The sequence below is a fragment of the Lolium rigidum genome, chromosome 6 (genome assembly GCF_022539505.1).
Source record: "Lolium rigidum isolate FL_2022 chromosome 6, APGP_CSIRO_Lrig_0.1, whole genome shotgun sequence".
NCBI classification, from domain to species: Eukaryota; Viridiplantae; Streptophyta; class Magnoliopsida; order Poales; family Poaceae; genus Lolium; species Lolium rigidum.
Genome location: NC_061513.1, coordinates 77,023,163 through 77,094,978, shown reverse-complemented (window position 1 = coordinate 77,094,978; position 71,816 = coordinate 77,023,163). Strand labels below are relative to the sequence as shown.

Here is a 71,816-nt window from a genome sequence, read left to right as displayed (position 1 = left end):
AGAAAGAAAATGTCGGTATGGGAAAAATATGATGGCATAAAGAGGCAAACAGAGGAAATATAGACAGTGATATGAAAATTAAGAACTTACATCATCCAAGAGAGGGTTAGAGGAGCTACTCAATTGAAGAGTAGGCTCCGGGATTGTTTCAACCCTTGCCCTTTTCGGTGAAGGGACAAGGGGGCTTGAAGGAGGAGTAGAAGCGCGACGTTTTGTTGAGGAGGCGAGGATTCCTCTCCTTCAACTGGCGTTTCCGAAACAACTAGAGTACGTGACGTGCTCGTTCGAGCAGCCACATCAACAGCTGGTACTTCTTCCTCATCATCACTGCGAATAAAGGTTGGTAGCATAAAAAGCAAGATAGGAAAAAATCTTCGAGTACAAAAATAAAAAAAATAAAGAGAGAAAAAGGTAACTTACGAACTGATGAGGGCCTCAAGGTATGGATCATAAGCTGCCTTCTGATGTGGAGGAACGGCTTCTTCGGCTTTGGAGGTGCGGAGTCTTCGACATCACTCCTTTTCCTTTTGTTCTTTGGAGAAACGACGGGAGGAGGAGATTGTGCTGATGCGGTGCCTTCAGAGGGAGCCTCCTTTTCAACAGATCCCGCAGATTTTCGAGAATCTGCGGGTTCATTCATAAAAGAGGGAGCATCTTGGTTGTCGTCGGTAACAATGGCCCTTTCCTCGACTTCTCCACCTTCAGGAAGGGGAGGAAGCGAGACAAGATTTGGATGGTTCTATATAAAAACAGGGGAAGATGTCAAAAAAAAAGGAGTTACAGAAAAATAGCAAGGCAATAACAAATCAACCGATAAAAATTACCTCGGGAAGCGCATTGGTGGCGCTGTACGGTTTTACACGACAGGAAGAAGGGACAGAATGCTCTCTGGAAGTATGCTGGCGACAAGGACGCAGATCGGCTGTCGGTGGATTTGGAGGTCAAGGATTTAGAAAAGCTTGTCCGAAAAATCTCTTCTCTCAGCAAAAAAGATCTCGTCCCTTCTTCTGTCGTGTAAAGCATACGGCGCCACCAATGCGCTTCCCGAGGTAATTTTTATCGGTTGATTTGTTATTGCCTTGCTATTTTACTGTAACTCCTTTTTTTGACATCTTCCCCTGTTTTATATAGAACCATCCAAATCTTGTCTCGCTTCCTCCCCTTCCGAAGGTGGAGAAGTCGAGGAAAGGCCGTTACGACGACAACCAAGATGCTCCCTCTTTTATGAATGAACCCGCGATTCTCGAAAATCTGCGGGATCTGTTGAAAGGAGGCTCCTCCGAAGGCACCGCATCGGCACAATCTCCTCCCCTGCTGTTTCTCCAAAGAACAAAAGGAAAAGGAGTGATGTCGAAGACTCCGGCACCTCCAAAGCCGAAGAAGCTGTTCCTCCACATCAGAAGGCAGCTTATGATCCATACCTTGAGGCCCTCATCAGTTCGTAAGTTACCTTTTTCTCTCTTTATTTTTTTATTTTTGTACTCGAAGATTTTTCTATCTTGCTTTTTATGCTACCAACCTTATTCGCGTGATGATGAGGAAGAAGTACCAGTGTTGATGTGGCTGCTCAAGCAGCACGTCACGTACTCTAGTTGTTTCGAACGCCAGTTGAAGGAGAGGAATCCTCGCCTCCTCAACAAAACATCGGCGCTTCTACTCCTCCTTCAAGCCCCTTGTCCCTTCACCGAAAAGGGCAAGGGTTGAAACAATCGAGCCTACTCTTCAATTGAGTAGCTCCTCTAACCCTCTCTTGGATGATGTAAGTTCTTAATTTTTGTATCACTATCTATATTTCCTCATTTTGCCTCTTTATGCCATCATATTTTTCCCATACCGACATTTTCTTTTCTTTGTCCTTCTTTGACGACCTATGATCAAAGAGCTTATTCATATTGGTGCCCAATTCATTGGGTATCGTGAGTATCGAGTAAGACTGAAGGTAATGCCTTTGCTTCTTTTTGCCTTGCTTGCTACTCCTTTGCTGTCGATGCTTTAACTATATTTAACTTTCTTAGCGAAAACGCTAGGCGATCAACGTGCCAATACACTTGCCGAAAATTAGAGCAAAGTGAAGAGGCTCGTAAGAAGGCCGAATCGAATGCTATCCAAGCTAGAGCGAGAGTTGACAAGGCCAAGACCGATCTCTGTGTCGAAGATCTTAGGAAGAGACTTCACGATGCTGAGACTTCACTGAGCGAGCATATAGCGCGCACAATCTGCTCGCGAGGAAGCGATCATTAAGCGCGTAAGGTCGCAAAACCGTCGCTTTGTCAGTAAGTATCTGAACCACTTCGCATCCTTTCGACTTTCTTTCTTTCACTCGTTTGTTGATCAATAAGTTTTTATCTTGACAGATAAAACATCTCAAGAATTTGAACTTGAAGATCCCGACAACGATCCTCTTCTTGACGCCATTTCGTTCCTTGAGTTTCATGGAACGAAGCACGCGAAGGCATTGATCAAGCTAAAGCGGGCTTTCGCGACTCTTCCCCTATTTCTTCCCGAAGAAAGAGGAACCGCAACTTTCCTTACTCTTGCCAAGTGCTTTAATCCTCTGAAGATCTTGGGCTGAAGATGCGCCAGAAAATATGAAGATCGCTATTGAAAGCACTATTGCCTTGGTTGCGATAGCCAACAAACTATCGGCTAGGCGAAAGTAGCGACACGAACAGTAGAGCAGAAAATGGCGATCGTTGATCAAGGCGAAAGCCCAACACGAAGAAAATCTCGTCTATCTCGGGATCAAGCCATCTTCGACTCCTAGCTCATCAAAGCCGGAGGTCTAGTTGAATGCCCCTTCTTTATTTTTCTTGTTTCTTTAGCTATTGTCGCCATATTAGCTTTGGCGACAATTTCCTTAGTACTTTTGAAGAACTCCTTTTGTAATATCCATGTAAATTTTTTGAAGATCAATGGAATTCTGTCTTGTGCAATCCTTTGATATTGGAATTTTCTTTTCCAGTTGATATTTGATAACTACTCTGCCGATCCTTATTCTGCCGATACTTCTCCTGCTTCCTCCTTCTCGAAGAAAACACTAGTCAATGATGACTTTGTCGACGGTTCTTCCGGGCAACATCTGTCGCAAGATTTGCAAGAATTGCGCCAACAACTCCAATCCATGAAAAAACAAACTCTTGCGATGATGGAACAATCTCGACAAGCATCCGAGAGGGAAAAAATTGCTCTTCAACAGTCACAAGAAGCCATTGCTGCAAGAGATCTTGTTATTGCTTGAGACTACCAGCTTCCTCGAGAAAATTATATGCTTCATGATGACTGATGCCGACTTGGACATGGCGGTATGTTTCTTGTTCACAACCATGCTGGATGTTATTGTTGCTATTTTCCTTCCTTATCAATTTATTCGTTGTACCGAGCTCATTTTTGGATACTTAGCGCCGAAGATCAACGTGTTGAGCTTCGAGCCAATGCTTTGCTCAAATTGGCGGCACAACATGGTTCTATCTTTGGGTTACTCCGAGCGTACTCAAGTTGTCGATTCAAGATCGCGCGGGTCGAGTTCGTGATTTCCTGATTTCTCGAAGACCCTATTTTTAGTTTATGGAACCATGTTCCTCGCAACAAAATGCCGAGACTCTTCCTGCATTAATGGAAAAATTCGAGATGCTCTCGAATTCATGACTTTGTGCGGGCTCAACTCTCACTGGCGCGAGATTTGCTATGATGATGATAAAGATTTGCCATCCGAAATTGCCCATGGATCAAATTGTTCCTACGTGCTCTAGCTAAAATGTCGAAGAAAAGAGAAACATGAGCAAGATTGATGATGCAGTGACTCATGTACCGAAGATATGATGGATGAACTTCTTCGGATGGACGCTGAGTTCTTTGTGAAGGGTAGCTATGCCGAGCATAGTACCCGTCCTTCCAATGAACGAGTAACCATAGACCATGTGCTAGGTAGCCACTGAGAATTTTTCTTTTTTCTGTAGTTTCACCATTGATACGTCTTTGTACACATGATCTATATTGTAAAGCTGTCAACTCTGTAAGTATATATTGTTTCTATTTTTGATCGTCGAGCCCCCGAGCCTTTGGCTGGGGCTTATACTATTTTGTTATCCCGAAGATTTTTCTCTTATTGCGAGAAGGTACATATATTTCGCTATCAATGGGTACGAGCCCCCGAGTGTCTTGGTGGTGACGTTCTATCTTTTTGTTGCGAGGTTTTCAGACCAAAGTAATAACATTTTGACGAGTACACTATATTCATAGTTGTTGGCTTCCGATGTTCTATTTGGCGAGGTATTCTTGTACCAAGGCGAAATATTTCGGTAAGCCTAGTTATATCTATATTGTATATATTTTGTAACTTTGAAGGCATTGAGCCCCGGGCGTGTCGAAGGATAAGAAGTATATCTCCACTATCTTTATTATATTGCAGCACCGCGAGCCCGCCTCATTAAAAACCTTTCCGGCCCCACTCGGTGCCTCGAAAAGGAAAAGAGTGCGTACTGAAAACTCGCGGGCGTTTCGGTACATTGTATTTTTACGGGGGAGGACTATATTTCGACTCTAAGCGTAGAACCGCACTGAGTATGTGCCACGTTCCGGGGGTTTTCTCGGGAACCCTGTCTTCTTGTCTTTTATCCTGTATGCTCCTCCTTCGATTACTTCGTGATGACGTAAGGGCCAAGCCATGGCGACTCGAGTTTTTCGGTGCGCTCTTGATTGAGTCGCAAAACTAAGTCTCCGACTTGAAAAGATCTTGGTCGCAAACGTCGACTATGGTAATTTTCGAGTCCTGCTGATATTTAGTTACCCTTGACAATACTTCATCTCGAGCTTCGTCGAGTGCGTCGACGTCGTCTTCCAATGCTTTCCTGGAGACTTCTTCCTTATACTCTGTGACTCTGGGGGAGTCGTGCTCTATTTCTATCGGCGGTACTACCTCTGCTCCATGGACCAGAAAGAACGGGGTCTCCTGTGTTGATGTATTTGGTGTTGTTTGGATGCTCCATAACACACTTGGTAACTCTTCTGGCCAGGTATGTCGAGCTTTTTCCAGTGGCCCTAACAAGTGTTTCTTGATGCCATTGCAGATGATACCATTGGCTTTCTCGACTTGACCATTGGTTTGAGGATGTGCAAGCGGCGCGAGCGCAATTTGATGCCTACCTCGCACGGTACGCCTTGAACTCCTTTGACGTAAAATTGCTGCCATTGTACGTGACGATGCTTGTGAGGTACTCCAAATCGAAAAACGATGCCCTTCACGAACTTTATTGTTGATGCTTGCATCACGGAGAATTTATCGGCTTTGCTTCTATCCACTTGGTGAATTTGTCAACGGCAACCAACATGTACTCGTATCCTCTGGCGAAGCTTTGTGTAATTTTCCCACCATATCAAGACCCCATTGAGCGAAAGGCCAAGATAAGGGTATTGGCATTAATTCTGCTGCCGGAGAGTGAGGTTTTGCGGCAAATCTCTGACATGTGTCGCAAGTTCGTACTATCTCCTTTGCGTCCTTAATTGCTGTCAACCAGTAGAATCCTGCTCGAAAAACTTTGGCTGCAATAGCTCGACTGCTCGCGTGGTGGCCGCATACTCCTTCGTGTACGTCTTTCGGAATTATCCTTCCTTCTTCGGGTGTGACGCACCGTTGTAACACACCCGAGATACTGCGTTTGTACAACTCCCCTTTGACCACCGTGAAAGCTTTGGATCGCCTAATAACTCGCCTTGCTTCAACTGGATCGTCGGGTATTGTTTTTCTTAGGATGTATGATATGTACGCCTGCATCCACGGGATTTGCACCATCAATACTAGATCTTGTTCCTCTTCTTCTTCTTCCAATGCTTCTTTCGCAGCCCCCGAGGGTTTCTCGCTTTTCTCCTTCTTTGTTAATTTCTTCGGCTTCGTGGATCTTTCTGTTATCTCTTCCCAGAACACACCTGGGGGATTGCGAGACCATTGCGACCCGATGTTTGCGAGAACATCGGCTTCATCATTGCTCAACTCTGCGATATGGTTTACCTCGCATCCATCAAACAGTTTCTCCAGCTCATTGTACATCTCTTTGTACACCACCATGCTATCATTGACCGCATCGCATTGGTTCATGACTTGCTGAGCTACCAATTGTGAGTCGCCGAATATCTTTAGTCGAGTTGCGCCGCAGGCTTTCGCCATCTTCATCCCATGTATAAGGGCTTCATATTCTGCTTCATTATTAGATGCGTTTGGGAACGTCATCCGCAGGACGTATTTCAATTTGTCGCCTTCAGGTGATATGAGTATTACCCCTGCTCCAGCTCCTTCTAACCTTTTGGACCCGTCGAAGTTCATAGTCCAGGTTCTCGATAAATCCGGAGGTCCTGTGTTTTGCAACTCCATCCACTCTGCGATGAAGTCTGGTAGAATTTGTGACTTTATTGGGGAAAGTTCTATTCCCCAAAGGGAGACACGGCCTGTAGCTTCTGGATTATTGAGTATGTTGGATAAAGGCGCCTCATTCACCACTATTATCGGATGCGCCGAAAAATAGTGACGCAATTTTCTTGCGGTTGTGAATACTCCATATGCTAGCTTTTGGTACTGCGGGTACCTCTGTTTTGAAGGCAATAATACTTCGCTGATAAAATATACTGGCCTCTGCACTCCATGGAGTTTTCCTTCTTCTTCTCTTTCGACAACTAGTGCCGTCTTGACCACACGAGGTGTAGCCGCAATATATAACAGGAGCGGTTCTTTCTCTTTTGGCGCTACTAGAATTGGTGGTGTCGAAATTTTCCGCTTGAGGTCCTCGAAGGCCCTATCTGCATCTTCGTTCCATTGGAACTTCTCTCCTTGTTTGATTAAGGCGTAGAATGGTAGCGCCTTTTCTCCCGACTGGCGACGAATGCGCTTAAAGCTGCGACTCGCCCAGTTAGCTGCTGTATTTCCTTCAACTTTGTTGGCCTCCTCATTGTTACGATAGCTTGGATTTTTTCAGGATTTGCTTCAATCCCCCTCGCTGAAACTAGGAACCCGAGAAGTTCTCCTACAGGGACGCCGAAAGAACATTTCGTCGGGTTCAACTTGAGACAAAATTTGTCGAGGTTGTCGAAAGTTTCCTTCAAGTCCTCGATTAATGTTGCCCCCTTTTTTGATGTGATGACGACGTCGTCGATGTACACTTGTACATTTTTCCCAATGCGTGTTGCTAGGCACTTACGCATCATCCGTTGATATGTTGCTCCCACGTTTTTCAACCCGAAGGGCATTGTTTTGTAACAAAATACGCCGTACGGTGTGATGAACGCTGTTTTAGCTTCGTCGTCTTCTTTTAATCTGATCTGATTGTAACCAGAATATGCGTCCAAGAAGGAAAGACGTTCACATCCTGCCGTGGAGTCGATAATCGATCGATCCTTGGGAGGGGAAAGTGATCCTTTGGACAATGTTTATTGAGGCACGTAAAGTCGACACACATGCGAAGGACTTTCGTGTTTTTCTTCGGCACCATCAACTGGGTTAGCTACCCAAGTGGCCTCGATAGATATCTCTTTGATGAAACCAGCTTCTCTAAGTCGATCAATTTCGACGAGCATGGCTTTGCGGTTTGGTTCCGAAAAACGTCGCAAAGGTTGCTTGATTGGTCTCGCGATAGGATCCAAGTTTAGGTGGTGCTCGGCAAGTTCCACGGGTACTCCTGGCATGTCGGTTGGACACCATGCGAAGATTTTCCGAGTGCTCACGGAGGAACTCGACGAGCGCGCTTTCCTATGCGAGGTCCATGTTTGTTGCGATGGATGTTGTTTTCTGCGGATCTGTCGGGTGAATCTGCACTTCCTTAGAATCTTTTGCTGTATTGAAAGTTGATTCCTTGTTGGGCCTCCCTACGTACGGCAGCACATCATAATCGGTCATGAGCCTTGACGCTGCGTACTCGCACTGCATCCCGAAAGTTTACGCTAGTCGATGAAAATCTTTGTCGCATTTATCGGCTAGCGCGAAGCTTCCTTTGAGCTGTGATCGGTCCCTTGGGTCCGAGGTAACCTCCAAAGCAAGTACGTGTAATGTGGTACCGCCATAAACCTGGCATATGCTGGTCGCCCCAACGAAGCATGATCTTGCGACGGGAAATCCACAACTTCGAATTCCAGCCTCTCTATCCTGTAGTTTTCTCGGGTCCCAAAGCCGAACGTCGAGATTGATCTTCCCCGGTGGGTAACTTGGCTTCTCCGGTGTGATGCCGTGGAAACGTGTGTCGGTTGGTTTCAAATTTGCGAGGAAATATTCATCTTCCTTAGCGTATCAGCGTACATAAGGTTTAGAGCTGCTGCCGCCATCTATGAATACTCGAGATACATCGAATCCCGCAATTACTGCTCGGTAAGATCGGTCTTGACTGCCCTGGTCGAGGAACTTCTTGTGGATGATCAGCTATTGTGAAGCCAATATCTTGCCATGACCAGTTAAGGTACTCGATTGTTGGTGGTGGCATCTTTTCTGCCATAAACACCTGTCGCGAGATTACTTTCTGAGCTCTATTGGATGGCCTACCTTTCTGAATCATCGAGACCGCTCCGTTAGAGTTAGGATCGACGTAGGGCGGTGGAGCAGGTGCTGCCGCTATTCTGAGATGATGTCGATTTTCGTACGTAACCGCGGGAGGAGGTGGCAAGTGAATCTCACTCCTAGGTCCTTGAGGATTTACGCTGAGCTGCACGAGCATTTGCGTGTCCCGCCCACCTTAACATTGCCTGGAAATTTCGGCAGTCCTTTTGCAAGTGTCCGACTTGTCTTTTTCCATTGCTATCGAGAAAGAAATGCATACGACACGGCCCGTTCATCATCTCTTCGGGAGACACAAAAGGTCTGCGGAACCTTGACCCGCTATTTTGTACTGTTATCTCTATTGTCGCCTTCTTGTGCATTACTTCTCTGGTAGTCATCTCTCTTGTTTCCTCCATTGTTTCCCAGAAAGCCGGCCGATATTTGGCCGGGTGCATCGTAACTCGAAAATTGACGGGGGAATCGACGTCTATTTTGAAAATTTCGACTGCGATCTTCCTCCGGGGACCTATGTCGTTTGTTATGTACCGCATCTTCGCCATCTGCCCATCTGTTTGCTATCTCCATTAAAGCTGATACTATTCTTGGGTTTGTCCTCCCCAAGTCCTCCACAAAATCTCCTCGTCGAACTCCTGCAACAAATGCATCTATCGCTCTTTCGTCAGATATATTTTCTGCCGAGTTTTTGATGATGTTCCACCTTTGAATGTACTTCTCATTGATTCATCATGCTTTTGTCGACATGACCTCAACTCCTCTAGTGTCGCAGGTTTCTTGCGGAGTTGACCGGAAATTCTTAATAAACACGTCCTCGAAACTTTCCCAGTTGTCGATGGAACCTGGGGGAAGCTTTTTATCCATGACACAGCGGCTCCGCTCGGATGTATCCGGATGCTCGCATGGCTGTTGCTGCGGTCCCGCCTATCAATTTCTTGTCTCGAGGTAATCTACAAGCCAATCCTCGGGGTCTTGCAAGCCATCGAATTTCTTGAAACTATCGGGTAGCTTGAATCTGATGGAACTCGAGTTTTCGGACCCGTCGTGTGAAACATGGAAGTCCACACATGTCCTCTTCGGCAAGGTCCGGTGAATGCCGACGTTCCCTTCTTTCTTGTCGCGCTCTATCGACTACGGCTCGAGTTGCTGTATCCCTGGCTCCACTTGCTCTTGGTGGATCTTGCACTGCTACGGTAGGTCTCGGACTATTTTGCCTTGCAGTTCCTTCGGGAGGTGTGGCTGTGAACGCTGCTCCCATGGCTCCACATCCTGCCATGGCCATGTTGTACAACGCTTCTCTTGGATCTCCGGGAGGTGGTCTGGACGCTAAGATGAAAGCTTGTGTCGCCATATACCACACTTCCGGTGTTTTTGGGATAATATTCCCCCTCGTGTCGATTGACATAAAAGACATGTCGAGGTTTTGGATTAGAGTCTCTCTTTCGGCTTCCGGTATATTTTGCGGTCGAGATCTTGCTCTCCTCCAGAGCTTCTCTGTGACTATCTCCCGAAGTTTACGAGTGTCGACTTAATTCCGCTCGTCGCCTGCTTGATGCGGAAGGCTGCCTCCCTTCTTACGTTCAAAGCGGTATGCCTGTTTTTCCAACTCTCTTCCGGCTCGGGCAAGTCTATATTGATAAGCTTGCGGTTCTTCGATCGTAGCGAGTTGTCTCCATTGGTTCGGAGCCATCCAAAGCTTTCGCGGCTCTATCCCGAGCTGCTTGTGGAAGTTGAACTCTAGCACGCAGTGTGGGCCCGACATATTTAGTGCCCAAACCTCTCCTTAGATCCGAGGGATCGACATAGGGGTTTCCCAAATCGTCGAAAGCCTCTGATGTTTCCTCTTGATCGCGACTTGCTTCTCCAATGGCGTAGACTTGGTGATATTTTGGAGTTTTCACTTTGCTTGGTTTGGTGACACCATCATAGAGATTGGTGAAGACCTTCCCAATAGAGATGGATTTGTCGATGAAGTCGAAGCTATCGGTGTCGCTCGAATCATCGCTTATATAGGAGTCCGCCGATGACTCGAAGGACATGTCGCTGAAGATTTTGGCGAGTCTTTCACTTGCCCTGCTGCCGATGAAGCGTGGCGATGAAATCTCCTTGTCGCTTGACTCGACGGATGATACTGAGTTTGAGAAATCAAGACCATTCGCCGATAATCCCGACGAGATCGGAACTTCGAGACGATACGATCCTTCTTTCTCGACGTGGAAGTGGAATTTTCCAAACATCATCTTCATGGGCTCCTCCAGATACGCATATGCATCCAAACGGGAGGGCGGGTGAGGAATAAAATCAACGAGACCGGTTTCGATCTGTTTACCTCTGTCCATGATGTTGCTTGCTGCGATGAAGTCGACGGTCTTGAACGTGCCATCGAGATCAGCTCCTTGTCGCCTCTAGTTCCCACGAGACGGCGCCAATTGACAAGGTATTAACTTGTCAATGCCTACGGATTGTAGACTAGGGTTTAGTTGGATGTAGAGGGCAAGTAGATCTCGAAGGTTTCAGCCGAAAAGTACTCGACGAATATGAAAACTAGGGTTTGAGAAAACAATGACTCGATCCTTTCTGTGTCCCTCGACTCCCCCTTATATAGGAGGTGGAGCCGAGGGATTCGTATTGTACAAGTTACAGAGTCCGGGAAGGTTTCTAACTCCTCCCGCAAGATTACAAATAATGCTTCCTATTACAACTCTAACTTTCCTTAACAATATCTTGGGCTTCCGAATCTTCTTATTCTTCGGGTAATGGGCTTTCAGTAAACCCCGGGTACCATCATCGGCAGGCCCATTGGGGATGCCTATGTCAGGACGCGAACCGGATAGTTGCATGTATGGGAGTAAGAGGACCATTTACTTAAGGCTATGGTTGGGGAAACCTTAATGCTTGTTAGTATTTACGGATGTTTACTAGCAAGCCAATCATATAGTACTTGTAATCCCGGAGGGAGAGCATGTATATTTAGCCTCTCCTACATAGAAAACTGCATCGAAGACATTGAACCCAAGATCTTCACTAATTGATCTTGGATAAAGCCACCACTATTACCACCGCCTTTCCACACTCATGGTACTATTAGTTTAGTTTGTTTTATTGCTGCAGCACTAACATTTATTCCGTGTATTTTATTGTTACGCAAAGTCACCTCTCATACCCGTTATCGCTCTAGTTTTATTTCCTAGATATTGCAAACGCTTAGTGTGCGTAGAGTTGTATCAGTGGTTGATAGAACTTGAGAAAATGTTTATCCTACCTTTAGCTCCTCGTTGGGTTCGACACTCTTACTTATCGAAAAGGCTACACGTGATCCCCTATACTTGTGGGTTATCAGGCGCCAACGTGGAACCTGCACAACACAATCAAAATACTTTGCCCCAACTTAACAGTGAGGTTGTCAATCTCACCGGCTTGCTGTAAACAAAGGATTAAACGTATGGTGTGGAGAATGATGTTTGCTTGAAAAGAACAACAGAGAACAATGATTGCAGTAGGTTGTATTTCAGATGTAAAAGAATGGATCGGGGTCCACAATTCACTAGTGGTGTCTCTCCAATAAGATAAATAGCATGTTGGGTGAACAAATTACAGTTGGGCAATTGACAAATAGAGAGGGCATAACAATGCACATACATATCATGATGACTACTATGAGATTTACTTAGGGCATTACGACAAAGAACATAGACCGCTATCCGGCATGCATCTATGCCTAAAAAGTCCACCTTTGGGTTAGCATCCGCACCCTTTCCGGTATTAAGTTGCAAACAACGGACAATTGCATTAAGTACGTGCGTAATGTAAACAATACAAATATCCTTAGACAAAGCATTGATGTTTTATCCCTAGTGGCAACAACACATCCACAACCTTAGAACTTTACATCCTTGTCCCAGATTCAATGGAGGCATGAACCCACTATCGAACATAAATACTCCCTCTTGGAGTCACAATTATCAACTTGGCCAGAGCCTCTACTAGCAACGGAGAGCATGCAAGATCATAAACAACACATATATGATAGATCAATAATCAACTTGACATAGTATTCCATATTCATCGGATCCCAATAAACACAACATGTGGCATTACAAATAGATGATCTTGATCATGATAGGCAGCTCACAAGATCTAAACATGATAGCACAAGAGGAGAAAACAACCATCTAGCTACTGCTATGGACCCATAGTCCAAGGATGAACTACTCACGCATCAGTCCGGAGGCGGGCATGGTGATGTAGAGCCCTCCGGTGATGATTCCCCTCTCCGGCAGGGTGCCGGAGGCGATCTTCAGAACCCCCCGAGGTAGGGTTGATGGCGGCGGCGTCTCTGGAACTTTTCTCGTATCGTGGCTCTCGGTCCTAGGGTTTTCGCGACGGAAGGATTATATAGGCGAAGGGGCAGAGTTGGGGAACGCTCGAGGGGCCCACCCCATATGGCGGCGCGGCCAGGGGTGGGGCCACGCCCCCCTATGGTGTGGCCGCCTCGTGGTCCCTCTTCGTCTCCTCTTCGGTGTTCTGGAAGGCTCCGTGGAAAATAAGACCGTGGGCTTTTGTTTCGTCCAATTCCGAGAATATTTCCTGTGTAGGATTTACGAAACCAAAAATAGCGAGAAAACGGGAGCTGGCGCTTCGACATCTTGTTAATAGGTTAGTACCGGAAAATGCATCAAAATGATGTAAAGTGTATATAAAACATGTGAGTATTGTCATAAAACTAGCATGGAACATAAGAAATTATAGATACGTTTGAGACGTATCACCTACCAACAATTGTGTGGGACTATGAATCGTGAGGTTTGGCCTAGCTATGTGAGTGCATATGTTTAGGGGGAATTAAATACATTGGAATATTACCAAGGCTTCACTTGTCAAATTTTGTACGGGTACGGGTTCTACGATGTCATACCCATACCTGCTCACTTGATGGGCATGATATTCTCTCATTTACGTACATATGGATAATTTTTGTCCCACACTCGTACTCCTAACGGGGTTTTACCTGTCAGGACCCCTAAAGATATTTAGAAATGGCTACACAACTTTAGGCAACTGTTTGCATCCTTCCCATCTACCTATAAATAGTACCAAGCTTCTCCCAAGCTAGGTTGGTAGATCCTGGAACATTACTGTCAATATCCTTTGATCGAAATTATCGAGCTAACCCCTACTTCTCTCATATATTCAATGTTATCCATTGGAGAGAAGGAGATTATATGTTTGGTCGCGCACCAAAAAAAAAGAACGAGATGTGGCCACAGACGGAGAAGGACCCCCTCTCTTGGAGATTTGACATCTCCTAAACAGTTACATGTCTACCTAGCGAGCTTCTGAGGTGTGGAGGTCGAGGTGTACCCATGAGCATCTGAGGTGTGGATTTTCTACACAAAGGTTTGGAGATTTTCTGTTGAAAATCTGCCACAGTGATCAGGCGAAGCAGGAGTTCCTACTTGTAGTGACATAGTACACCACTTCATGTTGTAGTGTACAAGTCATTGACATAACACTCACAAAACACCATAAATATTGCATCCCTTAGAGTGCTACAACAAAAATATCGTTGGTCCAAACTAATCTCTCTTTATAAACTTAAATCTATAAGTTAAAAGTCGACAAATAATGTGAGATACTCCTCCGTCTAATGAGGAGTCAAAGCAAATGAAAATCTTGAATCTGAAGTTTTGAAGCAAGATGACACAATTAAGCCTGATGTCATCTGAGCTCAACAACTTATTTAGTAGCGTGCTACGCTACTCGACTCATCTATCATAGTTTAAGAGTTCTAAGGTTCTATCTCCTTTTCCCCCTCCACTATTCCATATACTATATCATAATATATTCCTTTGGCGCCTCTTGACAGATTTGGTTTTGCATAGTACACCTCCTCTACTTCGGGTTCGTCGGTAGCCTCCGCATCATTCCTATCGGACTCTAAAGAAAGGTTACAAAGTAATAGATTGGGTACACTAGAGTACTCAGCAAGTTCTATGATGGTTATTTGATGTATAAACATGGACCAAGAGATCCTAGGCTTGTGCAGGTTTTTGAAATGTTTTTTTTTAGAAAAAGTAAGTTTAGATTATGAAAAACAATGTCCGTCGGTCCCCATGGGTTGTGAGAATTTCATGGAGTTCCTTTCCCGCTGTGATCGTAGTTCTTTACCCAAGAACAATAAGTATCATAACATGTTCTATACACTCTCGAGAGGTTAGCTACTTTTACCCATAAACGTCTTAAGCCTTAGTGCACAACAGGGAGTATCTCTCCATTCACACAATCCAAAATGGTGTGAGGCCCGACTAAAAGACAAGCCAATCACTACCCTTCTCCGAGGCTCCACATTCCACCAAGTGTAATGTGTTTCGGTTGATAAACCTACGCTCCATTCTACGATACCATAGTTGTCATTTCGCAGATGGGAAGAGGATGTTACGGGCTCCCACCATGTTGGGTTTCCCCAAGAAACCATCCCAACTAGATATCCGAGGAATGCGAAAAGGAAATGGGTACAACTGACTATCGTGTCCCACTCCGGGAGATGCGTTGTCTACACGACGCTAGGGTGACCAACTACATTTGTTGGTTAATCCTGATGGTCTTTTCAGTATAATGGAACCTCCACCATAGGATTTCACCCTCAGCCATGGTTCAATTGTTTTTTTTAGAGAGACCATGGTTCAATTGTACATACAATGGAGTAGAATTTTGGTGGATAAGTTAGGTGAACTTCGACATTGGAGTTCAAATCTGGCCACTTTGGTTCTTAAAAGTAAAAAAGTTCAAAATTTTCCCATATTTTAGAGATGCATGTTATGCAAATGTAAAAGTTACTTCTACTCTCATAACATAGAAGTTTACCAGAGGTCATATTAAAGTTGTCAATGAGGTATTAATACTACAGTCTGTAGTCACAGGCTCACAGCCAAACAAATGAAAGCATTTGAAACTATGTTATTTGATAAACTGTTAAAATACTTTAAAATATTTTGCTACCAAACACACAGCCTAAGAGACTGCGATACGCCTCTCAGTGAATTCGTTAACTTAACACGAAATCAGACCATCTGTTCGATATTACCGGAAAAAAGATCGGTGGGGGAAAGAAAAAGAGGAATAGAACCACGGACACCCTTGTCATCGGGCGGAGAACGAGATCCCGGCGGCCTGGTCATCGACGGCGGCATCGAGGAGTAAGGCCAAGCTCCTCGAGATCCGGTCGTCATCGTCCACGCCCGGCAGCTACAAGCCCTTTCTCGCCGCTGGTTGAGGTTTCGGATCGGTTCCACGGGCGGCGGCGCCAAATCGATTTCCGCGCCCGGTCGGGTCAGGAAGAGGCCGCGGAATCCACCGGCTTCTGGTTCTAGAGGGGAGGACGGCGGTGCCGCGTGTATCTGTCCGGTGATTACGGGTGGAAGACGGCGGCGCCTGGTGCCGAGGCGTCCGATTGGCCTGGAGCGGATTGCTTGCGCCAATCAACCAAGGCGGCCTAGGCAACTTCCGGCGAGGTATCCGGCCAAGGCATGTTTCCTCCATCAAACAAGCCCTAAATCTCCCGTAGTCTACCATCGGCCCCCCTACAGCCGCCGCCATCCAAGTTCCCATTCTTCTTCACCGCGTTCCTGCTGTCTCCACCCAGTCCGGGACCTTTGGCCGTTGCGTTTTGAGGTATGCGCTTGTTTGCATCCAGTTGATTAGCTAAACCCCACTGACCTTCACATGACTGTCTATCATTGCCATTTCACAGGGAAGTAAGGTGACTGGATCGAAATGTATGGCTCATAGAATTTACATTGATGATCACACATCCCGAAATGTTTGTCACCCCATGAATTCTGTTGAGTACTGCACTTGTCTTGACTGTGATTGGGCAAATTCTGCATTTGGATTTAGCTGATCAAATCGGACAATTCAGTTGGAAGTAACTATGGAGCACCTCCCGGTTGAAGTTATTGGCAACATTTTTGCACAGCTTAGTGCTGCACGCGATGTAATGGTTGCCTCTGGGGTCTGTCGGAAGTGGCGGGAGGCCTGTAGGAAGCATCTCCACTCACTGTCCTTCAACTCTGACGACTTCCCTCGAGACATGACTACACGTCAACTGGAGATCGTCATCACGCAGACTATATTTCAGACGATGGGGCTGCAGTGCCTCTCTATACATATAGATAACACACATGAGTTCTCCGCAGCACCTGTGATTGCATGGTTAATGTATACCAGGGATACGCTCCGATGCTTGTATTACAACATCCAAACCAACCCTAATGTGAACATCCTGGAGAAGTGTGGGAGACAGAAGCTGGAGGTGTTGGATTTGGACCATAACACAATCACCGGTGTTGAACCTAGCTACCAGAGGTTCACTTGTCTTAAGTCCCTCTATTTGAGGCATGTGAGCATTTCTGCCCTGGATTTGAGCCTTTTAGTTGCTGCTTGTCCAAAGATTGAGTCACTGGCACTCGATGTCCTTGAGATTGTCACTTCTGATCCGCTGTCTACAATGGAATTGACAAGCCATACCTTGAAAAGCCTTTTTGTAAAAACAGTCGGTGTAGACAAGATCATACTCGATGCAGATAATCTGGAGGTCCTGCACCTGAATGCTTTGAACCTTGATTTGTTTGAGCTCTCTGGGAAGGGTACACTAAAGCATCTCAAGATTGATGATGTGAGTGTTACACATTTGGATATTGGGGAGAGTACAGATCATCTGGAGGTCGTGGATGTGAGTAACTTCATGATAGTCTGGCCAAAGTTCTACAATATGATTTCTAGAGCTTGTAACTTGCGGACACTACGTTTATGGGGTGTTGTGTTTGATGATGAGGATGAGATTGTGGACTTGGAGACTATTGCTGTTTCATTTCCTCTTCTAAGGCATCTTTCACTAAGTTATGAATTACGAGATGGGCTACTTCATTATAGCCTCCAAGGATTGTCACCACTAGAGAATGTATTGGTTCTGGAACTTGGCTGGACAGTAATAAGTGAGCACTTTGGACCCTGGGTGTTTGGAATGATTGAAAAGTGTCCAAATCTCAAGAAACTTGTCATTCATGGTGTTCTTTCTGAGGCAAAAACACGCGAAGAGCGCAAGATGTTAGCAAGCTTCACCTCTTTTATAGTCTGTCTCATGAGAAAGTATGTGCATGTTGATGTGCAATTTGAGTATGAGTGATTATCCACTAGGTCAAGTGGGCACCCTTATCCTAGTTCTGTTCAAGTCGTGACATCAGGTAATATTCTTGGGGTTTTGAACTTCGACCAGCATATCCTCATTGCAATTGTACTTTCTGCAATTTATTTTATTTTTAAATGTCTAATTGCAAATATCTCATCTCTGGCTATCTTCGTGTAAAATTATTCTTGGTTGGTGTTATCATGTTGCGTATTTTGCTGCTGCATTGTCAATTTTTTCATTTAGAAGGTTACTGTGTGACGTCTTGGTTACTCACCTTTGAGTCTATCACATATGCCAAAGAAAACTTTGAAACCTTCAGAATCATGTTGTGCTGTAGCAGCATTAATATGTGCCACATATAGTTACAACATAGCCCTTATGAAGTGCTTCTTCAGCTCCTACTGAGAGTGATATGACTTAGCTGCTGGCGCAGGTCGTTTGAACTCTGATATGCATGTAGTTGACCAATACTTACTTGAATGCCCGTATAATAGAGAGGCCGCCTTTTCATATTTCTATTTCCGTGTGCATATCTGCCTCTATACAAGGGCTTTACTTTGCGGTATATTCTGGTCACTTTTAGAATCCAGCTTCTTCTGGTTTGCGTGATAGAGTACTGAATTTCAGCACGCATGCTTCCAGAGGATAGATGATACCCTTTATTTATTTAGGACAGTACAACTGGACAGTCTAGGATCTCTCTAACACTCCAACCTTGTACACCATCTGATCTCGTGCTTCTGTCGTTCCTGGCTGTCAGATCTTGGCTGCAGTGCCACCAATGGTTTTTAAGGCGTCCTCATTAGGACACTTAGGTGATAGAGCGCGCCCCAGCGACTTAGGGTTTTGCCCACTTAGGCGGTAGAGTGCACTTTAGGACGCCTTAAAAACCATGAGTGGCACACTCCCTGCTAACTGGGCTGTATCCTAAGGGCCGCTATTCTGGCAACAGAATTTCAGTTTTGTGGTTAATTGGGCTGCTACAGAATTCCAGTATTGTGGTTAATTGGGCTGCTGTCGATTGACTTGAGTCATTCACGTGGTTAAGCCTAACATGCCTGCTGTACCACATGTTGTATGTTGTTCTTACCTTCTTGAAGATAAAAGAAAGTTTTTCTACCTTCCCTTTAATTAAAGTACAACCCTTTGAACAAATGAGAAACTATTTTGAGGTCTTGGAAATTTGATTTAAATCAGTGATGATACGCTAGTAACTAGCAAACACTATAAAATTCAGTAGGCATGCACTGTGCTCTTATCCTTTCGCTAAAATCTCGCCCATGACGTTCTTATATAGTACTAACTCAAGTTTGTTACTTGGATTGAATGCTCGGGTGGTAGACTGGTAGGGACTGAGGGCTTTGAATAGATGTAAGTGAGTTTAATCGGTGAATAGTATTTGTGTTTATGGAAGAGTCGCAGGAGAGGCATGACACACGATCAGGTTCTTGGCCTTTTGGAGCTTTGAATTGTTGTGCTACTAACAATTGCAATTCGATTTACCATATGCTAAGATGTAAAACTACTTTCATAGTTTTGGGGCTTTTGGAGCTTTTGGAGCTTGTGTTTTGATTTTCCATGCCTTGCACTCTTGTTGCCTACTGGTTGCTCACACAAGCTTTCATGAGAAAACAGCAATATGCTCAGTTTTTTATCACATCAGTTTAAGATGCAGATTGACATATAAAACTGGGATAGTTACAGACGTGAACTTGGTCCAGAAAATTGAGGATATACACATATACTCCGCTTTAAACTGAATTTAGGAATTATTGTAGTTGTCGTTGACGCTACAGTGTTTTGCATATCAGCCAGCATGCGGTGCAAAATCGCACTCTGAGTATTATAGAGCCGATGATAGTGTTGTATTTAGTGTTGCAATATCAGTTTTACTGGCATCTAAGCTATACGCCTTTCCTTTCAGCCTTGATAAGTTTCAATCCTAGGATCATCACCCGGAGCTTCTTAGTGGCTGTGGCTAACCTGTGAATTTTTGTTGGTTAACTTTTATGTCTCTTAGATTCTGTTTTTTGTGGAACGTGTGATTGCAGTTCAAGCCCACTGATCGAGTAATTTCTGTTTAACACTAGGCAAACTGTTGCTATTCTTGAGGAGCACTAATCTGCTATCATGGTCAACCATTTGTTTTTTTTAGAATCAGGTTAGATCTTGAACTTCTAGTTGTGTGAACACATTGCCATGGTGTAAACAAGTTATGATGAAGTGTTATTTGGATGTGGTTAAGCACGCGATGGTTTGTACTAGCATAATCGTGCGTGCTATTCTGTAGCCTGTTCTGTTAATGCATGCCCAACGATAAGTGTGTAGCATTGCTTTTTCATAAGTTGTAGATTCTTCTGGTTGAAAAATAATTTTTATAATGATCATTGGGATTTATGTTGTAGTGTTATTGTTTAGAGATGGAGATACACTCGTTTTTTTTTTCCGAGAATGACACTAGGAAACTAAATGTCTGATGAAATTAATGGTCTACAAATTCAGGATTAACAAGTGATTCGTGTGTCCACTTTGGTGAACAATCACTGTTCTAATAAGTTAAATATATGTATCAAAGCTATTTGGTTTCAGTTAAAGAAAATCAATTTGGATCCTAGACATCTTTCGTGGTAACATGTTCCTGAGCACTGATTCTACAAGACAATGGTGGCAGACAACTTTTCTTCCTGTTACCTTCGCCCTTTTCTAGGGGACTAGCTTGCAGGTGCTATTACTGAGTGCTGTCAACTGTGCTGTGCTGTTTGACAGTTTAACCATGTACCTGGAATCTAGCAGCTCCTAGATGAGCTCACGGTTCAACAACGTACCTGGAATAGCTTATAGATGGACTATTCTGTGCCGGTTATAGGCTTCTATCGTTGCTTCCGTACTTCCTCTGGTTTTTTTTTTTTTTTTTTTTTGCCACAATATCGCTTCACTGGTTTTGACTCAAATACAACATTACAAACTGATAAGAGTTGAATCTACAAAAATTCGCTCTGATATTGATCTCTTAGTTTTACCCCGTGTAGTGCAACATTAATCTGGTTGTTATCTTTTGATTGTACCCCATGCCTAATGTTTTCTATGCATCTTGCAGTTCGCTTTCTATCCTACTTCATGAAAACCACATGGTTTATAATCGGCAGCTGGACGTAGCATTGCACATGGATGGAGACAGTCGGGGTGACCTATTCACAAAATTGAAAATTCCTGCATTTGCCAATGCATGATGCAAAACCCCATTTATTTTCTGAGAAATCATCTCCCTTTATTCTACTACATTTGTTCAACTGAAGTGAATTGATTCAGTTGAGATTTAGATGCACATCATGTCAACATCTTTTGGATATTCATGACACAGCATTTGATTCGAAATTCTATTGATTATGCTGTGAAAGTGGAAGTTTTCTAAATTATACCCCTACCATTTAAAGCATACAGTTACATGCTTTTTTTTGAAAGATAATATATTAAAGCTAGCAAGCCGCCTCATTAAAAATCTTTCAGCCCCCTTAAGTACCATAGTAAGGAAAAAAGTGCGTTAGAAACTTGCAGCCATCAAAATCACATCAAGTTACAATCAGCCAGGCTGTGAACTAGAAAAGCAGGTGGCTCAGCATCGAAGGAAACGACTCATCTTGTAAACCAGGTGGCTCAGCATTGTAGGAAACGACTCATCTTGTAAACTTGTATATTTCGCACAAGAATGAGCCGCCTAGTTAGCCTCGCGATGAACATGACTTAAGCTAAAATTTGTAAACAACAAACTCAGCTCACTAATCTCATCTAAAACCTAAACCTGCTTGATCACTGAATGATCATTAGCTCTATTTTGCCGAAGTCGAACCAAATCTTCAGAGTCAACTTTAAAAACGACACTGCTGAAACCCCTTCCTCGAGCATACAAAACAACATCTCTAAGTGCAAGGGACTCCATAGTCAGAGGATTAGACAAATCTCGGCAAGTTTTACCCGTAGCACCACGGAAAACCACACCCTCCCGTGCAACAGCACCATTAGTTGCCAGTTGACATTAACTGCACCATCGGAATTAATTTTAACAACTCTATCAGGTGGTCTCTGCCACTTACAGTCCGGCCTAGCAGGTTTAGGAAAACCCTCCTCCCTTGGTAACTCAAGGGTCTGCAAGGTCTCCTTCACCATCTTCATAGTTTTAGTTGGATTAAAAGCAGATTCACCACGAGTCAGATTATTTCTCGATGACCAGATCGAGTACATGACTGAAGTTATAATAGCTCTCTCATGTCGGTTGAAAAAAAACTCACAAAGGATATCTTTTGTCCATATCAATGGGTGTAGCTTCCGCAGTTTAACTAATAGAATTTTCTTTGCTGCTTCCGAAAACAACTTTGCATGACTGCATTCAATTAAGGCATGCATCACACTTTTAGATTCTGCCTTACACAGAGCACAAGTGTTGTTATCCATTATATGTCGCCGTGACAGAGTTCTATAGTTAGGAAGAATTCCTCGAAGAACTCGGCACCAAAAAACACGCACCTTAGGTACTAGTGGGAGTTTCCATAATCTATTCCATAATTCAGTATCATTTACGGACGAAGATATAACATATCCATTGTTAGTCCTGGCCTCCTCCGACTGACGAGCTTCCATCAAGGATTTGTAATACAGTTACATGCCTGAGTGGTACTCTTCGGCCACTTTATCCTTGACATTCGTCACCCAGGATGATTTTCATTGCATGGCAGCCTAATCATAATCATCCAAGTCGAGTGCTATATAATATTTAAGGGTAGCATCTGTGCTATTATTCCATCCGGGCTTACATTTTAGAATCTTTATAAAAGAATATATTCCACACGCTGATCATATCAAATTAGGGGTCTGAGTTGGCTTGCTGAATTGACATTCCTTCCTCCAAATACACCTCCACTCACTATACAGACTTTCCTTTTCTTATTACGTCCTGCAATGTCAAAATGAAGGATGATTCTGTTTATTGGTTTAGTTCAGCAAATCAACGAAGCTTTAAGAACTCAGTGGAACAATTTGATTCTTTTATTTCTTTTGGCAGATTGGTCTTTCCCTTTGGGAGTAGCTTAAACTCCCTTAATATCTTGGTTAGTGCAAAGCTAATCTCTGGGTTGTTATGGTGGATTTGTCTCATGGTAGCCAACGAATTGGAATATGGTGGATTTGTCAGCTGAGGCATGAATGAAATGAAATGAAATAAACAAAAGGTGCGACCTGTTCCGTAAAATACGTAGCCGTGGACAGACTGATCAAAAGTTCAGATCATTGACCTTTCTGTTCTGCAGCTTCCTTTACAAGTTTGAAGGCGAGACTTTCTATAGTATCCCTTTTCGTTCTCAAGTGGATAAAAAATATGAAGCCGTGGAAGAAAGCATCTGCATTAGGATAAGTACATCAACTTAAGGATCTCAAAGCCACTTGATTAGAAATATGGTTTGGTTCGGGACATGGCTAAATATCGTGTACATGTAAAAATACCATTTTTTATAGAAATACAGTACAAACATACATGCTCACATACCCAACCTCAGATTGTTACCATATTTCTATACCATAGTTTTGGAACTTGTTCATGGATGGTCTCAAAATCTCACTAAGAGACATTTAAGGGTGCGTTTGGTGGCCTGCATTCTAGTTGGTCCGCATGAGCATGGGGGACACAGAATTAGCCCGATTGGTTGCTCGCATGGGAGGTTGGGCTGCGGCAGTGTGAATCTTAAAGTAGTCCGTAGCCAGGCCCAACGACAACGCCCGATTCCACCGCTTGTAGCGAGCCACCCTGGAGCTACGCTGACTTGATGCAAAAGCAGCCGCTCCCCGCACGAGGGCGTGCGACCATGGCGCATGCGAGAGCTTTTCCGCTGCACCGAAAAAGTGTTGGGGAGAAATTTCGACACCTCCCGCTGAAACCCCCGCCTATTTCTACCATCCCGGCTCACCATTGCGTTTCAAAGGCCCATCCCCCTCCCCCGATTCGAGCTTTGTTCGGTCTCTCGTCGCTGGTGGCCGACAGAGGCATAGAAGGCGGAGGCGGCGTTCGCGTGAAGACTGGTACGTGCTCTTCGTTAGGAAGTCATCTCTGTCGTCCTCCTGCGATGACGGTAGGTCAACAATTCTCTGGTTAGGGTTCGTAGGTAGATCTGCGTTGTTTTTGTTGTAGTAGATCTTGGACATGTAGTGTGAGCGATTTGGCGGTAGGATTTACCTTCTTGTGCTGTGATACACGTTCGATCTGCAATGAGGGAATGCTAGAAATGGTTGAGTAAGATGTTGACCTTTTTGCGATGGTTGAACTGCTAGGTTGAGCTTGATCTTGTCCTTGATGTGATGATAGACTGCTAGATTTGTGCACCTACGAATAGTTGGTTTTAGCTTCCTCTGTAGTTGTACAACTGGATCTTCGATGCTCACTGTCCTTGTTTATGTGCAATGTTTATGTCCAAATTGACTGCAGTGTGTACATGCATCTGTTTGTAGGAATCGTTTTCTAACGATTTCACCCAGGCTCTGGTCCCTCTTGGAGAATCCCAGACCCCTTCCTATGTGGATGACAGCCAGGCATTGTCGTCGAACCTTATGATGAGCGAAGCCTGCACTCAAGATAGCTCCTTTGTGGCTTTGGACCGAAGCATCTAGAGCTTTGTGAGTGTCGCCGCTGCCAAGGTTCAAGCCAATCTTGCCAACACCCAGAAGAAGGCGCACATGAAGGGCACCATGAAATGGCTCCCTTACATGCCCACCTTCATTCTGAACAAGATGTGTTACATCGTCCACCTTCGTTCTGAGTGGAGTGCGCCATGGGGCCAGGTGAGCCCCTTGGTACTCCTGTTGCACCTAAGGATGCTAACACCCAAGACTCGGACATCACCGTTATTAAATTAATGCACTAGCCAAGTTTTCCAAAAGTCCAAACCGTTAAAAAGGGGTGGGCAATATATTTTAACACTTCCCCTCACGTCTAGGATGAACAAACACGAAGACACTAGACGTGGGTAATCGGGGGCAGTAAACTAAATAGTGTGTTGGGTAGGATTTGATCCCGAGACCTTGACTCCGAAACCATATTAACTTGATCCACTATCCAAGTTTTCAAAAGTCCGAACTATTGGAAAAGGCTAGGCTATATATTTTAACATTCGTCCTTGATGTCCCGACAAACAACCCGATGCTCCTTCGCCGCCACCTGGTGGCAACGGAAAGAGGAATATGGGCGCCCTAGCTAACGACGAGATCCAAGCCTAGGATGACCAAGGCCGTCAAGGATGTCACTTAGGCCATTAGGGAGAAGAAGCCCACTGACATGCACCCCGACATGTACCAGGCTATGATGAACCTACAACTAGGCTGGCTTCGGCGATGGGATTCGGGAGGCATGCATGGAGGTGATATTGATGTTGATGATGATCATGACTTGATGTATATCTTGTTAAATGTAGATGGGCTGTAGCCCAATAAGGCAGCCCATGTAGTCTACAATTGCTGAAATCTCAAGGCCCATCACGTTGGCAGCTTGGAACAGCCTTGGGGGACAAAGTTTAGTCCCACATTGCTAGTTGGGAGAGAGTTGGAGTGGTATATAAGGGCTGCTGTTCTAGTCATTCCAAGTGAGTGAGAACAGAAGGAGCCCTCGCGCACTCCTCCTCCTCCGCCCGCCCCGTCTCGGCTCGGCACGGCACGTCACGCACGCACGTCGCGTTTCGTGACTCGAGTTCGAGTTCGAGTTCGAGACACACTCAAGGAAGCCTAAATTTTTTGCTTGGTGCACCAACTGTGTTGGGTACGTGTCGACCTGCATGTGCATGCTCGCCGCGTGTCCCTGGCTTCCTACGCGTGTCAACGCGGTCGGGGCGGCTCTCCTCCCAAGCTGTACAAGGAGACCGATCAGATCTGGAAAACAGTGCTCTTAGATCTCTCTCGCGAAGTTCCTTTTGTTGTGCTACTCTCTAGTCTTCCCCATCCCGGCGACTGCGTGCACGGCCATCCGGGAGAGCAGGCCTCCGAAACCCCGTCCGTTGAGATCCTGCACCGGGAGACGCGCGATAAGGTTTTTGGGGAGCGTCTCGGCGCGATTGCTCACCGCTGTTCGTCTTTTTCTTCGACGGTTCGGCTGCTTCATCGACAGATCCGACTACACCATGGGCGACATCAACAACTCCCATGGTGGTGGTGGTGCTGCTACTGGTGCGACCTTCCCGGTCGCGATGTACGTGCTTTTCCTCTCCTACCTTGCACTGCTACTTGTTCCATGTTCAGATCTGATGCATGTGCTTAGTCTGATGTGTTTGGTTAAGTATACTTGTGCATCTGTAATGTTGCTTTCGGTAATTAAACTCACACGGAAATTGCCTAATAATCCAACATATTTTGGTGTTAGTTAGGGCTTACAAACTTCTGATGGCATGTACTATGATGAGGTGGCATATACTAACTACTCATGTGATGGTGAACTGGCGCCTGGCGGTAATAGGATGACACCTATTTTTGAAGTGATGGTAGATTGACACCATAGTAGTGCAGGATAAAGTTGTGATACTATGTTTTATAAAAGAATCTAGCTAAGCTTTCCATAAAGTCTCGTTTTCACCTCGGTAATTTACCACAGCAGAATGGTAGAAGAATCGTTCGCCAACACAACTCCCATGGTGGTGGTGCTGCTGCTACTGGTGCGACCTTCCCGGTCGCGATGTACATGCTTTTCCTCTCCTACCTTGCACTGCTACTTGTTCCATGTTCAGATCTGATGCATGTGCTTAGTCTGATGTGTTTGGTTAAGTATGCTTGTGCATCTATAATGTTGCTTTCGGTAATTAAACTCACACGGAAATTGCCTAATAATCCAATAATCCAAAAACCTTATATGCTTAGGCAATTTTCACCATCTGGCTTTGCTGCTGCGCTCAAACCGAGCCCGTTTACGGGTTCTCATTTCAAGAGATGGCAGAATAAGACCCTCTTGTGGCTCACTTCTATGGGCGTGCACCGAGTTGCGGAAGGTACTCCGAGAGGTCCGCTTACTCCTGACGAGGATAAAGCGTTCGGGGATGCCACCGTAATCTTTGTGGGTGCCGTTCTAAGTGTGCTTGGAGACAAGTTGGTTGATGCTTATCTGCACATCCGAAATGGGAAGGAACTGTGGGATGCACTGGACGCTAAGTTTGGTGCTGCCGATGCCGGAGGTGAACTGTATGCTATGGAGCAGTTCAATGACTACAAAATGGTTGAGAACCGATCTGTAGTAGAACATGCTCCTGAGATACATATCATGGCAAAGGAACTCGAGCTTCTCAAGTGTGTGCTACCGGACAAGTTTGTCGCGGGATGCATTGTCGCTAAGCTTCCCCCTTCATGGAGGAACTTTGGCACTTCCCTGAAACATCAGAGGCATGAGTTCTCTGTTGAGAATATCATGAGCTCTCTGGATGTTGAGGAGAAGGAGAGGGCAAAAGACAAACACACTGGAGGAACCGAGGGACGTTCTGCTGCCAATATGGTACGTAAAAATGCCCACAAGTCCAAGGGAAAGAACAAGGGAGTCTCCCAGACTACCAACTTCAAGAAGAAGGGGAAAATGGAGAAGAAAGATCCTTGCTGGGTGTGTGGCGAGATAGGCCATTGGGCTAATCGATGTACACAACGCAAAGGAAAGAAATGTCAGGCTGGACAGAATTCAAACTCTGTCAGCATGATCATTGGCAACACAGAGGACGGAACTACAGGGTATGGTAATATGTTACCTACTGTTCTTTCGGTGTTTCAACCCATGGAATGGTGGGTTGATACAGGTGCCAATGTTCATGTGTGTGCTGACATCTCCATGTTTACCTCTTATCAGGCCCGAGGTTCCTCAGTAATGATGGGGAATGGGTTACATGCTATTGTTCGTGGTGTTGGCACGGTAGATCTGAAGTTTACTTCGGGAAAGATCGTGCAACTGAAGAACGTGTTGCATGTCCCTTCTATCAAGAAGAATCTCGTTAGTGGCTCCCGTCTTATGAAAGATGGGTTTAAGTTGGTATTTGAGTCCAATAAAGTTGTACTGTCTAAGTATGGAACTTTTGTTGGAAAGGGCTATGAATGTGAGGGAATGTTTCGCTTCTCTCTAGAAGACTTCTGTGATAATGTTGTGAACCATGTAAGCACTAGCGTTAATAAAACTAATGTTTGGCATTCACGACTTAATCATGTTAATTTCGGTTGTATGACGCGGCTTGCTGATATGAGTTTAATTCCGAAATTCACCTTTGTCAAAGGCTCTAAGTGCCACGCTTGTGTGCAAGCAAAGCAGCCTCGCAAGCCTCACAAGCCTGCGAAGGAAAGAAACTTGGCACCACTAGAGCTCATACATTCAGATCTATGTGAGACGAATGGGGAGTTGACAAGAGGTGGAAAGAAATATTTCATGACTTTGATTGATGATTCCACTAGATATTGTTATGTGTATCTCCTGAAAACTAAAGATGAGGCTCTTGATTTCTTTAAAATCTATAAGGCTGAAGTTGAGAATCAACTTGAAAGAAAGATAAAAAGGGTTCGGTCCGATCGTGGTGGAGAGTACTTTTCTAATGAGTTCAATTTATTCTGTGCAGAACATGGTATAATCCATGAGAGGACGCCTCCCAGTTCCCCACAATCCAATGGGATTGCGGAAAGGAAAAACCGTACTCTAACAGATTTGGTTAATGCCATGTTGGATGTTTTGGGTTTATCCAAGGAATGGTGGGGGGAGGCTATATTGACTTCGTGTCATGTCCTAAACCGTGTTCCAACCAAGAATAAAGAGATTACCCCTTATGAGGAGTGGGAAAAGAAAAGACCAACGCTCTCCTACCTACGAACTTGGGGTTGTTTGGCAAAAGTGAATTTGCCAATCACCAAAAAGCGAAAGCTTGGACCAAAAACCGTGGACTGTGTCTTTCTTGGCTATGCTTCCCATAGCATTGCTTATAGATTCCTTGTGGTGAAATCTGTAGGATAACGTTGCATAGAAAACAAAAAATTTCCTACCGCGAACACGCAATCCAAGCCAAGATGCAATCTAGAAGACGGTAGCAACGAGGGGGTATCGAGTCTCACCCTTGAAGAGATTCCAAAGCCTACAAGATGAGGCTCTTGTTGCTGCGGTAGACGTTCACTTGCCGCTTGCAAAAGCGCGTAGAAGATCTTGATCACGATCGCTTCCGGCGCCACGAACGGGCAACACCTCCGTACTCGGTCACACGTTCGGTTGTTGATGAAGACGACGTCCACCTCCCCGTTCCAGCGGGCAGCGGAAGTAGTAGCTCCTCTTGAATCCGACAGCACGACGGCGTGGTGTCGGTGGCGGTGGAGAAGTCCGACGGAGCTTCGCTAAGCGTGCGGGACGTGGTGGAGGAGAGAGGCCGCTAGGGTTTGGGAGAGGGGGCGCCGGCCACTAAGGGGTGCGGCCACCTTGGTGGTTCTTGGGTGGCCGGCCCCCTCCCCTTGGCCCCTCATTATATAGGTGGAACCCCAAGTGTTGGTCTCCAAGTCTTCGAATAAGACCCGAACCAAAAACCTTCCATATGGTGGGAAACCTAGCCAAGCTAGGACTCCCACTAGAGGTGGGAGTTCCACCTCCCATATGGGGGGGGGGGGTGGCCGGCCCCCAGGGGGAGTCCACTTGGGACTCCACCCCCACTAGGGTTGGCCGGCCATGGAGGTGGAGTCCCATGTGGACTCCACCTTCCTTGGTGGTTTCTTCCGGACTTTTCTAGAACCTTCTAGAACCTTCCATAGAACCTTCCGCGTCATTTTAATTCACACAAAATGACATCCTATATATGAATCTTATTCTCCGGACCATTCCGGAACTCCTCGTGATGTCGGGGATCTCATCCGGGACTCCGAACAAATATTCGAACTCCATTCCATATTCAAGTTCTACCATTTCAACATCCAACTTTAAGTGTGTCACCCTACGGTTCGTGAACTATGCGGACATGGTTGAGTACTCACTCCGACCAATAACCAATAGCGGGATCTCGGAGATCCATAATGGCTCCCACATATTCAACGATGACTTTAGTGATCGAATGAACCATTCACATACGATACCAATTCCCTTTGTCACGCGATATTTTACTTGTCCGAGGTTTGATCTTCGGTATCACTCTATACCTTGTTCAACCTCGTCTCCCGACAAGTACTCTTTACTCGTACCGTGGTATGTGGTCTCTTATGAACTTATTCATATGCTTGCAAGACATTAGACGACATTCCACCGAGAGGGCCCAGAGTATATCTATCCGTCATCGGGATGGACAAATCCCACTCGTTGATCCATATGCCTCAACTCATACTTTCCGGATACTTAATCCCACCTTTATAACCACCCATTTACGCAGTGGCGTTTGGTGTAATCAAAGTACCTTTCCGGTATAAGTGATTTACATGATCTCATGGTCATAAGGACTAGGTAACTATGTATCGAAAGCTTATAGCAAATAACTTAATGACGAGATCTTATGCTACGCTTAATTGGGTGTGTCCATTACATCATTCATACAATGACATAACCTTGTTATTAATAACATCCAATGTTCATGATTATGAAACTAATCATTCATTAATCAACAAGCTAGTTTAAGAGGCATACTAGGGACTTCTTGTTGTCTACATATCACACATGTACTAATGTTTCGGTTAATACAATTATAGCATGATATATAAACATTTATCATAAACATAAAGATATAAATAATAACCACTTTATTATTGCCTCTAGGGCATATCTCCTTCAGCTCTCCCACTTGCACTAGAGTCAATAATCTAGATTACATTGTAATATACCTAACACCCATGGCATTCTGGTGTTGGTCATGCTTTGCCCTAGGGAGAGCTTTAGTCAACGGATCTGCTACATTCGGATCAGTGTGTACTTTGCAAATCTTTACTTCTCCATCTTCGATGTACTCACGAATCGAGTGGTAACGCAGCTTGATATGCTTCAGCCTCTTGTGTGACCTTGGCTCTTGTGCATTGGCGATGGCACCCATGTTATCACAGTAAATGATTAATGGGTCCAATGCACTAGGAACCACACCGAGCTCTACAATGAACCTCTTCATCCATACCGCTTCTGATGAAGCCTCTGAAGCCGCTATGTACTCGATTCGGTTGAAGACTTCGCCACCGTGCACCGCTTCGAGCTTGCCCAGCCTATCGCAAGCACCATTCAATACAAACACGTACCCGCATTGTGACTTAGAGTCATCGGGATCGGTGTTCCAACTTGCATCGGTGTAACCACTTAGAACGAGCTCTTGGTCACCTCCATAACAAAGAAACATATCCTTAGTTCTTTTCAAGTACTTCAGGATATTCTTGACCGCTGTCCAGGTGTTCCATTCCTGGATCACTTTGATATCTGCTAGTCAAACTAACATCATGTGCTATATCCGGTCTAGTACATAGCATGGCATACATGATAGATCCTACTACCGAGGCATAGGGGATTTTACTCATCCTTTCTCTTTCTTCTGCCGTAGCCGGTCCTTGAGTCTTACTCAAGACTTTGCCTGGTAACATAGGTAAGAACCCTTTCTTACTTTCGTCCATTCTAAACTTCTTTAGAATCTTGTCCGGATATGTACTGCTGTGATAGCCCTATTAGGCGTCTTGATCTATCTCTATAAATCTTGATGCCTAATATATATGATGCTTCACCAAGGTCTTTCATTGAAAAACTATTATTCAAATAACCTTTAACACCGCTTAATAGTTCTATATCATTCCCGATCAATAATATGTCATCTACATATAATATCGGGAATGCTACGGAGCTCCCACTCACTTTCTTGTAAATACGAGCCTCTCCATGACACCGTATAAACCCGAAGTCTTTGATCACCTTATCAAAGCGTCGGTTCCAACTTCTCGATGCTTGCTTCAGTCCATAGATTGAACGCTGAAGTTTGCATACTTTGTCAGCATTTTTAGGATCGACAAAACCTTTGGGTTGTACCATATACAACTCTTCCTCAATGTCTCCATTAAGGAACGCCGTTTTGACATCCATCTGCCAAATCTCATAATCGAAAAATGCAGCTATTGCTAACAAAATCCTCACAGATTTTAGCTTCGCTACAAGTGAGAAAGTCTCATCGTAGTCAACTCCTTGAATTTGTCGGAAACCCTTTGCGACAAGTCGAGCTTTATAGACAGTAATATTACCATCAGCATCTGTTTTTCTCTTGAAGATCCATTTATTTTCGACAGCCTTTCGGCTATCAAGTAAGTCTACCAAAGTCCATACTTTGTTATCATACATGGATCCCATTTCGGATTTCATGGCTTCTTGCCATTTGTTGGAATCTGGGCTCATCATCGCTTCTTCATACGTCGCAGGGTCCTCATCATTGTTATCCACAATCATGACATTTAGACAAGGATCATACCAATCAGGAGTGGCACGTTCCCTTGTCGATCTGCGAGGTTCGAGTAGTTTCCTCGTTCGAAGTTTCATGATCATTATCATTAGCTTCCTCTCGTTGTCGGTGTAGGCGGTACAGGTACAATTTCCGGCATCGCGCTACTCGATCAACGAGTATAGATTCATCAATCTCATCGAGTTCTACTTTTCTTCCGAGTCACTTCTTTAGTGAGAAATTCTTTCTCAAGAAAGGTTCCGTTCTTAGCAACAAAGATTTTGCCTTCGGATCCGTGATAGAAAGTGTACCCTATAGTTTCCTTAGGGTATCCTATGAAGACGCATATCTCCGCTTTGGGTTCTAGCTTGTCCGGTTGTAACTTCTTTACATAGGCTTCGCAACCCCAAACTTTCGAGAACGACGACTTAGGTTTCTTATTAAACCATAGTTCATACGGTGTCGTTTCTACGGATTTTGATGGTGCTCTATTTAAAGTGAATGCGGCTGTCTCTAATGCATAACTCCAAAATGATAACGGCAAATCAGTAAGAGACATCATAGAACGAACCATATCTAAGAGAGTTCGATTACGACGTTCGGACACACCGTTACGTTGAGGTGTTCCCGCGGTGTCAATTGTGAAAGTATTCCACATTTCTTTAAATGCATGCCAAACTCATAACTCGGATATTCACCTCCACGATCGGATCGTAGAAATTTAATCTTCTTGTTACGTTGATTTTCTACTTCACTTTGAAATTCCTTAAACTTCTCGAAAGTTTCGGATTTATGTTTCATGAAATAGATATACCCATATCTACTCGGATCATCCGTGAAGGTTAGAACATAACGATAACCACCGCGCGATGCTACGCTTATTGGTCCGCACACATCGGTATGTATGATTTCCAATAAGTCGGTAGCTCGCTCCATCATACCGAGAAAATGGAGTCTTAGTCATTTTTCCCATTAGACATGCTTCGCATCTATCAAGTGACTCAAAGTCAAGTGATTCAAGTAATCCATCAGTATGGAGTTTCTTCATGCGTTTTATTCCAATATGACCAAGACGACAGTGCCACATATAAGTAGAATTATCATTCAATTTAATTCGCTTAGCATTAACGTTATGTATATGCGTATCACTACTATCGAGATCTAACAGAAATAAGCCATTCTTTTGTGGTGCTCGACCATAAAAGATATTATTCATAAAAATAGAACAACCATTATTCTCAGACTTGAATGAATAACCGTCTTGCATTAAACAAGATCCAGATATAATGTTCATGCTCAACGCAGGTACATAATAACAATTATTTAGGCTTAAAACTAATCCCGAAGGTAGATGTAGAGGAAGTGTGCCGACTGCGATCACATTGACCTTGGATCCGTTTACAACGCGCATCGTCACTTCATCTTTCAGCAGTTGTCGTTTATTCTTTAGTTCCTGTTTCGAGTTACAAATATGAGCAACCGAACCAGTATCAAATACCCAGGTACTAGAACGAGAACCGGTGAAATGAACATCTATAACATGTATATCAGATATACCTTCTTTCTTCTTCTTGACAAGGCCGCTCTTCGGATCAGCCAGATACTTGGAGCAATTACGCTTCCAGTGTCCCTTCTCCTTGCGGTAATAGCACTCAGCATCAGGCTTAGGGCCGTTCTTAGGTTTCACAGGAGGTGTAGCAGCTTTCTTGCCACCCTTCTTGAATTTTCACTTAGACTTGCCCTGTTTCTTGAAACTGGTGGTCTTGTTGACCATCAACACTTGGTGCTCTTTCTTGATCTCTATCTCAGCAGCTTTTAGCATGCCAAAGAGTTCAGGTAACTCCTTGTTCATGTTCTGCATATTGTAGTTCATCACGAAGTTCTTGTAACTTGGTGGCGAGTGATTGAAGGACACGATTAATCCCCAGTCCGTTAGGAATCACTATTCCCAAGTCACCGAGTTTCTTCGCATGCCCGGTCATGGCGAGCATGTGCTCACTAACGGAGCTGCCTTCTTCCATCATGCAGCTGAAGAATTGTTTCGATGCTTCATAGCATTCCACGGCCGCATGAGTCTCAAAAATAGCTTTCAGCTCTTTCATCAACTCATGAGGATCGTGGTGCTCAAAACGTTTTTGAAGATCGGATTCCGGACTGCACAGGATGGCACACTGAACTTGAGAGTACCGAATTTTCCGAGTCTCGTAAACAGCTTTTACTTCATCGGTTTCAGTTTCTGCAGGAGGGTCACCTAGCGGTGCATCAAGCACATATTGCAGATTTCCGGTAGAGAGGAAGATCCTCACATGACGGAACCAGTCGGTGAAGTTGCTACCGTTGCTCTTAAGTTTCTCTTTCTCTAGGAACTGATTAAAATTGATTGGGGACGCCATCTCTACAACATATATTTGCAAAAGTTTAGACTAAGTTTATGACAAATTGAGTTCAAATTTTAATTCAACATAATTAAAAATCTAGGTGAACTCCCACTCAAAACAATATCCCTCGCATTGTCTTAGTGATCACACGAACCAAATTCACCACACCTAAACCCGATCATCACGAGAAAAGGTGTGATTTCAATGGCGAACACTCAAAGTGTTCATCATATCAACCATATGATTCATGCTCTACCTTTCGGTATCACGTGTTCCGAGACCATGTCTGTACATGCTAGGCTCGTCAAGGCCACCTTAGTATCCGCATGTGCAAAAGCTGTCTTGCACCCGTTGTATGTACTTATTGAATCTATCACACCCGATCATCACGAGATGCTTCGAAACGACAAGACTTGGTAACGGTGCTACTAAGGATGAACACTTTATTATCTTGAGATTTTAGTGAGGGATCATCTTATAATGCTACCGTCGCGATCTAAGCAAAATAAGATGCATAAAAGGATTAACATCACATGCGGTTCATATGTGATATGATATGGCCCTTTTGTCTTTGCGCCTTTGATCTTCATCTCCAAAGCACGGACATGATCTCCATCATCTTCGGGCATGATCTCCATCATCGTTGGCGTAGCGTCAAGGTCAATGGCGCCGTCTTCATGATTGTCCTCCATGTAGCAACTATTACAACTACTTTGAAATACTACTCAACATGAAATTTAAAGACAACCATAAGGCTCCTGCCGGTTGCCACAATACAATAATGATCATCTCATACATATTCATCATCACATTATGGCCATATCACATCACCAAACCCTGCAAAAACAAGTTAGACGTCTCTAATTTGGTTTGCATATTTTACGTGGTTTAGGGTTTTCGAGAGAGATCTAATCTACCTACGAACATGAACCACAACGTTGATACTAATGTTTTCAATAGAAGAGTAAATTGAATCTTCACTATAGTAGGAGAGACAGACACCCGCAAAGCCTCTTATGCAATACAAGTTGCATGTCGAACGAGGAACAAGTCTCATGAACGCGGTCATGTAAAGTTAGTCCGAGCCGCTTCATCCCACTATGCCACAAAGATGCAAAGTACTCAAACTAAAGATAACAAGAGCATCAACGCCCACAAAAACCATTGTGTTCTACTCGTGCAACCATCTATGCATAGACCGGCTCGATACCACCGTAGGATAACGTTGCATAGAAAACAAAAATTTTCCTACCGCGAACACGCAATCCAAGCCAAGATGCAATCTAGAAGACGGTAGCAACGAGGGGGTATCGAGTCTCACCCTTGAAGAGATTCCAAAGCCTACAAGATGAGGCTCTTGTTGCTGCGGTAGACGTTCACTTGCCGCTTGCAAAAGCGCGTAGAAGATCTTGATCACGATCGCTTCCGGCGCCACGAACGGGCAGCACCTCCGTACTCGGTCACACGTTCGGTTGTTGATGAAGACGACGTCCACCTCCCGTTCCAACGGGCAGCGGAAGTAGTAGCTCCTCTTGAATCCGACAACACGACGGCGTGGTGTCGGTGGTGGTGGAGAAGTCCGGCGGAGCTTCGCTAAGCGTGCGGGACGTGGTGGAGGAGAGAGGCCGCTAGGGTTTGGGAGAGGGGGGCGCCGGCCACTAAGGGGTGCGGCCACCTTGGTGGTTCTTGGGTGGCCGGGCCCCTCCCCTTGGCCCCTCATTATATAGGTGGAACCCCAAGTGTTGGTCTCCAAGTCTTCGAATAAGACCCGAACCAAAAACCTTCCATATGGTGGGGAAACCTAGCCAAGCTAGGACTCCCACTAGAGGTGGGAGTTCCACCTCCCATATGGGGGGTGGCCGGCCCCCTAAGGGGGAGTCCACTTGGGACTCCACCCCCACTAGGGTTGGCCGGCCATGGAGGTGGAGTCCCATGTGGACTCCACCTTCCTTGGTGGTTTCTTCCGGACTTTTCTAGAACCTTCTAGAACCTTCCATAGAACCTTCCGCGTCATTTTAATTCACATAAAATGACATCCTATATATGAATCTTATTCTCCGGACCATTCCGGAACTCCTCGTGATGTCCGGGATCTCATCCGGGACTCCGAACAAATATTCGAACTCCATTCCATATTCAAGTTCTACCATTTCAACATCCAACTTTAAGTGTGTCACCCTACGGTTCGTGAACTATGCGGACATGGTTGAGTACTCACTCCGACCAATAACCAATAGCGGGATCCGGAGATCCATAATGGCTCCCACATATTCAACGATGACTTTAGTGATCGAATGAACCATTCACATACGATACCAATTCCCTTTGTCACGCGATATTTTACTTGTCCGAGGTTTGATCTTCGGTATCACTCTATACCTTGTTCAACCTCGTCTCCTGACAAGTACTCTTTACTCGTACCGTGGTATGTGGTATCTTATGAACTTATTCATATGCTTGCAAGACATTAGACGACATTCCACCGAGAGGGCCCAGAGTATATCTATCCGTCATCGGGATGGACAAATCCCACTGTTGATCCATATGCCTCAACTCATACTTTCCGGATACTTAATCCCACCTTTATAACCACCCATTTACGCCGTGGCGTTTGGTGTAATCAAAGTACCTTTCCGGTATAAGTGATTTACATGATCTCATGGTCATAAGGACCAGGTAACTATGTATCGAAAGCTTATAGCAAATAACTTAATGACGAGATCTTATGCTACGCTTAATTGGGTGTGTCCATTACATCATTCATACAATGACATAACCTTGTTATTAATAACATCCAATGTTCATGATTATGAAACTAATCATTCATTAATCAACAAGCTAGTTTAAGAGGCATACTAGGGACTTCTTGTTGTCTACATATCACACATGTACTAATGTTTCGGTTAATACAATTATAGCATGATATATAAACATTTATCATAAACATAAAGATATAAATAATAACCACTTTATTATTGCCTCTAGGGCATATCTCCTTCAAAATCTAGAGTGGACGACATGAATGTTGGCACCATCTTTGAATCAAGAGATGCTACATTCTTTGAGGATATATTTCCTATGAGAGATATGCATGGCATGTCTAGTTGGGAATCTGATCCAATACATGAAACTCCTATGGAGTCTGATGAGGAATATGATGATGAGAGTTCAGATTCGATGAAGATGACAATGAAGCTCCCACAAGGAGTAAGAGACAAAGGATTGCAAAGTCTTTTGGTAATGATTTCATTGTGTATCTTGTGGATGATACTCCCACTACCATTTCAGAAGCTCTCGCATCTCCTGATGCAGACTACTGGAAGGAAGCGGTTCAAAGCGAGATGGATTCCATCTTGGCTAATGGAACGTGGGAGTTAACTGAGCATCCTTATGGGTGCAAACCTGTTGGATGTAAATGGGTATTTAAGAAGAAGCTTCGAGCTGATGGTACTATTGAGAAGTACAAAGCTCTGCTTGTAGCCAAAGGCTATACCCAAAAGGAAGGCAAAGATTTCTTCGATACCTACTCACCTGTGGCGAGATTGACCACCATTCGAGTACTACTGTCATTGGCTGCCTCACACGGTCTTCTCGTTCATCAAATGGACGTTAAGACGGCATTACTAAATGGAGAGTTGGACGAGGAAATTTACATGGAACAACCTGATGGTTTCGTACTAGAAGGTCAAGAAAGAAAGGTGTGTAAATTAAAGAAATCTTTGTATGGTCTTAAACAAACACCCAAACAATGGCAAGAGAAGTTTGAAAGAACTTTGACATCTGTGGGCTTTGTTGCCAATGAAGCTGACAAATGTGTGTACTACCGCCATGGTGGGGGTGAGGGAGTTGTCCTATGCTTGTATGTGGATGACATACTAATTTTTGGGACAAGTCTCAAAGTGATTGAGGAGGTAAAAACCTTCTTATCTCAGTGTTTCGAGATGAAAGATCTTGGAGAAGCTGATGTTATATTGAACATCAAGCTATTGAGAGATGAGAATAATGAGATTACACTTGTGCAGTCTCATTATGTTGAGAAGGTGTTGATCAGATTTGGCTATACTGATTGCAAATCTTCTCTCACACCTTATGATCCTAGTGTCTTGCTTCGAAAGAATGAAAAGGCAACTAGAGATCAGTTGAGATACTCTCAAATCATTGGTTCACTCATGTATTTAGCTTGCGCTACGAGGCCTGATATCTCGTTTGCTATGTGCAAACTTAGCCGGTTTGTGGCCAACCCGGGAGATGATCATTGGCATGCTCTTGAGAGAGTGATGTACTATCTAAAGGGAACCATGAGTTATGGAATTCATTATACCGGGTTGTTGGCCACCAAAACCCACCGGCGAGTAGCGACGGGCAACACGTAGAGCCGGGAGGCTCCCAGAACTACGGTAGGCCCTGGTCCCTCGTGCGACGGCCCGCAAAGCTCCGGCACGCACGTCCGATGCTCGGTGCAAGGGCGTGCCACCTGACCTATACCGGTCGGGAAGGTGATGATTTGCTTCGCTTAGTTTCCTGCATGGCATACACGTAAACATTAAATACGAGCCTCGATCGGCTCTCAGGTTGTCCTGTGAATCGGCTCAAGGAGCCGATCCACCCATGATTCGTATGAGGTCTACGACAACATGGTGATCCTGCTTGATCAATATTAAGTTAAAACGATCTACGACGATCTAGGGTTTTCACCACATAACCGGAACGTCCTACACGTAATTGAGCCTGGCAGCCACGCAAGATGATGATAAACCAGCCCTAGATAAGGCCTAAAAACCAACATGGAGTTGATTCCCGGAACATCTTGTCTAGGGCTAGCAAACTACACCCTACGTACTACTGGATCCTTCAACCCGTTTGCAAGGCCTAACTATGTAGATATTAAACTAATCCTTGAAGAACAAGGAGCGATCGTAACGGATCGGATCTACTGAACAATGACTAAGCAAGGTGCCACCCTTGCACCTCAGATCGGTACGAGGGTGGCTAGATATCTAGGGGTAGCATGGCTAGACAAATACATCAAGAAAGTACTGATGCTAACCCTAACATATCTATGATAACTACGTTGCTCGCCATCAACAAGGCTTCAGCACGAGCAACGCATGAACAACGAATAAACTTGATACTGCCTAGATCGCGAGATGCGATCTAGGCAGCATGGTGCTTACTCGGAAGAAACCCTCGAAACAAGGGGTGGCGATGCGCCTAGATTGATTTGTTGTGAACGTGGTCGTCCTCTTTCTCAATAACCCTAGATACATATTTATAGTCCGTAGACTTTGTAACGTGGGAATAATCCCAACCGTGCACGAGCCAAATTCTACCTTTTAGTCCTAACCGACACGTATCCTACTATATTTACAGATACACGGGCAATTTAGCCAAACTCTTATACAAGGCCGATTCATGCATATTTTCCGTGTATATTCTCCAAGCCCATCTTAATCACGGCCCACATCTGATCCGGTTAAATTCTGGTGATAACACATGCCCCCCTGGTTTTGGTAATGATAATTCCAAAACCACTCTGTTTTTCCCTCGTCGGGTCATGTCGTGGCAGAGCAGAACTGTCGCAGTATCCTTCATCATGATGTCTTGCCTTCTCGACTTCTCTGCAAGATTTGATAGTGCTTTGGCATCGCCTCCTCGAAAACTGCCATGACATTAAATTTCCACTATATCCCCTTTATTTAACCGCGCCGAACAGATCACTTCTTCACCCCCCTCGCCCTGTTCTAGCCATCGGCACCAAAAAACCCTCTTTTCCTGTACAATGTCTTCCTCTTCCTCCGCCTCATCGGGCCTCTCTTTTCAGTCCTCCTTCTCCAGCGACGACCTTCCCCCAGCTGCCGTCGGGTCGGACGACGACCTGCCAATGGCTGACGGGGAGGTGGACCTCCGGTTCCTTGTCGAAGGGGAACTGGAGGGCGAGAGCGAGGACGACCTCCACTCCTGGGCGAGCTTTACCTCCTCTGACGAGGAGGAGGACGAGGAAGAGGAGGAAGAGGAAGATGACTCCTCCTCCGCCGGATACCCACCGGCAAAACGCTTCCGAGCTTGGTCGGAGAGCGACGACGATGATGATGACGAGGAAGAAGAAGCCCCGGCTGAGGACTGGGGTAGCAGCGACGAGGAGTTCTCCGGAAGCAGCACCGACGGCAGTTACGACGCCGACGACGAGGCCAGCGAGGATTAGTAGTATAGGATTAGTATTTCTTGAGCAATCGGCTCTTCTTTTGTTCTTCCTTTCTTGAGCAATCGGCTCTTCATTGTAAAAAAAACCCTCTTATTAATGAAGAAGTGTTTCCAATTAATTTTGCCGATAGTCAAAGTCAGACAATCCCCAAAAGAGCCGATGGCATCGCATCGGCCTCTACCATAAACGCGAGTAAGGCCAACCCAGTTGCCCTTTCAAACGGTAACCTGCGACCTCCGTCTGGGAAAGCAAACTCAGATCCCCAAATCGCCGCCCGAGCAGATCCAACTCACGGCCACACGAATCTCAGATCTCAACCGCACCATTCCAACTCCACAGCGCATCCAATGGCGGAATCATCCAACGCCAACGCCATGGTCTCCGGCCTGAAGGTAATCCTTAACCGCCCCTCGCCATCCGAGTAAATATTAGGATTAACAGCAGACACCTGAATTAATGTCCTATTTCGTTATTAATTTTAGGTTTCAGACATCCTGCTGCCGCATCCTTCTCTCCCAAATTCTATGTGTCTTGGCCCCCGCTCTTCCGAGAGTCCCGCTCACTTAATCTCATGCGAGGCCAACAGAATCCCCTTCGTGAACCAGAATTTAGATCTGACTTCCTGGGCCGACTGCCTGCGAGCCTGGCCTAATCCTCCTGAGGGTTGGGTAGCATGGTACAGTCGAGTGTCTAAAACTCATTATGCCACCTGGGAAACTATAGGGATAGCCGATGCCTTGTCATTATCATTGTCCCCTCTTGAGAAGAATGAGAATATTCTGAAAACCATCGGCTACTTCTGGTCTGATGCACTGAATTGCTTCATGTTTGGCCACGGCCCCATGACACCAACTCTGTTAGACGTGGCCATGATCACAGGCCTAGACATTGCATCCCCATGCCCTTCTGCTTTTATGCTGCCAAAGGTTCCTTTCACCCACTCCTCCAAAACAGAGTGTACAAGCTGGGGTGCCTACCTCAGGCGTTACATGAAAACCAAAGGCCCTGTGACAGAGAAAGAACACACGGCCTTCCTGAACTTCTGGTTGGAGCACTTCATATTCTGTGGCCCTTCACTCGCCCTAACCAAGAATTACCTCTCCCTGGCCTATGAACTCGCCAAAGGCACTCAGCTTGGCATCGGCAAACTATTCCTTGGAGAGGTCTACCGATCTCTTCAACTGATGTCTGTCAAACTGTTCTCCCAAAAGACAGTTAAAACAGGAGGCCCTTGGTGGTTTATTCAGTTATGGGCTCAACTGTACTTCCACAACCAGATCCCAAACTTTCCACCTTTGGCCACCTGCACCTTCCCAAATGCTAGTGGGAAGCAGATCCGATGCACTAGCTATGGCCAAGCTCTGTATAGCCTCCCAGGCAGCAGGCTGACCCCTAAGGAAGCATCAGAGTGGTTCAGCACTTTCTTCCAAGGCTTGGACAATCCTCTGTTCTTTCCTTACACTGAATCTGAAAATTTTGAGAACCCAGTTTCCTTCAGGTTGGACAGCTTTGCCGATGACCCTAGCACTCGGCACTTGTACTCTATCATGATCCGTCCTTGCTTCCTTCCAGTCGGCATGAGTACCTCAAACAGGATCATCAAGCCTGGTTATGAGTCTTATCAGCCGGTGGTAGTAGCCCGACAATTTGGTCTCGGGCAAGCGTCTCCGCACTTCTTTCTTCACCACTTAACAGAAAGTAGAGCTGAGCTGCCTGATATCCTCACTGGCCAGAGGTGCTATTCCTTCTTCGATGCTCTGGCCATTCCAATCCCCCACAACCTTCGCTTCACCACCACCACCGATGGTTTTGAGACTTGGTGGTCCATGTGGAAGACCCACGCCTTCAGGAGAGCTCTAGGACCATTGCTGAAGCAACTCGATTCTGAATACAATATTCCTGCAGAACAGGTACCACTACTCATAATTTTCTCGTAGTGGCTCGCAATGATTGTTTGTAACCTGGCTTTATTTCCTTGCAGCAACAAGATGGCCCAGAACCCGTGCAAACTGATGGCTCCCCCTTCAAGTTCCTTCCACCAGCTCCAGTGGTTCTCTTCTGCCAGAGCTCACCACCCCTGAAGAAGGTTATGATGCAGGGTCAGCCGATTTCACCCAAATCGGCTCCTAAGAGTAAAGCATCCTTTGGGACAGCTGCCCCCCGAGCCTCAATCCAGGCGAGGAAAGCAGTGAGGAAAGTAGCTGCCAGGAAGACCTTGAAGCGTCAAACCACTACTCCTGCCCAAGAAAGCCTGCACGTAAGCTGATCCATGCCTTGACTAATTTCGTCTGTCCTTCCAGGCTTTTGCAACATGCTTGTATTTCTTTTACAGACCTCCATCGAGGAGAACCCCAGCGAGGAGACACAGTCCAGACGAAGGGACTCGAGCTCAGGTGACTCTAGGAGAACCACCACACAGAGCCAGACGGACCCGCCATCATCGGCTTCCAAGAAAAGGTCAGCTCCCTAGCCTGCTGCTTTTCAAACTCCGATCAGGGCAGGGCTACGCACGAAGAGTCGATGCGTCAAGAGGGCTCGCAAAGGACCGCGAGCTTCTTCATCAAGCCAGGAGGTTTCAAACGTAATTACCTCCCTTGGTTGATATTCCATACTATCCCATCGCTTGTTCGGATCGGCTAACCATTTCCTTTGTAGACTGATGACACCTCTAGTGAGGACGTTGAAGAGATAGTGATGCCATCCGCCACCCTGGATCTAGCAACTTCAAAGATCGTGGCTGACAAGGTGACCAACCTAGTCAAGCCCACAGTAAAGCCGATCATCACCACATCGGCTGCCCCTCCGGTCTTAGGAGAGGTATATTCCATCCCCTTGGCTCTTCCCTTTTCTTTTGCTGCATACTAATGCTGTTCTTGTTCGTTTGTCAGGGTTGTGATCTCTCAAGTTTGCTGACGTTCGACCCTGAATCCATCGAACCAGCTACTTCCAGGGCAGGTGAAGAGCCGAGACCTAGCACTACCCATGGTCAACTCCAGCATCTCAAGGCTTTGCTCTCCTCCTCGGTTGAGACTTTGGTTAAAAACCCCGAGGAAGTAAAGGGCATTCTCGAAGACATTCAGCCCCACCTCCCAGTGACACTGCAGGTGAAACTTTGGCCAGCTGTGACCCTGTCGGTCTTCAGGTCAAGGGTGCAATCGGCTCGCCAGAGAATTAACCTTCCCCACCTACCATTGAGAGCCGATATTGCAGACAAGTGTCAACGGCTCAACGAGAAAAAGGCTGCCTTGGACGCCAGAACTGACACCTCTGCCAGCAGTGCCGAACTCGAGACCCTGCGTAAGGAACTGGAGAACCTTGAAGAGAGGGTCAGGGTGACCAAGCAGCTTATCCAAGACAAGGAGGCTCTTATTGCCCGCTCTCAAGAGGAAGCAAAAGGCCTCACAGCTGATCTGAAGACTGATCTGGCTGAAATACGTGCTCTGAACAGTCAGCTGGTGACGGGCAAAGACGAGGACGACGAGGCTGAGATCGCCGAGGTGGATCGTATCCGTGTTGACGCCCTTCATGCCCTCAACGCGTTCCTTGAGTAGAGCCTTTCTGTGTAAACTAATAAATACTCTAGAGTCGATGGCTATGCATCGGCTTTTTATTCTGAAGTCGACGTCTGTGCATCGGCTGTACTTGTATACTGTTGTCTCTTTTTTTTTACTGGCCGATTTTTTGTATGGTATCGGCCCCCACATTTCACTGGCCATGTATCGCACATGTTTATCCGTTTAGGTGCCCCCCGAGCCGAATCTGCTAGGTAACTGCAGATATCGGCTCTGTAGTCATCCAAAGAACTGTACCTGAACATCGGCTCCATCAGGACCAATATCGACTTCTTCTGTCTCATCTGCCGAGGTAAACCTATACCCTAGCTTTCCGTCTCCTGTTAGATCGATGCTCAACACAGGCAAAACGTATGGCGAGGATAATATGGGCCGACTGCTGGAATCGGCCCCCACTTTGATTGCATTGTTCAATGAAGGTTTACATCTTGTTCGTGCTTCATTACGACTACGTGACATGCTTGAGACAAGATCATCACTTTTTATTTTTTGGGGCCGATCGCATGGATCGGCCTTGCCACGTACGTCCATAGTCTTTGCTCTTGTTACACAGTCAGGCCGGTGGATAAGACCAGCCTCACCCCGTTTTTTGTCACGTCAATGCGCTCACAGTCGTCCAAAGTAATTCCGGAGAGTGGCTCTTGGCCTGCTGTCTCCCAAACGTTCATGCCAGCCGTTGAGATCTCGGCCGAGTCATCTGCGTGGACGACCTCTACTTCATCTCCATCCCACTGTATTAAGCATTGATTCATCGTGGATGGAATGCAGCAGTTGGCGTGAATCCAATCTCTCCCTAGCAGGACAGCGTAGGTGCTCTTGCTGTGGACGATGAAGAATGTCGTAGGGATGGTCTTCCTTCCTACGGTCAGATCCACGTTCAGAACACCTTGTGCTTCTGATGCTTGGCCGTTGAAATCGCTCAATGTGACATTGGTCTTGATCAGATCCGAGCTAGAGCGTCCCAGACGACGTAGCATGGAGTATGGCATGATGTTGACTGCCGCTCCGGTGTCAACCAGCATCTTGTTGACAGGCTGCCCATTGATATAACCTCGCAAGTACAGGGCCTTCAGGTGTCTGTAGCTTCTTTCTCGTGGCTTCTCAAAGATAACCGGCCTTGGGCCGCAGTCAAGTTGTGCCACAGGTGCCTCTTCGGTTCCAGGAGCGCAAAACTCCGCCGGAAGAATGAACACCATGTTTGTGCCAGCCGATGTCTCATCATCGGCTTTCCTCTGTTTGGGGCGCCACTCTTTCTTCTGTGGTCAACCCTCCTCGTCCAGAGTTCGCTGAATTTTCACGGCTAGATCAGGCCGCGCTTTCCTCAACGTATGCAGGTATAACCTTTCGGCTTCCTCCAAGCAACGTAGTCGCTGAACCCTACGTTTTTGGGAGTGGCTGAGTCCATCAGGGCACCACCTTGGACGGTGGTATTTATCTTCTTCTTCTTCTTCTAACTCCTCGAGATCTTCCACCCGAGAGGACTCAGCTTGCTTGTTCCGAGATGGGAGAGGTCCCAGACGCTTGAACACTGACACGTCTCCTGTGCCCCTCTTCTTCTGCCTACATTCTGGGCAGTTGCCGATTGTGGGCAATCGGCTCATTCCTGAATCCCAGCAGTGTTTGAAGAAGGGACAATCCCGATGCTGTCCACGTCATCCTGCTCTCTTGACTTTTCCTTGGCATGGCGCTCATATCTTTCATCGTCCCGATCACGCCGACGATATTTCCTGGCGTCCACTGCTAGCCGAGCGATCTCTTTCGTCGTCGTCGTTGCTATCGCCGGCGTTGGTCGTGCGACGCTCATATTTGTTGAGGAGATGATCGGAGAGAGGTCGGCTGATATCGCACATTCTTCACTTCTCCCTACTGTGATGTAGCGCTTGCCATCGTGTCGGGGCCGGTCGCGCGGAACGGCCTCCTCTTTGTCATTGCCACGAGAGCGGCTGCCCTCGTCTCTGTCCTTACCAGGGTGGTGCACAGGCCCGACCATGTTAATACTGAACGAGAAACCCGGCTGGCACCTCCCGGGGTAAGTGCACTCCACCATGTTAACGGCGGGAAAGGGGTGCGTGTCGACTTTCATGGCGTACTGGCTGAAAATTAGACGCCCTTGTTCTATCGCCATTTGGATCTGCTGACGCCACACCCTGCAGTCGTTGGTAGTATGGGTGAACGTGTTATGCCACTTGCAATATGGCTTTCCGTTCAGCTCTTGCGCCGTAGGGATTTTATGGCCTTCGGGTAACTTTAGCTGCTTCTCCTTGAGTAAGAGGTCAAAAATCTGCTCAGCTTTGCTTACGTCGAAGTCAAACCCTCTTGGAGGACCTTGTGGCTTAACCCACTTGCGGGACACGGGGCTTGCCCCAGAGCCCATTCGGCTACTTGCTACCTCCTGATCTCCTGCGAGTCCTTCATCTTCCTCTGTCTCAACCGGGACTACCGCGCGCTTGAACTTGTCCCGGTACAACTCGCAGGTGGCGCTGTTCATATAATGACGGTTTCGAACCATATGCGCCAGTGAAGCGTACTACGCTTGGGAAGCCATATCCTTGATCGGCGATGCGAGACCCACCACCGCCGGCTCGGCTGCTTCTTTTCGATCAAACGAGCCGAATAGCATCGGTTCTCGATGGTCCTGAAGCGCTGGATGTATTCGACACTTGTTTCTCCGCGCTTCGTCGTACTTGTGCTAGATCGGCAATGCCAGCCTCGGAAGCCTCGAGTGATCGCATGTGGAGCTCTCCAACGCTTCCAAGTCCGGATTGAATACGGTGGCGGCGAGGTGTACCACCCGAAAGCCGATCCTGTGAGGGGCTGTGCGAAGAACCTCACACGTAATGGGTCCGATGCTTGAGATCGTGCCCAAGCTGCGCCAAATATCGGCTCACATGCTCGATTGAGCTGGAGCCTTCCGACCCGCTAAACTTGGAGAATTCGGGGAGCCGATATTTGGGTGGTAGTGGGATCAAATCGTACTCGTTGGGGTACGGCTTGAAATAGCCGATTGTCCTCCTTTTCGGCACCATGCCGAACTGGTCTCTCAAGATTGCACTGATCTGATCCACGGTGCTAGCTGCAGGAGTCGAGCTTTGAAGATTTGTTGGAGTGGCATACTTAGCTAGCCACACCTGCTTCTCAAGATCTGAGCTAGCTACAGGAGTCGAGCTTTGAAGATTCGTTGGAGTGGCATACTTAGCTAGCCACGCCTGCTTCTCAAGGTCAGATCCAGAAGCCCCTCCTACTGTTCCAGAAGTCCCTGCTGTTGCAGTCTGGTTTGTACGTGCCCAGCTACTGCAGTCTGGCACATATGCGCACATGTATCCGTGTGGGACCTCCTTGGGCGCTTCATACAAGAACTGGTAATCACTAGGATCGCCACCGATCTTGTAAACGACGAATGCCGGTGAACTCGGCACTTCTGGTGCTGCCAGCGCGAATGGCAGTGGTGGTCGGAGTGCAGGTGGTATCTCTCCTTGGTGAGTCCCTAGAGCAGGTCCCGATGGAGAATGCGATGCTTCATGATTTCTGGACCACGCGCAGCGCGACACGCTCCAAGGCGTTCACCGAGGCTCTCGGGAATGGCGGTGTAGCGAATGAGCTACCATGTGATTCACCTCTGACGCGAGAGACACGGTGCGTTCTTCGAAGGAGTAGACAGAGTCCACTCCATCGAGCGCGCCTTCGGTGAGAACCCTTTCCACCGATGCCGTGTGAGCGGGTCCTGCGGAAAGAGCCGATGAGGTCGGCTTCGAAGAGAGCTTTGACATCGTCATACTTTTTCTTGAGCTCCTCCGTCAGATCCTCGTACGTGACTGGATCTTCCGCCATCTCTGATGCGGATGATGATGCAGTTGATGTCGAAGACTGTCCCACCGGGCGTGCCAGAATGTGTTGGCCACCAAAACCCACCGGCGAGTAGCGACGGGCAACACGTAGAGCCGGGAGGCTCCCAGAACTGCGGTAGGCCCTGGTCCCTCGTGCGATGGCCCGCAAAGCTCCGGCACGCACGTCCGATGCTGGTGCAAGGGCGTGCCACCTGACCTATACCTGGTCAGGAAGGTGATGATTTGCTTCGCTTAGTTTCCTGCATGGCATACACGTAAACATTAAATACGAGCCTCGATCGGCTCTCGGGTTGTCTCGTGAATCGGCTCAAGGAGCCGATCCACCCATGATTCGTATGAGGTCTACGACAACATGGTGATCCTGCTTGATCAATATTAAGTTAAAACGATCTACGACGATCTAGGGTTTTCACCACATAATCGGAACGTCCTACACGTAATTGAGCACGGCAGCCACGCAAGATGATGATAAACCAGCCCTAGATAAGGCCTAAAAACCAACATGGAGTTGATTCCCGGAACATCTTGTCTAGGGATAGCAAACTACACCCTACGTACTACTTGGATCCTTCAACCCGTTTGCAAGGCCTAACTATGTAGATATTAAACTAATCCTTGAAGAACAAGGAGCGATCGTAACGGATCGGATCTACTGAACAATGACTAAGCAAGGTGCCACCCTTGCACCTCGGATCGGTGCAAGGGTGGCTAGATATCTAGGGGTAGCATGGCTAGACAAATACATCAAGAAAGTACTGATGCTAACCCTAACATATCTATGATAACTACGTTGCTCGCCATCAACAAGGCTTCAGCACGAGCAACGGATGAACAACGAATAAACTTGATACTGCCTAGATCGCGAGATGCGATCTAGGCAGCATGGTGCTTACCCGGAAGAAACCCTCGAAACAAGGGGTGGCGATGCGCCTAGATTTATTTGTTGTGAACGTGGTCGTCCTCTTTATCAATAACCCTAGATACATATTTATAGTCCGTAGACTTTCTAACGTGGGAATAATCCCAACCGTGCACGAGCCAAATTCTACCTTTTAGTCCTAACCGACACGTATCCTACTATATTTACAGATACACGAGCAATTTAGCCCAAACTCTTATACAAGGCCGATTCATGCATATTTTCCATGTATATTCTCCAAGCCCATCTTAATCACGGCCCACATCTGATCCGATTAAATTCTGGTGATAACACGGGTATCCAAGAGGACTTGAAGGGTATAGTGATTCCAATTGGATTTCTGATGCTAAAATGAAAGCCACAAGTGGATATGTTTTCACTCTTGGTGGTGGCGCTGTTTCCTAGAAGTCTTGCAAGCAGACCATCTTAACGAGGTCAACTATGGAAGCAGAACTCACAGCATTAGAGATAAAGCTACTGTCGAAGCGGAATGACTTCGTGAGCTCTTGATGGACTTGCCTATGGTTGAAAAACCAATACCGGCCATCCTCATGAACTGTGATAATCAAACTGTGATTATTAAAGTGAAAAGTTCTAAGGATAATATGAAAAGTTCCAAACATATCAAGAGGAGATCGAAGTCCGTCGAAAGCCGAAGAACTCCGGAGTGATAGCATTGGATTATGTCCAAAGTGCTAAAAATCGCGGCGAGATCCTTTCACAAAAGGACTATCAAGAAATATGATAGACCTTGCATCGAGGGAGATGGGTTTGAGACCCACTTGAGTTGCCGAGGGGTAACCCAACCTATGTGATCGGAAATTCCGTGAACTAGGACCCGGGAAAACAAACCGGAGCAAGCGAGTTGAGAGAAAATTTAATACTCCCACTCCGCTGCAGATGCAATTCTCTCATAGCTACTGTAAGGCAGAGTTGACAATGTCTTAATGTGTTACGAGCGGCTCTTGATGAGCAAAGACGCCGTCCTACGGGCGATCTTTTGAAGAACACACCTATATGAGTGACACTACTGGTCATAGTGTGGGAGATTTGGGTGAATCTCTAGTAAGCTCATGAAAGGCCGAGGAGTATGAATTATAAGCTCCACCCGAGGGAAGGCTATGGTAGCCTAGTACCGTGCCGGCATTGAGCGAAACTTGCTGCACAAAGACTGACAATTCAAGGCATAGTCCATTGTTCAGTTGTAGTCAAGCGTAGCACCTTGCCTAAGTGGAAGTTCAACTTAACAGTCTCCACCGAAGTGCAGTGAATGGAACTAATGTGTCATCTGATGAGCATATGAGATCTGGTGGGGGATTGTTAAATGTAGATGGGCTGCAGCCCAATAAGGCAGCCCATGTAGTCTACAATTCCTGAAATCTCAAGGCCCATCACGTTGGCAGCTTGGGACAGCCTTGGGGGACAAAGTTTAGTCCCACATTGCTAGTTGGGAGAGAGTTGGAGTGGTATATAAGGGCTGATGTTCTAGTCATTCCAAGTGAGTGAGAACAGAAAGAGCCCTCGCGCACTCCTCCTCCTCCGCCCGCCCCGTCTCGGCACGGCACGTCACGCACGCACGTCGTGTTTCGTGACTCGAGTTCGAGTTTGAGACACACTCAAGGAAGCCTAAATTTTTTGCTTGGTGCACCAACTGTGTTGGGTACGTGTCGACCTGCATGTGCATGCTCGCCGCGTGTCCCTGGCTTCCTACGCGTGTCAACGCGGTCGGGGCGGCTCTCCTCCCAGGCTATACAAGGAGACCGATCAGATCTGGAAAACAGTGCTCTTAGATCTCTCTCGCGAAGTTCCTTTTGCTGTGCTACTCTCTAGTCTTCCCCATCCCGGCGACTGCGTGCACATCCATCCGGGAGAGCAGGCCTCCGAAACCCCGTCCGTTGAGATCCTGCACCGGGAGACGGGCGATAAGGTTTTTGGGGAGCGTCTCGGCGCGACTGCTCACTGCTGTTCGTCTTCTTCTTCGACAGTTCGGCTGCTTCATCGACAGATCCGACTACATCATGGGCGACATCAACAACTCCCATGGTGGTGGTGGTGCTGCTACTGGTGCGACCTTCCCGGTCGCGATGTATGTGCTTTTCCTCTCTTACCTTGCACTGCTACTTGTTCCATATTCAGATCTGATGCATGTGCTTAGTCTGATGTGTTTGATTAAGTATGCTTGTGCATCTGTAATGTTGCTTTCGGTAATTAAACTCACACGGAAATTGCCTAATAATCCAACATATTTTGGTGAGGCTTACAAACTTCTGATGACATGTACTATGATGAGGTGGCATATACTAACTACTCATGTGATGGTGAACTGGCGCCTGGCGGTAATAGGATGACACCATTTTTGAAGTGATGGTAGATTGACACCATAGTAGTGAGGATAAAGTTGTGATACTATGTTTTATAAAAGAATCTAGCTAAGCTTTCCATAAAGTCTCGTTTTCACCTCGGTAATTTACCACAGCAGAACGGTAGAAGAATCGTTCGCCAACACAGACCGTTTCCTCTCTTGGCGTGCACTTCACTTACTGATTTTCCTATATTCTGCCATCTTCAAAAAAAAAAACACCGTGAAGATTTGACACTTACTACATGCCCATTCTTCTCAAGAGATCCCATCAAATCTACCGAATCTCTCTAAAGTATTGAGCTGCTGACCTTTGCTTGTACTGGAATACATATTCTTTTCCCTACACTGTACTGTTCCGTAATTCGCTGCAGTAGACTGGGCAGGGGCAGGCTCCGGCACATGAACAAACTCTTTCTAGCTTCACCTTTGACCAAACTCCAGCAGAACAGGACTGCACGCACGCACACAATTGTTCAGAGATAGACTGATTGAGAGTACTGAAAAGGTTTCAGCAATCTGTGGCCAGCGAGTATGAATGCATCTTCTCCCCCACGTCGATGCGCCACGCACAATGGCTCTTCAGGTCTACTAGTAGTTTATGCTTGAAGGCCCTACTTAGGCAAAGGATTAAGCACTAACCAGCATCTAACTCGCAACTTGGTCACAAATCAGCTCGCGACAAGTGTGCTCCCAATCTAGCTAAAGCTCGAGCCATATCCATAACATCTCAGGCAAGGAGGCCAAGACCAAGACAGAGGAGCTCCTCTGAAGAACAAACACTTTTTTCCTCATAGAGGGTAGAATCTTTCTAGTATTTGGTGCATGACAAGGCACTGATGTCGACGTCCGAATTGAAAGAATCGGAACACAGAGACATTCCCAAACCAACCCGTTTCCATGCACCTCCCAGGAATTCCATTATTTCTCGGCGCAAGTGGGGGTTTTCACAAAAAATGGATCGATGGTGCATCATATCTGATATCTGGTCTGGTGGTGCTCTTGTTAGGAATGGAGATACGAGTAAACTAGGATTTGTGTGTGTGATATGTGGAGGAGTATTATGGAGTGAGCGAGAATATACTAGTTGACAAATCAACTCCTCTGTCTCTCTCTCCCCTTGTGCTTTCAACAATAGAAGAGATAGGAAGAAGGGAGGTCGATGGAGGTGTAGAACAACTTCTCAAGCCTCCCCATTTTTAAATAAAAAAGCTTGTGCGCCTTTCTCCATTACTAGTATTCTTTTTGGAAACGTTTTTTCTCTCCCTATTCAATGCTTCTTTAGGTTGAGAGAGTACTTGCCGTCTCAGAGGCGAGAGGCAGAGCTCGACCAATGGGAGTTGAAAGGTGGTTACGAGGAGTGGAGCAGGAGACAGAAACCCTGACAGCAAAGGCCTACCACCACATCCATCTCTCTCCTCCTCCTCTATACCCCGGCCTCCTCCTTGATCACATCTCTCTCTAGCCTGTGAAGGGAAAAAAGATAGACAGGGTCGTAGGACGTGGTGAAGAGGACAAGATCTTCTTTGCAGTACAGTGGATGAAACTCCAAGGCGGATTCAATTTGCCAGTGTGCGGGAACCGAGAAGCGCCGCAGCAGCAGGGGAGCGCCAATCCCATCATTCATCCCCCCCTCTGCCGCCCCTCGCATGCTTGCTCCAGGATGGTATGTACACATGTTCTCTCCCTATTTCTCTCTCTGGTCCTAGCTCTTTCCTCTCCTTCCTCTCCCTTGCAACCTTGCATGTACCACTCACTCCCCTCTGGTCTCTCGTTGCCAGCAGAAGCAGCAGAGCTGGTGATCATGGTGCAAGGTGAGGAGGAGAGTTCCTGGAGGATGATGGCCAGCGTCCATGACCACGACATACAGCATCTGAACCAAGCAACGCTCGCGTACCATGGAGGACTCCACCAAGCCCATCATCATCACCATCACGCCTCCGCCGCGCCGCCTACCAGTAGCTTCTTGTACTACTGCTCGATCTCTTCTGCTCATTTTCCTTGCAAAAAATTCGTTTCTCTTTTCGAGCTACCTATCCTCTCTAGCTCAAGCTCTTTCTTCATGCAACAGGAGCTAAGCTAAGCTAGCAAGATCAGACCGACTTTTTCCTGCAACTAGTTTTCAAATCCTTGAGTGGGCTATCTACTTGTTTAGTTTTTTTTTGCCTCTCTTCTCGCCTGCCTCCTTTTTAACAAACTTATTCCACGCACACACACACATATATGCTTATGCTCCTCCCATTGGATTACACCTCCAAACGCACGCACCAATTTCTTAATGCCTAAGACCTGAATGAATCCTACAAGTGATTTGGGCACCGAGGCTCCATCTTTTTCTCATCCTTATCTGCCCAGCTCGATCTTATTAACCGTCTCTTGCTTTAGCAGCCTACGCCTTTCCATTCTCGAAAAGCCTTTTTATCCTGTTCGATTGATTTCCTATAGCTACAGCTAGCATAGTAAGCTAGCACTGGTGATGACGAGCTCTGTGCGCTCCTTGTTGGGCAGGGACTTCCAACCCACAGCCGCGGCCGCCGCCTACTTCGGGGAGCTGGAGGAGGCTCTCATCAATGGCGGCGCCACCGCCGGCGGCATCGGCGTCGATCACCGTCACCCCGGCGGCATGATCACGAGCGACGTGCAGACAAAGTGTAAGCTTCTTCTTCCTCCTCCGATTTAACCTTACCCACACACAGAAATAGATCGTTTCCTGTTTTGCTCGCTGCCACACATGGCATGGCGATGCGGGAGACATGCCTCGCCTTTTGCATTCCCACACAGTATAGGCAGTGCGAGTGCCCACTGCACTGCCTCCGCCACATGCGGCTAGCTTGTGTGCGGCATAAATGGTGAGACAAAGACATCAAGGGTGTCGTTCTCCTCCTCCCTCCTCGCCTACAATATCAACAGTGCGGCAGCAGCTTCTTCTCGAGCTTCCCTTTTCCATGTTCCTCTACAGCTCCTTCTCGAGCTTGTCTCTCTCTCTCTCTCTCCGCCATGTTCATCTACAGCTTCTTCCCGGAGGAAGAGAGAGAAGAAGGATGAACAGGATACGGGGAGGACATGAAATCGATGAGGAGCCCGCGTTAATTGAGTTCTCTTTGTATGCATGCAGCAGCGGCAGGATACCTCGCGGGAAGGCCCCCCACTCTGGAGATCTTCCCTTCGTGGCCAATGCGACACCAACCACAGCAGCTGCACAGTGTAAGGACCCGCTTCCCATGATCATTCACCACCCGGCCATTTACTTCCCTCCTCTGCTCGTCGCTGAACCCGAGGAAAAAGATGGACTTGTTCCTCCTCTCTTGGCTCCGTACCCGCCACCACGAGTAAAGAAACCTGCAAGAGTGGGGCGAAAACGTGTTCCCTCCCTCGTCTCAGAGCGCGCACATTGATTCGAGTTATTTTCGAGTGTGTGTGTATGTGTGGCGACCACTGATCACTGTAGTCTGCGTTAATGGCTGAACAGGGGAATTCGCAGTCAGTCGGGAGCACCACTGACTCGAGCTCAGCTCGGAACACAATGGCGCAGATGGTGTCCCCAGCCAGCAGCGTCAGGCCCTCGCCGCCCTCCTCCGACGAGCAGCGGCACGAGGTCATGATGGTAACCACTGACGATTACAGCTACAAGCCTGGCGCCCTCGCTGCCGCCGGCCCTCCTCCACCACCTGCCGTCGCTGCTGCCACGGCAAGCTTTCAGCAGCAGATGCAGCTGCACGGAGGAGGAGACCATGACAAGGTACCGCTCCCCCGCTCTCTTGACCTTTTCCTATCATATCGCAAACGTACTGTACTAGCTAGACCCGCCCCATCCCAAAGAGTTAGCACAGGACACATCGCCTCACTCGCCACTCATTCACTCCGTCCTTGTTACTCCCCCAGCAGAATAATCTTGTCAAATCGCCTTGGCTTCTTGATAGAATAGATGGTGATCAAACTGTTTAAAGGAATTGGTTCCTTGTGGTGGCAGCATTGCTCTGTCGTGTCACCGTCCCCGGACTGGGTTTGCACGGCCGAGCAGCAGTACGTTTGTCATGTTTGTGTACTCATCACACGGACTAGCGCAACAAGCCTACTAGCTACCTGGCTAGATTATGTCTCTATGATAGCGTCTTAAGGTACTAGCGGTACTAGTTAGTGAACACAAGGCATGTGCCCTTTTGCATGCTTGTTTGGGAGGAAATACATAGGCAGCACTTGCATCTCTAGATGATTGATTTGACTAATGACATCTGGTCAATGCTGTATCTGGTTTAGAGGACACACACACACAAACACATCATGCAAATCATGGATGGAACTTGTCACCTTAAATCGCCTTTTGTCGCACCCAGGGTCGGTGGATAGACAGATATAAAAGCGGGATCATCATACCATGATAACCCCCGTCTTATCTATCTCACCTCCCTTGCGCCTTTGCAAAGCGGCAGCGATGGTTATGGAGCTGGGACGGCCAGCAGCATAGCTCGCTGTCTCCGAGCCGTCGGTGTCACCAGGGACAGCTACAGCCAAGAAAGTTATGGAGGGAGATAGATACATGATGGTTTCTGTACTGGCTGCTGCTGAGGTGTTTTGCTGGATCAAAACAATGGATAGGAACTTTGGCTCCAATGCACCATCTTGTTCCCTGTAGCTCCAGCCTGCCGCTGTCTTTGATGTTGAGATGTGGCACTGTTCTGGTATAGGAGAGGAAGGAACGATGCTACTATACACTGCCATGTTGCTCTAATCCCCTGCCTTTTTTTTTGTACAGCGGAAACATGGATCCACAAGAAAAGATGGCAAGTTGGTAGATTCCAAGGTGGGATGGCTACTGTTTATCCAACCCACTCATTGCTTGCTTGCTTGCTGCCTCCTGGAACTGTATCATCTCATCTTACATGGTGGTTAAACTAAAACTCGCAGACGGAAAGGCGATTAGCGCAGAACAGGGAGGCTGCTAAGAAGAGCAGGCTGAGGAAAAAGGTGCCCGCTCAAAACATCCATCCATCTCAATCACCGACACTTCAAATTAATCACTTCTTGGTAAGACTGCCTTTGATTGTCCTTTTTTTCACAGGCTTATGTGCAGAACCTAGAAACCAGCAGGGTCAGGCTCCAGCAGATGGAGCAAGAGCTCCAGAGAGCCCGGTCTCAGGTTGTTCCAACTCCATTTCTCTTGTCCATTTTCACTGCCTTTGATAAATTATTTCTTATCATTTTTTTCTGCCAAAATTGCTTGGTCCAGGGGATGTTTCTCGGGGGCTGCAGTGCAGCCGGTGACATGAGCCCTGGTAATCAGCGCCCGCCCGTTTAACTTTTTCTTACTCTTACTGCAAATCCTGAAACATCTTTTTTTTTTACTTTTACCTTTTAACCTTAGTAAGTTCTTGCTCCGCCCTAAACAATGCTCCATGCAGGAGCGGCCATGTTCGACATGGAGTACGCTCGGTGGCTGGACGACGACGGCAAGCGGCTGACGGAGCTCCGCAGCGGGCTGCAGGCGCACCTGCAAGACAGCAACCTCGGGCTCATCGTGGATGAGTGCATGCACCACTACGACGAGCTGTTCCAGCTCAAGGCAGAGCTTGCGCGCTCCGACGTCTTCCACCTCCTCACCGGCGCCTGGACCACCCCCGCCGAGCGCTGCTTCTTCTGGATGGGCGGCTTCCGACCGTCCGAGCTCCTCAAGGTCAGTATATCCCTTCTTCCCATGCATAAACGACATTGAAGAATGATCCGTGCACGCACGAACGAACGAACGTACGGCTCTTGAGGCAGCGTCCCGTACTGAGGCTAGCAGCTGCATTGCTATCATGGGCAGATACTGAGCCAGCAGCTGGATCCGCTGACGGAGCAGCAGATGGTGTCGATCTACAGCCTGCAGCAGTCGTCGGAGCAGACCGAGGAGGCGCTCGGGCAGGGGTTGCAGCAGCTGCACCAGTCGCTGGCCGACACGGTGGCCGCCGGCACGCTCAACGACGGCACCGCCGCCCCCAACTACATGGGGCTCATGGCCATCGCGCTGGAGAAGCTCGCAAGCCTCGAAAGCTTCTACCAGCAGGTCAGCATGCATCACTCCTCTTCTTGCACTGCATCATCGATCATCAACTGCCTGAAACTTGCTGTTGTTAGTTCATAACCCATACAAGTAATCTCTTCCATTTTAATCGAATAATACATGAACAAAAAAAATGAACTAAAACTGTAACTACAGTAGAGTGCAGTGGTCCTCCTTTGTAGAAACGCTAGCTGCTGGCCCTACGGAGCCCTGACCTACTTTCTCCATGACAGGCCAACTTTCTTGACAGAAACCAGCAGATTAAACTTGTGGATAAGCATCATTAACACTTTTCAGCATGCATAATCAGCTTGTTATTATAAAACTGAAAACGAGCTAATGCTTCCGGTACAGCCACTTATTCAATTTTTTTCTAGAGGAGTCGGTGGGGGCCAAAGGTTTATTCCTGATCACACATTTGTACGTGCACCGGCATATCTAGCACTACTATATACATGTAGACACATGTCACTTTCTACATAAAGTCAATAGACGAATACATACGGTTGCTACTGTGCATAAACTATGTTCTTTGTGCCTCTACCCCCTTGTTGTGCCGGCCACATATCTTCTCTTGTTTCTATTCGCTTTTCTGTTTGCTGGTACCACAACTGAGGCCCACAAGCATAGCAAGGAAAATCATTTGATGTCTCGTTTATGATGTTCCATGCCTTGCAAAAGTTGCTACGGTTCCAGTCCATGAATAGTGCTCTTATAGGAAAAAACACCTATAGTGGTGAGGAAAAGGACACAGCCACCTAAACTTCAGCTCCATGGACAGGATACTCTGTGATGTTCCATCACAAAGTGTAGAAAATACAATGGTCTTGACTTTTTATGGGTTATCTTCTTTCTCAAGGCCTCAACGGATAAAAGAAGATTGAGACCTCCATTTTGTTTTTCCTGCCTTTCTGAACCCTGATTCCGTTGAAGATATGTTGATTGTAGTTTGTGGATGTAGATATATGAAAGGTATACGGCTAATTAATAATTCTAGGATCATGATTGGAGCAATCATTCTGCATAAAAGTTTCCTATGAAAAGATCGTGAATGTATTTAGATATACTTGCATGAGAAAAAAATCTACTCTCTCCGTCCGGAAACAAGTGACCATATTTGTGTAGATTCGCATCTATTTAGACGTGTTTTAGTGAGTAGATACATGCGAATCTAGACAAATCCGAGTCACTTAAAAATAAATCAAAATGAAGATGACCACAGAAGATACTTCTTAGTTTTCAAAAGTTATGACTTTTGCTCATACTAAACCTAGATATCCCCCTTTTTTTGTTTTCATTCTTTTCAAGTGTGCTAAGATAGATAGTCGACATGTCAAAATCATTTTTCATCTGTTACACCATGAAAGGCCCTAAGCTATCAGAAAAGAACGTCACATTAGAATAATCCTTTGCAAGAAGCTTTGAACCAGCATCCAAAGTAGAATATAGCAGTGAAAAGAACCTAGCATTAGAATATGTATTCGCGTGATCTTGTATATATAATTCCAGCATTATAAGCCGTGTCAAATTCCCAGCCAAGCAAAGATACAAAACTGTATAATATCACATCTCATTATCTTGGGTGACTTACTTGCAAATGTGCAGGCTGACAATCTGAGGCAGGTAACGTTGCATCAGATGCGCCGGATTCTAACAACCCGACAGGCGGCTCGATGTTTCCTCTCCATTGGGGAGTACTACCGCCGGCTACGAGCACTCAGCAGTCTCTGGGCTTCCCGTCCTCGCGAGTAAGATTCTGACTCGCTCGGCTGCAAAAATTGTGCACTTCTTAACTTTGTTCCAAGTTTCAGAAGAAAAAAAAAACATATGTGAAACCCCTCCAGTGAGTCACTTAGTAGTGATTCATTAGAGAGATTTGATATGTGTCTTAAATAAAAGTATATTTAAATGAAATGAACATGGCTGACAATGACTTGCACCTTCTGTTTCTACTGCAACAGGAATTTCATTGGGGCGGAGAGTCTTAGCCCCACAGGACCTGAGCTGCAAGGTATGCACCACCAGCTGCAACAGAATCAGTTCTCAGGATTCTGAGGCATTTCCCAGAAGGTGTAAAATTAGGTGTCGGTGATCTTAGAGAGGAGAGAAAGAGGGATTGTAATGTTCTATCATTGATTAAAGTATTTGAGAAAGCAGCATCACTAGGGGGAAAAGCAGGCAATTGTTGGGGTGCATGTTGAGTGCCTCTCACCTGTTCCAATGGCTATTGAACTGATTGAAGAGTTAGCACAGCCAATTTTGATGCAGAGCAGAGCAAAGCAAAAGCCGGGGATACATGGCTGCTCAAGGAACCGAGCAGACAATTCCACTTACAGAACCAGACAAGAAAATTTCCATTAATCTTGCTAAACACTAACAGTCTGTAGATTAAATACTAAGTTTTCCAAGTTTATTTTGACAAGAGACCTTTAGAGATAACACAAGAAAACATGGCTGGAAGATGAATTTTGGATCCACTCAAATCATTAAAAAAATCACACCAGCTAATCAACAGTAAGTTAAGGACAACAGCTGCAGGTTACTGATTAACACTGATAGCACAATTATTACAGATACCACAGATGGAAACGGGAGATGATTTTTACATGGAAAACACAAACTAATGAAATATTTTATATAGTTTTTTAACAAAACTGCCACGAAAGGTCAACAACAATGTAAAATAATCAGTGGATAACATGAAGAGCAATATTAACGAATACATGTTAACCACCGTAAGGAATCTTATATTAACCTAAACAACAAATCAAAAGAAGCAAGTTCAAAGGTAATAATTGACAAATAAATGAAAAAGAATCAGCTCTGGTTGTGGGTGCTCCATTGGTACCAGATCTCAAGGGACTAAATAACTCAAAATCAGCTGTCATAGCATCTAGCAGAAACTGTTACCAGGCGTGAGATTTTTCATCAGATGCAGATCATTCCAATCATGCAGCTCAGAATTCGAAATCCTAACTTGAAAGCTGCTCATTAACAATGATAGACAGATGGTAAAAAAAGATGAATACAAGGTGACCATACAAAAGCATCAACATAAGTACACTTCAGAATAACCTCAGTTAACATAGGCAAATCAGGAGACTTCAAAACAAGAACATTTTGTAGATTGAAATGATGTATGCAATCTATATACAAGACGCGCTGGTACAGCTCAAGAAGGCTATGAATAGGTAGCATTTACTTATGAACCGAAAGAGGGGTACCTAGCAGAGATATTGAATGCAACGTACTGAAAACGAGCAAGATACTACACTCCGTTATAAATGTGAATCTAGCAAGCTAGCGGAGAGCCCCCTATTTTCAGAAAAAGGTTACCACAAAACCATTTGCCTGGCAAGCAATCAATGGCAGTTAGGATCGATGAACAGTATGCACAAAAGAAGCTGCACTGCAAGCCACAATAATAGAATATCCATGTATATCCATACAACATACTCGATAACAGATAACTCAGACAATGAAATGCCTTCGAATTTTACTAGGACAACAGTAGATAGTACCAAAGCATGAAGTCATCTCAATTATCACAATTACTGAACAAGTTCATTTCCTGCGAGTTCACTGCTTTCTTCGGGTGTAATCCGAAAGAATCACAGAACTCACATCGGATTCCCCACTTCTTGAATGAGAAAGCAAGTGTTTTGACCATTCCTCTAAGCTTTTGCGATGAAGAGTGTTCATGCTAATAGATGGTCGCTTCTTGCGAATCATTTGCTCAGCCGCCTTCCAATCATCAGCCAATCCCAATGCGACAAGAAGTGCACACATCACGCATACACTTCTACCATGGCCTATTAACAATTTAGCAAATCACTTACATGATGAGCTGCAAGAGATCAGTGTACCAGAAAAGGAAAGAACTTGCTCCCCATTGTATATTGTAGAATTCAGAATATACTTGATATAAAAGCTAACTTAAATTTGAATATTGAACAGCTGCAAACAGTCTAAGACTATTTGGACTGGCCTAGGCTTATTCAAAAGGACATGCTATTAAAGCTATAAGCTTAATACACACAATGTTGTATACATAATGCTAATCTCAAAAAACATTGTAACTTATAACCAAACTCAAACTGAATGGGTGCTTAAGCTTATTTTTCAAGTCCCAAGACTAAACCAGGTCAAACAGGCCCTTGAGATAATGTATGACATTACAATTATATTTGTAATATTCATCATGTATATGCATAAACCTCGTAATCACAGGTATATGATGACCTATATATGACTATGATTTATTGTAGATTGCCATATATCTTTACCATTTAGCCTACAACGTATGCAGGGCAGCTTATCTTCATGTTGAAATGCTAAAATAACCACAACCTAGAAATGAAAATCAGAACCACTTACAATACAACTCAACGGCTTATCCACCTTAAGGCAGTAGATGTGTTTATCAACAATATATCTAGATGTAAGCTGCAGAAATGAATTCAGGAGCATGCAGGCAACCACTATTATATTCAAACACATAAGGGAACACAAGGCTGTTCCTAATCTGGAAGTAACAACAAAATCAGAGACAGCAAACTTACCATAGGCACAGTGAACATACACAGGCTTGTTCTGTGACCGCTTCCTCACGGCCCATCGCACGGCTGACTCGATCTGCGATGGTTGAGGCGCCCTTGTATCCCACGTAGCGACACACAAGTATGAAGTCTCAGTTACAGTTGAGCTCCTCGGCAGCTCACACGTGCAATCGATAACTGCAGGTTCACCAGGTGGCAGGCGCTCAACTGAAGAAGGCCAGCCTCCAACATACACCCCGTCTGCTATCTCGGTGTACAGGGGCTCATTTTTCACAAATCTCCGGAACAGCATGAAGAGATGGATGAAAAGCAGGAACGGCGAGAACATGATCCACGACCACAGGGGGAAGCTTCCGCTGGACGTCTTGCCGAGGAGCAGCGGGAGGTCGATCGACGGATGGGAAGCAATGGAAACAAGCAGCGCAATCATGCACGCGTATATGAGGGGCAAAGCGAGCAGCTTCATGCCCAGTCCGTGAACGAAATACGCCGCGGAGAGCAAGACTAGAGCCTTCAGTCCGATCAACCGGGATATCCCCCAACCCATCTTCGCAGGCCTTCGACGGAATCCTGGCATCAGGGAGGCATGCGGTAAGTTACAAGTTCAACAGAGGCTCGGATAGGCAGGGACCGTGGTTGGTTCCAGCTAAGACAAAGCTACGCCTCTACAGGGAACTCAGACTACGCTTGCTCAGCGGAACCGATGAGCAAACCGTTGAACGAATCAATTAACATGAACTTCTTTCTGCTTACAAAAACGATACTGCACTAGCAACTAGCAATTGGGACTGCCTTGCATTATCACACCTACACGGAACAGGCAAGCAGAGCCTTCTTCTAGAACAATCGCGCTAACTGCAACGTTTTGCGCGACCTACCTGCGTAACAGTTAGATATGCTACTGCCCTAGGGATTTCGCACATCGGAAAACCTCCAATCGATTCCCCACGAATCAACAACGACCTACGCGTAAATCCTACGCGATCTGAGCAGGGAGGAGCAATATACCTCCGAGGGGAAAACACCGGAGAACGGGTCGGGGAGTATGGTCTCCGATCCGAGCCGCGGCGGGTGTAGGTGTGACGACGGCGGACGGGGGCCGGTGCTTCTCGCCTCCGCTGACCTGGGCGGTTCTGGTTTGGGGATTTTTCCACGAAGGACGACGGGCGTCGAGAAAGCAAACCAAAGCCGTGTGCGAACGGGGGCCCGCCCGACGAATCCTATTATTCGCCTTGTGCGGGCGCTATCTGGCACGCGCCGCACAGCCGGGGTTTATTTTGGGCCGGGCCCGTTAGCAAGGGGATGTGGGTTTTTTTTTTGTGTTTTTAAAGTTTCTTTCTTTCTTTGGTTTTTTTTTTTCGTTTTTTGCCGGTTTTCCTCTTTGTTGTTAGTTTTTTCAAACTTATAAAGCATGTTTTTCGAGTTAGGACATTTTAAATTATAATATTTTTGATTTATACATTTTAATCTGATTTTAAAAAAAAATTAGATTCAAACTTTTTAAATTTAGATGTTTTCAAAATCAAAACTGGAAAAAAAAAGAAACCTTACCTTTTATTGGTCCTCATTGGTGCACTCATGATGCAGCTACTTTGAATGAAGAATACAAGCTCCCAAATCTAAAAAAGTTTAAAGCTGATTATAAATTCAGAGTGCATTCAAGTCATTGATGTGATGAAGAATGGATGTCATGCATAAGACCTGCAACTGCTATCTATAAAGATTGTTTGTTTCTTAGAAAAGTTTTTAATGATGTAATGTTGAACATAGTCCTATTAGTCTAATCTTGCAACCTCATGTTCTAGCTAGGGAGACGCTAGATAATCCCCAAATATGGATGGATGATCCACACAAGTTTATCGCTGATATAATTGAAAATGATGTATCCGTGTTTCCCAATTGATATAATCCGCCGTGGTGGCTTCCCTTCTAAAAAGAGGTTCCGATTAAAAAATCATCATCTTTTTAAAAAAGTATAAAAAATTGAAAAATTCAAAAAATGTTGAAATCTGGAAAATGCTGAAACTTGCAAAAAGTTCAAAATTAAAAATGTTCAAGTTTTAAAATTTTCAAAAAAAGACCAAAAAAGGGAAAATGATGGAAAACCAGAAAACCGAAAAAATAAAAAAATAAAAAGTTGAAAAAAGTTACATCGCCTCATTAACGAGTTCGGCCTTAATCTACCTTGAGATTAGGACATACTTGTGTTGGTCTAGCTGTCGTTGCCTACTCGACAATACCCCGGAGGAGGGATCCTCACGGAGGGGGAAGAAGTAGGGGACAGAGGGCGGAGAGAACTCGGGACGGTGGTACGCGATTACCCAGCTTCGGAACACCTGCTCGAAGACAGAGCCTACTGCTGCTTGTCTGGAATTATCTGGACACTTTCGCGTTGTTACAATGAGTTATGGTTGTGCCTCTAGGGCTCCCAGGATCTGGCCTATAAAACCGCCAGGATCTAGGGTTTCTATGGAGAGTCCTACCCGAAATACAGTTTTTTCTAACTACAGAATATTACATCGCCGTGCACGTCAAGGATCCGACTACCCCTAATGCCGCATGATACGTCTCCGACGTATCGATAATTTCTTATGTTCCATGCCACATTATTGATGATATCTACATGTTTTATGCACACTTTATGTCATATTCGTGCATTTTCTGGAACTAACCTATTAACAAGATGCCGAAGTGCCGATTCTTTGTTTTCTGCTGTTTTTGGTTTCGAAATCCTAGTAACGAAATATTCTCGGAATTGGACGAAATCAACGCCCGGGGTCCTATTTTGCCACGAAGCTTCCGGAAGACCGAAGAGGAGACGAAGTGGGGCCACGAGGTGGCGACACCATAGGGCGGCGCGGCCCAAGCCCTGGCCGCGCCGACCTAGGGTGTGGGCCCCTCGTGCCGCCTCCTGACCTGCCCTTCCGCCTACTTAAAGCCTCCGTCGCGAAACCCCCGATGCGAGAGCCACGATACGGAAAACCTTCCGGAGACGCCGCCGCCGCCAATCCCATCTCGGGGGATTCGGGAGATCGCCTCCGGCACCCTGCCGGAGAGGGGAATCATCTCCCGGAGGACTCTACGCCGCCATGGTCGCCTCCGGAGTGATGTGTGAGTAGTCTACCCCTGGACTATGGGTCCATAGCGGTAGCTAGATGGTTGTCTTCTCCCCATTGTGCTTAATTGTCGGGTCTTGTGAGCTGCCTAACATGATCAAGATCATCTATCCGTAATTCTATATGTTGCGTTTGTTGGGATCCGATGAATAGAGAATACTTGTTATGTTGATTATCAAAGTTATGTCTATGTGTTGTTTATGATCTTGCATGCTCTCCGTTACTAGTAGATGCTCTGGCGAAGTAGATGCTTGTAGCTCCAAGAGGGAGTATTTATGCTCGATAGTGGGTTCATGTCTCCGTGAATGCTGGGAAGTGACAGAAATCTCTAAGATTATGAATGTGCTATTGCCACTAGGGATAAAACATTGGTGCTATGTTCAAGGATGTAGTTACTGATTACATTACGCGCAATACTTAATGCAATTGTCTGTTGTTAGCAACTTAATACTGGAGGGGTTCGGATGATAACTCTGAAGGTGGACTTTTTAGGCATAGATGCATGCTTGGATAGCGGTCTATGTACTTTGTCGTAATGCCCAATTAAATCTCACTATACTCATCATAATATGTATGTGCATGGTCATGCCCTCTTTATTTGTCAATTGCCCAAGCTGTAATTTGTTCACCCAACATGCTTGTTTATCTTATGGGAGAGACACCTCTAGTGAACTGTGGACCCCGGTCCAATTCTCTATACTTGAAATACAATCTCTCGCAATACTTGTTCTACTGTTTTCTCGCAAACAATCATCTTCCACACAATACGGTTAATCCTTTGTTACAGCAAGCCGGTGAGATTGACAACCTCACTCGTTTCGTTGGGGCAAAGTACTTTGGTTGTGTTGTGCAGGTTCCACGTTGGCGCCGGAATCCCTGGTGTTGCGCCGCACTACATCCCGCCGCCATCAACCTTCAACGTGTTTCTTGGCTCCTACTGGTTCGATAAACCTTGGTTTCATACTGAGGGAAAACTTGCTGCTGTACGCATCACACCTTCCTCTTGGGGTTCCCAACGGACGCGTGCTTGTACGCGTATCAAGCTCTTTTTACGGCGCCGTTGCCGGGGAGATCAAGACACGCCTGCAAGGGAGTCTCCACTTCCCAATCTCTTTACTTTGTTTTTGTCTTGCTTAGTTTTATTTACTACTTTGTTTGCTGCACTAAATCAAAATACAAAAAAAATTAGTTGCTAGTTTTACTTTATTTGCTATCCTGTTTGCTATATAAAAAACACAAAAAAATTAGTTACTTGCATTTACTTTATCTAGTTTGCTTTATTTACTACTGCTAAAATGGCCACCCCTGAAAATACTAAGTTGTGTGACTTCACAACCACAAATAATAATGATTTCTTATGCACACCTATTGCTCCACCTGCTACTACGAGCAGAATTCTTTGAAATTAAACCTGCTTTATTGAATCTTGTTATGCGAGAGCAATTTTCCAGTGTTAGTTCGATGATGCTGCTGCCCATCTTAATAATTTTGTTGAACTATGTGAAATGCAAAAGTATAAGGATGTAGATGGTGACATTATAAAATTAAAATTGTTCCCTTTCTCATTAAGAGGAAGAGCTAAAGATTGGTTGCTATCTCTGCCTAAGAATAGTATTGATTCATGGACTAAATGCAAGGATGCTTTTATTGGTAGATATTATCCCCTGCTAAAATTATATCTTTGAGGAGTAGCATAATGAATTTTAAACAATTAGATACTGAGCATGTTGCACAAGCATGGGAAAGAATGAAATCTCACGGTTAAAAATTGCCCAACCCATGGAGTCGACTACTTGGATGATCATCCAAACCTTCTATGCGGGACTAAATTTTTCTTCGCGGAATTTATTGGATTCAGCTGCTTGGAGGTACCTTTATGTCCATCACTCTTGGTGAAGCAACAAAGCTTCTTGATAATATGATGATCAACTACTCTGAATGGCACACGGAAAGAGCTCCACAAGGTAAGAAGGTAAATTCGTCGAAGAAACCTCTTCCTTGAGTGATAAGATTGATGCTATTATGTCTATGCTTGTGAATGGTAGGACTAATGTTGATCCTAATAATGTTCCGTTAGCTTCGTTGGCTGCTCAAAAAGATTATGTTGATGTGAATTTCATTAAGAATAACAATTACAATAACTCTATGCCATATCCTGCTAATGGTAACTCTTATGGTAGATACGCTTCACCTAATGAGGAAAAGATGTTAGAAATTGAAAGATCCACCAAGAACTTTATGCAATCACAATATGAGCAAAATAAATTGTTTACTAAAACTATGAATGAGCAATCTACCTTGTTGAAGAATATAGGAAATCAACTTGAAAATCTGAATATGGAAATCTCTGGGTTGCAAACTAAACTTGCGAATGCTGAAAACCGAATCTCATATATGTTTGCGTCACAATCTTCTTTAATTAATAAAATGGCTGCTAAACCTGAGGATATAGATAATAAAATTACTACTACAGCAAATGCTATCCAAGTTAGAATTAATGAGAATATAAGATTGATGGCCGAATTGCGTGCTAGGTGGGATAAAGAAGAAAATGAAAAACTAGCTAAAGTTTGGACTATTACCACGACTAGTAATGCTAATGCTACACATGTTGCTGCACCTCCTACTATTAATAATAAAAGAATTGGTGTTAGCAATGTTTCCACTTCTAATGCAAAGCGCGAGAAATTGCTCGAAGCTGCTAAAACTGCTTGAAACGCTACTGTGATAAAGCTGCTGAAATTTTTTCCAACATTGGGGATGATGATCCCATTGCTTTAGATTATAATGGTTTGAATTTTGATGATTGCCACATCTCTGAAGTTATAAAGTTCTTGCAAAAACTTGCTAAAAGTCCTAATGCTAGTGCTATAAATTTGGCTTTCACAAAACATATTACAAATGCTCTCATAAAAGCTAGAGAAGAGAAACTAGAGCGCGAAGCCTCTATTCCTAGAAAGCTAGAGGATGGTTGGGAGCCCATCATTAAGATGAAGGTTAAAGATTTTGATTGTAATGCCTTATGTGATCTTGGTGCAAGTATTTCCGTTATGCCTAAGAAAATTTATAATATGCTTGACTTGCCACCGCTGAAAAATTGTTATTTGGATGTTAATCTTGCTGATCATTCTATAAAGAAACCTTTGGGGAAAGTTGATAATGTTTGCATTACCGTTAACAATAACCTTGTCCCCGTTGATTTTGTTGTCTTGGATATTGAATGCAATGCATCTTGTCCCATTATATTGGGAAGACCTTTTCTTCGAACTGTTGGTGCTATCATTGATATGAAGGAAGGTAATATAAAATATCAATTTCCTCTCAAGAAAGGTATGGAACACTTCCCTAGAAAGAGAATGAAGTTACCTTTTGATTCTATTATTAGAACAAATTATGATGTTGACACTTCGTCTCTTGATAAAACTTGATACACACTTTCTGCGCCTAGCTGAAAGGCGTTAAAGAAAAGCGCTTATGGGAGATAACCCATGGTTTTTACTACAGTACTTTGTTTTTATTTTGTGTCTTGGAAGTTGTTTACTACTGTAGCAACCTCTCCTTACCTTAGTTTAGTGTTTTGTTGTGCCAAGTAAAGTCGTTGATAGTAAAGTTCATACTAGATTTGGATTACTGCGCAGAAACAGATTTCTTTGCCGTCACGAATCTGGGCTGTTTTCTCTGTAGATAACTCAGAAAATTATGCCAATTTACGTGAGTGATCCTCAGATATGTACGCAACTTTCATTCAATTTGAGCATTTTCATTTGAGCAAGTCTGGTGCCTCGATAAAATTCGTCAATACGAACTGTTCTGTTTTGACAGATTCTGCCTTTTATTTCGCATTGCCTCTTTTGCTATGTTGGATGAATTTCTTTGATCCATTAATGTCCAGTAGCTTTATGTAATGTCCAGAAGTGTTAAGAATGATTGTGTCACCTCTGAACATGTATATTTTGATTGTGCACTAACCCTCTAATGAGTTGTTCTAAGTTTGGTGTGGAGGAAGTTTTCAAGGATCAAGAGAGGGAGATGATACAATATGATCAAGGAGAGTGAAAGCTCTAAGCTTGGGGATGCCCCGGTGGTTCACCCCTGCATATTCTAAGAAGACTCAAGCATCTAAGCTTGGGGATGCCCAAGGCATCCCCTTCTTCATCGACAACATTATCAGGTTCCTCCCCTGAAACTATATTTTTATTCCATCACATCTTATGTGCTTTTCTTGGAGCGTCGGTTTGTTTTTGTTTTTTGTTTTGAATAAAATGGATCCTAGCATTCACTGTATGGGAGATAGACACGCTCTGCTGTAGCATATGGACAAGTATGTCCTTAGGCTTTACTCATAGTATTCATGACGAAGTTTCTTCTTCGTTAAATTGTTATATGGTTGGGATTGGAAAATGATACATGTAGTAATTGCTATAAATGTCTTGGATAATGTGATACTTGGCAATTGTTGTGCTCATGTTTAAGCTCTTGCATCATATACTTTGCACCCATTAATGAAGAAATACATAGAGCATGCTAAAATTTGGTTTGCATATTTGGTCTCTCTAAGGTCTAGATAATTTCTAGTATTGAGTTTGAACAACAAGGAAGATGGTGTAGATTCTTATAATGTTTACAATATGTCTTTTATGTGAGTTTTGCTGCACCGGTTCATCCTTGTGTTTGTTTCAAATAACCTTGCTAGCCTAAACCTTGTATCGAGAGGGAATACTTCTCATGCATCCAAAATCCTTGAGCCAACCACTATGCCATTTGTGTCCACCATACCTACCTACTACATGGTATTTCTCCGCCATTCCAAAGTAAATTGCTTGAGTGCTACCTTTAAAATTCCATCATTCACCTTTGCAATATATAGCTCATGGGACAAATAGCTTAAAAACTATTGTGGTATTGAATATGTACTTATGCACTTTATCTCTTATTAAGTTGCTTGTTGTGCGATAACCATGTTCCTGGGGACGCCATCAACTATTCTTTGTTGAATATCATGTGAGTTGCTATGCATGTTCGTCTTGTCTGAAGTAAGGGAGATCTACCACCTTATGGTTAAGCATGCATATTGTTAGAGAAGAACATTGGGCCGCTAACTAAAGCCATGATCCATGGTGGAAGTTTCGAGTTTTGGACAATATCCTCAATCTCATATGAGAAAATTATTAATTGTTGTTACATGCTTATGCATAAAAGAGGAGTCCATTATCTCGTTGTCTATGTTGTCCCGGTATGGATGTCTAAGTTGAGAATAATCAATAACGAGAAATCCAATGCGAGCTTTCTCCTTAGACCTTTGTACGAGGCGGCATAGAGGTACCCCTTTGTGACACTTGGTTAAAACATGTGCATTGCGATGATCGGGTAGTCCAAGCTAATTAGGACAAGGTGCGGGCACTATTAGTATACTATGCATGAGGCTTGCAACTTGTAAGATATAATTTACATGATACATATGCTTTATTACTACCGTTGACAAAATTGTTTCATGTTTTCAAAATCAAAGCTCTAGCACAAATATAGCAATCGATGCTTTTCCTCTATGGAGGACCATTCTTTTACTTTCATTGTTGAGTCAGTTCACCTATTTCTCTCCACCTCAAGAAGCAAACACTTGTGTGAACTGTGCATTGATTCCTACATACTTGCATATTGCACTTATTATATTACTCTATGTTGACAATATCCATGAGATATACATGTTACAAGTTGAAAGCAACCGCTGAAACTTAATCTTCCTTTGTGTTGCTTCAATGCTTTTGCTATGAATTATTGCTTTATGAGTTAACTCTTATGCAAGACTTATTGATGCTTGTCTTGAAGTACTATTCATGAAAAGTCTTTGCTTTATGATTCACTTGTTTACTCATGTCATATACATTGTTTTGATCGCTGCATTCACTACATATGCTTTACAAATAGTATGATCAAGGTTATGATGGCATGTCACTCCAGAAATTATCTTTGTTATCGTTTTACCAGCTCGGGACGAGCAGAACTAAGCTTGGGGATGCTGATACGTCTCCGACGTATCGATAATTTCTTATGTTCCATGCCACATTATTGATGATATCTACATGTTTTATGCACACTTTATGTCATATTCGTGCATTTTACGGAACTAACCTATTAACAAGATGCCGAAGTGCCAGTTGCTATTTTCTGCTGTTTTTGGTTTCAGAAATCCTAGTAATGAAATATTCTCGGAATTGGACGAAATCAACGCCCAGGGTCCTATTTTGCCACGAAGCTTTCAGAAGACCGAAGAGGAGACGAAGTGGGGCCACGAGGTGGCGACACCATAGGGCGGCGCGGCCCAAGCCCTCGCCGCGCCGACCTAGGGTGTGGGCCCCTCGTGCCGCCTCCTGACTTGCCCTTCCGCCTACTTAAAGCCTCCGTCACGAAACCCCCAGTACCGAGAGCCACGATACGGAAAACCTTCCAGAGACGCCGCCGCCGCCAATCCCATCTCGGGGGATTCAGGAGATCGCCTCCGGCACCCTGCCGGAGAGGGGAATCATCTCCCGGAGGACTCTACGCCGCCATGGTCGCCTCCGGAGTGATGTGTGAGTAGTCTACCCCTGGACTATGGGTCCATAGCAGTAGCTAGATGGTTGTCTTCTCCCCATTGTGCTTAATTGTCGGGTCTTGTGAGCTGCCTAACATGATCAAGATCATCTATCTGTAATTCTATATGTTGCGTTTGTTGGGAT

At 45.4% G+C, this 71,816-nt stretch overlaps 3 protein-coding genes across 5 annotated transcripts; 2 read left to right on the top strand and 1 right to left on the bottom strand.

Moving 5' to 3' along the window:
- Positions 1–15,624: 15,624 nt before the first annotated feature.
- On the top strand, positions 15,625–21,086 carry LOC124660155 (F-box/LRR-repeat protein At1g67190). The gene is made up of 3 exons (XM_047197950.1): positions 15,625–16,195; positions 16,275–17,766; positions 20,809–21,086. Exon 2 carries the CDS (start codon positions 16,455–16,457, stop codon positions 17,706–17,708), a length of 1,254 nt encoding a protein of 417 aa, XP_047053906.1. The 5' UTR covers positions 15,625–16,195; positions 16,275–16,454; the 3' UTR covers positions 17,709–17,766; positions 20,809–21,086.
- A 31,425-nt stretch (positions 21,087–52,511) lies between these two features.
- Positions 52,512–59,587, top strand: LOC124660154 (transcription factor LG2-like). Of its 2 annotated transcripts, none has more exons than XM_047197948.1 (13): positions 52,512–53,051; positions 53,163–53,353; positions 53,894–54,036; positions 54,501–54,589; positions 54,855–55,124; positions 56,139–56,186; positions 56,291–56,350; positions 56,445–56,522; positions 56,613–56,658; positions 56,785–57,056; positions 57,189–57,428; positions 59,031–59,173; positions 59,387–59,587. In XM_047197948.1, the coding sequence occupies exons 1-13, from the start codon at positions 52,926–52,928 to the stop codon at positions 59,478–59,480; spliced, it is 1,800 nt and encodes a 599-aa protein (XP_047053904.1). In that variant the 5' UTR covers positions 52,512–52,925; the 3' UTR covers positions 59,481–59,587. The 2 variants fall into 2 exon arrangements, with proteins under 2 accessions (XP_047053904.1, XP_047053905.1); XM_047197949.1 differs by having other exon boundaries at positions 52,941–53,051; positions 53,167–53,353.
- Positions 59,588–60,816: 1,229 nt separating this feature from the next.
- LOC124660156 (uncharacterized protein YnbD-like) lies at positions 60,817–63,114 on the bottom strand. Of its 2 annotated transcripts, none has more exons than XM_047197951.1 (3): positions 62,993–63,114; positions 61,988–62,554; positions 60,817–61,237 (listed from the first exon to the last, which is right to left on the bottom strand). In XM_047197951.1, the coding sequence occupies exons 2-3, from the start codon at positions 62,529–62,531 to the stop codon at positions 61,005–61,007; spliced, it is 777 nt and encodes a 258-aa protein (XP_047053907.1). In that variant the 5' UTR covers positions 62,532–62,554; positions 62,993–63,114; the 3' UTR covers positions 60,817–61,004. The 2 variants fall into 2 exon arrangements, with proteins under 2 accessions (XP_047053907.1, XP_047053908.1); XM_047197952.1 differs by lacking the exon at positions 60,817–61,237 and adding an exon at positions 61,244–61,871.
- Between the last annotated feature and the right edge of the window lie 8,702 nt (positions 63,115–71,816).

Excerpts from the sequence above, each read along its gene's own strand:
- LOC124660155 (XM_047197950.1), top strand. The coding sequence starts at position 16,455 with ATGGAGCACCTCCCGGTTGAAGTTATTGGCAACATTTTTGCACAGCTT.
- LOC124660154 (XM_047197948.1), top strand. The coding sequence starts at position 52,926 with ATGAAACTCCAAGGCGGATTCAATTTGCCAGTGTGCGGGAACCGAGAA. Across the intron at positions 56,187-56,290 it reads GCAAGTTGGTAGATTCCAAG|ACGGAAAGGCGATTAGCGCA; the intron begins GTGGGATGGCTA and ends TAAAACTCGCAG. Across the intron at positions 59,174-59,386 it reads TGGGCTTCCCGTCCTCGCGA|GAATTTCATTGGGGCGGAGA; the intron begins GTAAGATTCTGA and ends CTACTGCAACAG.
- LOC124660156 (XM_047197951.1), bottom strand. The coding sequence starts at position 62,531 with ATGGGTTGGGGGATATCCCGGTTGATCGGACTGAAGGCTCTAGTCTTG. Across the intron at positions 61,238-61,987 it reads GTATGTTCACTGTGCCTATG|GCCATGGTAGAAGTGTATGC; the intron begins GTAAGTTTGCTG and ends AATTGTTAATAG.